Raw genomic sequence first — 71,784 nt, 5'->3', positions numbered from 1 at the left:
TTGAATTATTATTTTTTGCATCTTATTCTATAAAACGAAAATGAAACAAAAAAAATGGTAGTAATATATTAGTAGTAAATGTAGTAAAAAAAAACTAAGTGCAATCATAAAATGCACAATATATAAATTATTTTTATATTATATACTAATTCGGTTCGGGTTTCGATTATATTAAACTTTAAAAGCAGAATCAAAAACCAAAAACTAAACTATTTAAATTTCAAAATCGAATCAAACTAAATAGATAATCTAACTAAACTATAATTTCGATTCGATTATTTTGGATTTGGTTATGGGTGAAGTCCCTAGATGTATGTTATTTTGAGATTCATCCTCTCCTTTGTGGTGTTATTGATTTTGAGATTATTGATTGCTGACTTAATATTGCAAAAAACTGTTATATCTATATCTTAAATGTGATAATTGCAAACAGATGAACACGGAAAAGGCTCTGATTGAAATAAATGAATTGATGATTCCCAACAAATATACAATGTCATGTCATCACTGCCTAACCGAATTTGTGGACACTAAGAGATGCAAACGCTACTCCGGATTTTGTTAGCCGCATAATCATGAATCCATATTTAGGATTAGAGTTGAATTTAGTTTTTGGTTAGAAGTAATTTTTCAAAATCTAGTCCCTTAGAGCATCTCCAAGAGATTTTTAGTGAGCTCTCTAAAAATAATATAAATAATTGACTCTTAGTGTTTTAAGAGTGGCTAAGATATATCATCTCCAACAATGCTCCTTATATTTACTCTTTATTTATTATTTTATTATTAAGATTATTCTTTATTGTTACATTACCAATAGTGTGAGGAGAGAGACACATCAATAATAAATTAATAATAAAAAAATGAAGTTAGGAGGCACTAAGAGGTGGAGAGAGACTCTCTATTAATAGAGAGGATGGAGAGACTCTTAGTGATTTGAGGAGCCACTAAGAGGCTGTTGGAGATGAATTTTCATTCTCTCTCCTCAAATTTTAACTTAAAAGCCAACTTAAGAGGCTGTTGGAGATGCTCTTAGTGATTCAAAAAAAAAAAAAAAAACAAAATCTAGTCCGTTAGGGATAAAAGAAATTTAGCATCTAACACATTGAAACTTCATCATTTTTGTGTGTTGGTTAAAAATCATAACATTTATATATATATATATATATTTTTTTTTAGTTATAAATCTTTTATAATTTTTATAAAATGGAATTTAATTCAAAAATTAAGTTATTTAGGTCTCTAATGCTAGTTTCTTTAGTGATTTTTCTATCATTGATTTCTTGTTTTCTATAGTTTGTAATAAATCTTCTTTTAATACCATTTTGTTTGGTTTCAAAAAATTAAAGTAGTATGAAAATAAAGAATCTATCAAAATTTAGCCCTTATTGTAGGTAATCTGTAAATTTCACTTTAAATTCTCATCGAGGTTTGGAGTTTGCCCTAATATTAGGAGTGGGTAGGCCTACCCTTACCTAAACTTATTCCAATAATAATAATAATAAAAAACTAAAAGTTCAAATAAATAGAAATTTCGTAAAATAAAATGAGAACAATGGGGTTTAAAACCATGATCTCTTACCTTAAAATAAGCATATTAAACCAGTTTAATTACTTTAAACTATTGAAATAATACTACATATAGGTTAGACAGTCCCGTTCAATTGGACCCTAGGGACTAAATTGTATTTGGACCTTCACCATCGGATTAAGCTATAACGTAATCAGAAGGTGTTAAAATTAGCTAATTAAATATTATTTAACTGATTTTTTTTCTTTTTAATAATTAATTTAATCAAGTATTCCTAAAAATAAGGATATGTTTCCTTGGTACAGGAAAGAAAGAACGATGGAGAGAGAGAGGAAGAATGCTTTAGAGAGGGAAACCGCCATTTTTTATAGCTTGGATGGCAGTCCTGTTCGAACCAGCGAATCTCACTTATGTCTCTGGTTTCTCTCGAAAACTTCTCTAGAATTTCAAGACATTTTTCTATCGAAAAATTGCAGGGAAATAATTGTTCAATCTGTTGAACAAAAATACCAGTCCTGCTCGAGAAATTATTTTCAGAAAAAAATAATGTAATTTCAATGGAAAAAACATCTAAATCCTCGATGGAATTTCTGTGAGCTTTTTTTCCAAAAGCAATGTAATTTCTCAATATTAATTTATTTGAGATAAGTGTAATAACGAAAATTGATTTGAGCATCAACAATTCAAGAAATAGCCATGTCTTTCATAAAAAAATATGCCTAAAATAATCATATGAGCAAAGAAAAATGGTGGTTTCTCTCTCAAAAGCATTCTTCTTCTCTCTCCATCGTTCTTTCTTTCCTGTCTCAAAGGGAAACACATGTTTATTTCTAGAAATACGATTAATTATTAAAAAGAAAAAAATCAGTTAAATAATATTTAATTAGCTAATTTTAACACCGTCCGATTACGTTATAGCTTAATCTGATGGTGAAGGTCCAAATACAATTTGGTCTCTAAGGTCCAATTGAACGAGACTGATAGGCTAGGTTAAATCAGGGTGAGTCCCGATAATTTAGGGACCTTATGCAAAATAAGCAATAAAGTCCCCTTAATATAAAATTTACTAATTAAATTGTAAAGATTGGGTAAGCCTTTTAATTTTTTTTTTTTATTAATGGACTTTTAAAAAGAATTAGACCCGCCTATATGATTTTATCATCATGTATATTAAAAAAAAACTAACTTTCATATATACATATAACATTTAAAAAAAAAAAATTGGACCCCTTGCAACCCTAGGCCATGGGTGAAATATAAACCAATGGCAGGGGGGATTACAAGGGACAAAATCACTGATATTCAAGGGCAGAGCCAATGGCCCGGGGCTCTGGGCTAGCTCGTTCTTCCCATCCTGTTGGGGATCAATCGGAGATGGGGAATCCCTATTGGATTGTGATGGGATTGTTTTGTCTTCCATAAGTGGAGACGGTGGAGGACGAGGATAGGTATCTCTGCTCCATGGGAATCCCTATATTTATTCTCGATATTCCCATGTGGGGATTGCTACAAATTCTCCGATTGATTCCCCATTTAACCTTTTGTTTTTTGTTTTTTTTAATATTTTTTTATTCTTTTTAGAGTTATTAAATTAGGTCAATTTTATTCTTTTTTCTAGCGCTCAACTCAAACTCAATCTTATTTTTTTATCGTTATATTATATCAAATTCCAAAAAGATGGAGAAAAAATAGAACAAGTTATATATATAAACAAAATGAAACAGAGAAATCAGATGAGGATAGGGACAACAATTATCCCCGTTTAAATTTCGAGAATGAGAAATCCCTGATAGGTCCAGGAGCAGGGATGAGGAATGTAATCTCCATCCCGCATCATTTACATATCTAAATTATCATAGAGTTTTTTAAAGGGATAAGTACAAAAAAAATGTCTGTGGTATACCGAATTTGCGAACTCGGCCCTGTGGTTTTTTTTTTACAAACGGAGGTCATCATTTATTGTGCACATGGCATATTAATAAAGATGTGGAGGATAGAGTAGGCAAGTTGTGTGGAGTGAAGAGTTTTGGTGAAGTTTTTAAGAATTCCAAATGGAAACGTATAATTGAAGCCCCGAAAGTAGCCGAATATGAGGCGGCAGTGTATGCCATGAAGGATACTACTGCCAACTGGCCTCGTGTGATAGAGTACGTGGAGACCACATGACTAGTGCATAAAGAGAAGTTTTGTCGAGCATGGACGAACAAGGTGATGCACTTAGGAAACACCACAACCTGTCGAGTGGAGAGTTCACATGCACAGTTAAAACAGTGGTTGAATTCATCAACTGGTGCACTCGATACAGTGTGGGCGAAGGTGCACAAGGACATTGAGGCTCAGATCGAGGTGATCAAGTAAGACATTTATTCTGTTATTTGCTTTAATCTTTTAAAGTGTAATACATTAGTTTTGTAATCCTTTACTGTATATAATCAGATACTCACTCGAGGACTCGAGAAGAAGATCTGCGGTGACTCACTGTGGAGCACCTTTCAAGTATCTCGACTTACACGTTTCACATTACTGTTTGCGTGTACTAAATGCTGAGCTCAAGCATATGCACAGATTGAGTATGGATATGGTAAGTGAATGCGGATGCATGTTGCCCATGACTCATGGCATTCCGTGTGCATGTGAGCTTAAAACGTGTATTGACACAGATGAATCGATCCGTGCTGACCGCATCCATCCTTTTTGGAGATCTCTTGCATTTGAAGGGTTGAGTGACATACCAGTTACTGCTCCAGTATATGCTGACAGGTCTGAGGATCACCGGTTTTTTCACTCTCTTGTGGAAAATGTTAAAAAATTAGATCATTCAATGGTGCGTAGCATATCGATGATGATTCATGATCAGATAAACCCGGAACAAAGTGGCTTCAAAGAACCTGAGGTCAAAGACATTGTTAGGAGTAGACCAAAGGGGAATTCATCAACGAAACGAAATCCGAGTGCATGGGAGTACAGTCAGGCACCACGAGGTCGAGCACGGTCCTCAGGTTCGAGGAGTAGTCGTAGACGAGGCCGTTCCTCATCCTCATCTATGCATAACAACGAGATGACGGGTATATTTTATTTTATTAATATATATGTTAAAGTTAAAGTAAATATATTTTTATTGATGAATTTCATATATTAATATTTTCAGTCGGATTTGATGCGGATATCGCCGGTTACCACCATTTACATCGGGTTCAAGGTCTCATCGTACCATTTATTACTGGATTCCATGACGTTGTAGCAGATGGTAACTGTGGATTTCGTGTTTTAGCCGATGCCATCACCTATAACCAGGAGGAGTGGAATCTGATGAGAGTGCTCATAGAGAATGAGATGCGGGCAAACCGTGATTTGTATGCGCCAGTGTTTGGGAACGGATTTGATGCTGCCCTCACACGTATTAAATGGGCAAGAGCGGGGTGTAGTGAGTCCCACTGGATGGTGAGTCCGGATGACTTATATGCTGCTGCATCTGTTTTGAATGCAGTAATATTCCTTTTTACTACATCACAGTTAGGATGTTGCACTATACTGCCGATGCGTTCGGACGATGGAATACCACCAGAGCGAGAGATTGTGATTTGTCATTTGGGGAGTTATCATCACTACATACGTCTTTATTTACATCCTACATTTCTAGTGCCTCCCATTGCCACCCAATGGCGTATATTTCATCATCTGAGTATTCGTCACTTGGACAATCTATACGCTGAAAGGAGAGAGGCTTGGACTAGATTATATTAGTTTTATATGTTGTAATTAATAATATTTATTCATTAACTTATATTATTGCTATTGATTTTAGTTAAAATTGTATGGTATTTTTAGGTTTTAAGTACAATTCTGTAGTTACGGGTTTAACGGCCTATTTAAGGGTTTAAAAAGCTATTTTTTTTTGCCAATCCGACATGCGTGCGTGTGGATATCACACCTCACCGCATGGTCGGGCGTGATAGCCACACGCCTCGCCGCGTGGTCGGACGTGATAGCCACACGCCTCACCGCAAGGGCGGGCGTGTGGCTATCACGCCCGATCACGCGGTGAGGCGTGATATCCACACGCTCGCATGTCGGATTGGCAAAAAAAAAAAAGCTTTTCCCTCCCCCAAAACCCATGAAAGGACATTTTTATCCTTTCACGAGGCTAGGGGTGGGAATTTGGGGCTCGGTTTAACAACACAAAAAAACAAAAAAGTGACAACTCCATACAATGTTGAAATTGCTGATCTCTTTTTTAAGAAGTGAAATTGCCCTAACTACTCGCATTAACCACGTTTGGTTAGGTTTAGACTGTAAATTTCGATTTAGAAATGAAAAAGCAGAAGCTTTTCGTTAGTACACGAAAATAAAAATAAAAAAAGCAATAGAGTAATGATAGATAACCTCCATAAAATGGGGAGAGTTCCCTAACCTTTTTGAAAGAACAAAGGAATTGATCTGTCAACAAACTTTTCTTTATTTTACTTTTTTATTTAGAAATGTGAAGAAAGTTGCCTACTTCATATGTGTTTACTGTTCAGGGTTTACTCTAGAGAGAGGTACACAATATTAAACCATATAATAATGTACAAAAACTTATTATTATCACCACCGGGGTGAATACGATTCGATACCATTTGGAAATTTAAAAATCTCCAGATATATCTACTAAAGTCAACAATATAATTCGGTACGGTCCTAAAGAAAAAATCAACGATTCAATCCGGTTCGGTTCCATAATTTTTAACATATTTACTCAGTAATATTAGAAATTTGAAAATTTTCAGAATCGTATCTAATTAAGTCAATGATACAGTTCATCCCGATTTTAAAGAAAAAATCAAAGGTTCAATTCAGTTATTAACATGACGTGTGAGGAGCCCACATGACATATCAATAATCTACACGACATATGGCTGTGAGTGGAGACTTTCTGATCCTACAAATTATATTCACATGGCGTGTTAGATTCTGACATGTCGTGTGAGCTTCTGAAATTCAGCAGGATCACTTTCCTTAGCTGCCACTTAGTATTTACCATGTTACCATTAAGATATTACTCATCCTTTTAGTCCCTTTAAATTTATATTAATCTAACTTATTCTTATGGACTTTATTGTATTTTTATTCCTAGGGTTTAGTGTGTGTATAAAGGCCAATTTCATATTATAATGCACCTTTTATCAATCTAATATATATATATAAAAAAAAATCCAATGGATGCTAGGGTTTTTACCATTTGAGGTTGATATTCTTTAAGTTTAGTTTGAGAAATTGTATCATTTTTGTTGGTTTAATATTAAAACCTTCAATTTCATTTTTCAACATTTCAATCCATATCATATTTAACAGACGGTACAATTCAAACCTCATTATTGGAAAATAGCCTCATTAACAGAATATGCGCTTTTTCCATTAATAAAAAATGTGTAATTTCACGTGGTATTATGTGATCCGAACACTAACGGTAGTCTGAACATGAAATTACACGTGAAGAAAAAAAACTCATCTTTAATTCATGAGTTTTGAAATTGCACTGTCTTGTAAACGTTAGACTTAAGATTGCATTGTTTTATACGTGAACTCTAAATATGTCATTCCTCAATAATCATAGTATTAAATTTGTAGCTCTATCTACAATAATATAATTGTTAACTGTTTCGTTCTCTACAAATTGCCCCAACAAATTGATTTTTATTTGGATTTTTTTTACCAAATCAAGAACTAATTAAATTTAGATTTGCAGAAAAATGAAAGTGATATAGAGACTCTAAAATATTAGAACCGCCTGTAACACTAAGCATATGATCCACCTATGAAAATGATTTAGTTTTGAATCACTTTAACCATTCAATCAAAATTTAAATGTTGAAGATGAGAATGCAATCATAGATAGGGGTAAGGGAGGGCATGAGGTTAGCATCTCCAATCCTTGAGAGGGCTGTCCACAAAGGGTGATTCCATAAAAGGGGCTGTTGGAGTCCGGAGAAGCAGCAGCAGCCCTCTGTCCATGTAGCATCAATTCCTTTATGCTCTTCTTTATTTATTCATTTCATCTTTTATGTACATCTTCCAAACACAATAAGTAATGTAGTATCAAATAATATCATGGGCTTAAGAGAATAAGTCCAAGCCCATTATTTGATATATCCGGCCAGCCCATCCAATAAGAAGGACCTTTTCGGAATTAATATAGGAATGGAGCTTCGGATTTCAAGAAACACATCCAAATCAATACATTGTGGAAAAATAGATTCTGAACTAATGATGAGCTGACACGTGTACAATGACACAAACAATAATGTGAATAATTATCTATAAATAGTACGGAAATCATGATATCAAGGACACAATTCTATACTAACTTTTACTAAATAGCTTTCAAAGTTATATATTCTCATACTAACTTAAGCATCGGAGAGGGTTTCTCAGTCTCCGCCCCCTGTCTGACGATTTTTTTCCTTCTCAGGTGACTCAAGCCTTGTGATCAACAAATAATCGATATCCCGATATCAATAAGCATCAATACGAATACCTATATATCTTTATATATGCTCTTCTACATTCCAAGAATTATAAGTGACAAATTATTATAATACACTTATCTTTCATCAATCCAGTAATAATTGTCAGGCTTGAAATTTACGCATCAAATACTTAAGGTTTAGATCTAAACTGAATGTAATTGTGGTTAAAATATTGAGTGGAAAAGGTTTATCTTTCGGGAAACCTACCTAATAACCCAGCTTTGGATTAGTTTCCACCTAAAATACCATATGCTTTAGAGAAAAATAAATTTATTATTATTATATTACATAAGAAATAGTGCATATTGAAAAAATGTATAAAAAATTAAAGAAAAACTAAAACCTAATCATTTTATAATGATAAGAATCATAGATATCCTTAAAGAGAATGTTATGAAGTCCTAAAGTGATTTCTTTGCGATCATTATATTACAAATAAACCTATTTATGAGTTCGTTGGTTACCTTAACCCGTTCAAGCCCTTTTTCATGGGTTGGATTTGACATGCATTTTTCACATTTTTTCCGAACTAGTTCAGGTCTGCTCAAACTTCCATATAATATGGATTTGATTTGAGATTTATTTCAAAAACTCGATCAAGCCAGCCTGTTTTTATTTTGTGTATTTATATATTTATATATATTTTTACTTAAATTATATTCTTATTATTATTTATTTTCAAATTAAGAAATGTTTCTTGAATTATTTTGAAGTACTACCTTATACTTGTTTCTGTATGTATTTTGAAAATATATTTTAGATTATAAATTTTATTCAATTAATTAACAATAAAATTTTATTGTGAATTTGAATTAATTTTTTTTAATATAAATGCACAGGTTAGGTTGGGTTTGAAAATTAGGTTCCTTAACCTAGTTTAGCCCGGTCTAAATCCGATATAAATACTACATGGATTGAATTGGATTTGAATAAAAAAGGGTCAATTACATGAATATCATAACTAAGTATAAAATTACAACTAAGTCAAATCATCAAATTTAATTCTTAATTTGTCATTATTCTCTATATATTATGATTTTACACCCTAATTTAAACATTGTAGACTCCAATTCATAAATCATAAATCATAGAAAATATATTCTAGACTTTTAATTTATAAATTCTAATCCTTAAAATATATTAAAAGTACTGATTTTACTAGTTTGACATAAATCAAAATTATGACTTGACATAGTTGTAAATAATTGTTAGAATATGAATTTCTGTGTAATTTTCCCAATAAAATAAGGGTAAATAATTTATTAGTCCCCTAATTTTTACCTAACACACTGTTTAGTCCCTTTATTTTGAAAAACACATTTTAAGGTCCCTATCTTTTACCAATATTAACTATGTGGTCCTTTTATCTATTTTTTTAGATTTTTAACCGAACATATCTTAGCTTTTAGGACAACAACAGTACACTACAAGTTGACCATGTTACTTTGTTATTTTATATATGTCTATTTATGCTAAAATAAAATGGTTACAAGTCTAAAAAAAAAGATAAAAGGACCAAAGAGTTAATATTGCAAAAGTTAGGGACCTTATAATGTGTTTTTCAAAATAGAGGGACTAAACAGTGTATTAGGTAAAAAGTAGGGGACTAATAAATTATTTACCCATAAAATAATTATGTGAGAAATCTAACCCGCCCTTCCATGAAACAGGTGACGGGTCTAATTGCAAAATGAGATTCCAATTCTACTTCTTCGAGTGAATACACTACTTATTCCTCAACTAAGGATTAGGACCATGATGGGAATGCATATCTTTATCTTGATACTAAAACAACCTTAAAATCTCTATAAAAAACCTTAAAATCATGAGCTTATAATACCCTTTACTTTTAAATTATAAACATCATTTCAGGTTTTTCTTTATCAAAATAATTAAAAATATCTCTACCCAATTAAAATCCATAAGAAAAATTACCATTCTGTTTGTTGTGTTTATTCTTTAATTGATTATATCTAATTATTGTTATGTATTTTTTCTATTTTTTTGTTACAACTAATTTCAATCAATTTCACCTAATTTCAATATATATATTTTTTTGTCCAATTATAGTCACTTTTACATTCTATATTATTTATTTGTTGTTAGTTTTTGTTGGTTTTAGGAATTTCTAATATATATACTGGTCTGATGCTTAGTTAATTAATTAATGTGATTTGTTGATTATTAAAGGGTGAAACATAAGAAAATGGAAAATTGAAAAATAGTACAGAAATGAAAGTTGACCTAAAAATAAAATTTCCTGTAAAAAATACTTGTACCAAATATTGAGACTTGTAATTAAAATTAAAGCCCAGGAAACTTCTGGTTGATTATTTAAATTTTAAAATAATAAAATAAAGGGAGATGGTGGGCCATGTCCAAGATATTAGATTAGCGGTTGAGAATGGATTTTTAATTTTGAAAGTTGAAAGTAAACTAGTGGCTCTCATTAATTTACAAAAACAAAATCTGGATTTTATTTGGTGAGTCATCACCTTTCGTTATCACTTTGTTTTCTTTTTTAGGATTTATTTAATACTCTAATCTCTGAACTTTAGTTAATACTCCCTAATAAGGAAACGTTAATGGCTGTTTAGGAGAGCAATATTTGATTTGTGGGTCCATAAATTATCACTAATTCACATCCCTATCCCTATTTGGTTTATCTTCTTTCTTTAATATCCTCATTCCATAATTAAATAATTAATGCCCTTTCCTACTTTCTCTCTTTCTTCAACATATTGCCCTACTCAACAAACTAAATTTTTTTAAGGAATTACCGACAGGTGTTTAGTTACTCATTTTCATGTTTCTGTTTATCTTTTCACTTTAAAATAAAGAGTTTTAGATATTTGATTAGTGATTTCATATTTGTCTTTTACACCTGAAAAGTAACATTTTATAAAAGGAGAAAATCGCTGCTTTTAGGAAAAACAGTTTTTTTCAAACAACAAACATCATTAACCAGAAAAAACAAACGGGCCCTTAATCACCCCGTTCGATTTGCTCTGGTATCCTCATGATTTTATGTGTAATTATATCATTTGAATTGCTCAACGAATATTTTGACACAAAATTAAGATCTTGATCGAAACGCAAAAATACTAGATTGGATATTGTTGTTCTTCAAATATAATTATGTAGTGATATTGATGCAAACATAATATCTTTTTGTATACGAAACGGATAGAAATGCATTAGTCGTAAAATTTTGTGAAAAGTTTTAAATTTGAGCTTTTGTAAACCGTTGTTGTTTACTCCAAAATAATTAACAACTATGTATTACAATCCTAATCAAATACTATACACTTTTAGCTATTTGGAGTAAAAATGTTGGACATAATTACCAAAAACTGAGAAAGTGCTCGTTTGATTTTAGTTTTTGTAGTTACTTTTTTTCACTCTAAATAGTAGAAAAATAGTGTTTAGTTAGTGATGAGGAAGATGGAACCGTAATCCTGTGAAGTTCAACTAGCCCATCTCCGCAACTATCCAAGGAATAAATCCAATAAACAATCGGACCCGTCAAACCAGCCAATAAGTCCATATAGCCAACTAGCCAAGAATCCAAAGTCATAGAAGACATTATAACACATATCCAACCTCTATAAATAACAAGGCTTATTAGTGGTAAAAGGGATCCATAATCCCATGTCTCTCTACAACTCTTTATTTTTTTTTTTTTGAAGGATCTATAACTCTTTATTAATTGTTTATCTTGCTCTATAACTCTTCTGACTTGGTTGCGGAGTATCCACGTAAACTATTCTCAGCGTAAGAGAATAAGCAATGAAAGACATTGTCCATAAATCTCATAACCTTATTATTTGGTGCGGTGAACGTGGAGTAACACACAACTCCTCTTATTATTCTCGAAAGTCATCTTTTTTGCTATAACTTTGCCAAACATGGTGGATCAGCAGGAAACTCCTAAGCCGGTTAAGAATGATGGTAAATGTTGGTCCCTTGTATTATGAGAATAAATTCCTAAGGGGGCTTAAAGCAACTATTTAAAATTTTAAATGTTTTAGACTGACTTGTTTTACTTGTGAGTTATAATTTCTCACATAGATTAATAGCATAAGGATATTGAGTGCAGTCAGAGACAGCTTTAGCTGGATCAGCAACTAAAGTTGTTTCTGATGGTTCAGAGTATAGCACTTAGAAGTCTATTCCTGAACACAACACTAAACCAAGCAACTCAGCAGCTGAAGTTAAACGTTTTTCTTAACAAATATAAACGCAAGAAAATATAGGAGACAAGGGATAGAAATACTACTCAGCAGTTTATCCTGGTTCGGCCTTTTGCCTACATCCAGTCCCCAAAATTCCTTTTCATGTGTAATTTCACTTTCTAACTACCTTCAACTTCTAACATTCCGACCACCAAAAAAAAAATGTTGAAATTGCACATTTTATATTAATGAAAGGAAACTCATATTCTCTTAATGTGGTTAGAAATTGCGCTTTTTGATAAATGTTTGGCTTAAGATTGTAATATTTTATACGTGAAGATTAAATCCTCTCTCCACGAATAACCATAGAGCTAAACTTGTAACTTATCCCAAGTATTATTAAGAGAGAAGTTGCGAAATAAAGTTAGAGGCTTTCTTTGTGCTATTGTTGTTGAGAGGCGGTGATTAGAAAAAAAATACAAAGAGTGCTATTGTTATCGACTTCATTTTATCAGAGTGAATTCTTATATTTTACATATATGATTACAAATAAAGGATAAAAATTATTTATATAAATAATTTTCAACAATTGAAATGTCCATAGCCATTGTATTATAAATTGAAATAAGTCTTATATTTTATTTAAAAAATTGGATTGAAAGGGAATTCTAATATGATATCGGTCTCATAGACCTTACTAATTAAAAAATGAACATTGTACTAATTTTATTTTTTAAAAGCCTAATATACAAATAACCTCTTGAACTAATCTAAATGTTGCAACTGCTTCTCTCCTTTTCCAACTTTCAATTGTAACAATTTACCCTTTAAATTTATCCAATTGTAAAACATAACCCCTCAAATTTGTCCAATTGTAAAACAGAACCCAATTGTAAAACATGAAATGCAAAAGCTGCAATGTTCGTAGAATGTGATAATTAGATATTTGAACCCAAAGAAAAAATCAGTATTTAAGTAACCAAATCTCCAATTCTTCAACTTATTCTTCAACCTAACGGTCTTCTTTTTGTTATTCATATTCGTTTTTTTAGTGATTTCTTGATTCAAAGTTTTGAGATATTATGGGGATGAAAAAGTGTTTATGTGGAGAAATAGCTCCATTGAAGATTTCATAGCGTGATACGAATCCGGAGAAACGTTTTTACGGTTGCTTTAAGTACGGGGTAAAAAAATCCCAATTTGAGGTTATGTTTTACAATTGGACAAATTTGAGGGGTTATGTTTTACAATTGGACAAGTTTGAGGGGTAAGTTGTTACAATTGAAAGTTGGAGGGACAGTTGCAACATTTAAACAAGTTTAAGGGGTTATTTGTATATTAGGCATTTTTTAAATTAATCATTTCATTTGATTCTGTATTCATTGTTTTGATAAAGATTAAGAAATAGTTGGGATAAGTATTTTAGAAGAAAATCACTTAAAATTTATTGGTTATGGGTAACATCAAACAACTTATATCAATAATAATAAAATGTAAATAATCAAATGGATAAATCTTAAAAACATCTTAAATATGGTGATGTGACTCTTTAAATTGTCAGATTTAGCTAGCAATTTAGAGAAGAAACATTTTGGGCTTGATTGGTTGAGAGGTTTGGGAGGGTTAGTGAGGGAATGGTTAGTAAGGGTTTGTGAAAACCCTTGTTTGAAGGAAATAAATTTAGAAAGGCAGGGGATTTGAGGGGTTTGACAAGGGTTTGGAAGGGTTAGATTTCTTTACTTTTATTTCAATTTTCAAACCCACCAAATTTGGGGTTTAGAAGGGTTGAAACTTTTATTTCTAATATTATCCTTATTAAAATTACCTAATACCCAAACCAGCCTTTATTTACAACCTATATTCTTATTATTTGCATATGCTGCTCACTTCCTCCTCCCCTCTTTCCCGATGTCTCTTTCTCACCGGCAGACCTCCGTCACCGGCCGAACTCCGTCAACGTTGATTTAGATCAGTTTTCTTCTATTTTTTTGCTGTTAATGTTGTGCTTTCTCTCTTCATGGTTGCTATGTACATTTTAGTCATTTTATAATGTTTCATTCCCTTACAAACCCTTCATTCCAAACAAGGGAAATGTACAAATCTTTATAAACCCTTTCCATTCAACCAAACAAGAGTAAGTTTAGTGCTTTCCTTCCTCTTCCATTCCTTTATTTACCCTCCACAACCCCCATCCAATCAAGCCATATGACATGGCTCTCTGAAATAGACGTAGTCATTTTCACTTGTTAAATTTAGTTAGTCATTTTTTGCTGGCTATTTCTAATTATTATTCATTCTTTCTCTTTTTTTTCTATTTTTTACTTTTGTCTTTAAATTTAGTTATTTTTAATTGATAAAATAATCTAATAGAGAGTTAAATAGATAGTGTGGTTGAAGTAAAATATAAATTAGGCTAATTAAATTTAGCTAAACTAATTTAAAAGTTAAATAAGTAGTTAGTGTAACATTTGGCGGACCAATAAGGGTTTTAGTTGTAGTGATTGTGATGAGAACCTGTTCATGATTGAATTCCAATCATATAGGGATCGTGAGCGGGTTCTTCATGAGTCTCCTTGGCACTATGACAGGAACCTTGTCGTTATAAAGGCTATTGAGGGAGTTGAAAGTCTATCAGATTTGGATTTTTCTCTATGCAGCTTTTGGATTCGTTTCTATGACATTCCGTTATCATGTCGTGCAGATGATACCATAATTAAAATTGCAGGACGTGTGGGTAAAGTGGTATGTCTGGATGAGAATAAAATGAAGTTTGCTCATTTTGTTCGTGTTAGGGTGGATGTGGATATTACCAAACCTATGTTAAGGGGTGTTAAATTAAATGTAGGAGGTGTGGAAAAATGGGTTCGATGCCGCTACGAGAAACTTCCAAATTTCTGTTACAACTGTGGCGTGATCGGTCACGTTCATGAAGATTGCGAGATTGACTCTAAGGAAAGAGAGGGGGATTGGCAATATGATCCCTCATTACGGGCCTCACCGGTTAGGATTCGCAAGGTGGAATGTGGTTATAAGTCAAAATCAGATGAAGGAAAGTGGAGTCTGGACAAAAGCAAAGGGGAAAAAAGCTCAAGTATTCAGAGAGGGTTATTCCAAAGGAATAATCAGGAAAATGACGCTGAAGGTGCGACTTCGGTTTGTTGTGCTCCTATTACTGTTAAGGATGCAGATCAGGTGCAACCTCATGTAAGCAATGCTGCAATTGATAAGAGTTGTGAGTCTTCTAATCCAAACATTAGCGGGGCAAAGCAGATTGATGATGAAGTGGAGTCTTCAATGGGTGTGGCTACGGTACAAAAGCAGGCCCAACTTCGTAGAGTTAAAATGAAGAGGTTGGCAAGGGCTATTGCCAGCAAATCTGATTTTGCTAATGTTACGACAGAGGATCATCGAGATGTTTTAAAACAGAAACGACAGTACACAGACATGGAAGGGGTGGAGATGAATGTGGATACAAGTAATAATAAACGGTTACTTACTATGGACCAGAGGGTGGAGGCCGCTAAGGGGCCCCACCCTGCGCCATGAAACTATTAAGTTGGAACGTCCAAGGATTGGGCAATGCCTGGACGTTCCGTGCTCTCAAAAAAGTTTTGAGAGAGTATTGTCCGGATATATTCTTTCTTATGGAGACTAGATTAAGGAAGAATGAGTGCAACTATTTTCAGAAGGAGGTACAAGCTTATAATATATTCTTTGTGGATGCGGTTGGTCTGAGTGGGGGCTTGATATTAGGATGGAAAAAAGAGATTGATGTAACTATCAATCGGTACTCACGATATTATATTTATTTTTTGGTAAAACATTTCAATTTGGAATGGCGTGGTGTGGGGATTTACGGGTGGCCTGAAGCCCAATTAAAAAGGAACACGTGGGAGCTTATGGATTATATTTGCAACCTTGATTCGCTTCCTCTTCTCGCTTTTGGTGATTTTAATGAGATTTTATGGAGTTCTGAGAAGAGAGGAGGACGATCACGGGATGATAATTCAATGGCTGCATTTCGTGAGTGTCTGGTTGATAATAATCTTATTCCCTTTGAGAATGTAGCAATGGAATTCACATGGTATAACCGTAGAGCGGGTGAGGAGGCAATATGGGAGGTCCTGGATCGTTTTGTTTCATCACCATCCTGGCATAATCTTTTCCCGGAAGCGGCAATCACTACTTTAACTCGAATATGTTCCGACCACAATCCAATTTTGATTAATACGGTGGCGGTTTGTTCGACACATGGTAGGCGATAAGCTCAGTTTAGATTCGAAAATATGTGGATTGGGGACCCGGGATGTCGAAGAATTATCGTCGATCGTTGGAGGGCTACGGCGAATGAGGGCTTCCTTTTAACTAGCAGGCTGAAAGCTGTGGAGCGTGACTTAGCGGAGTGGAATCGTAATGAATTCGGGTCTATAAATCATCAGATTCGCGAGGTTAAGGGTCAGATTGAGGCTATTCAGAGGAAGGTGGATCCTAATCAGCGGGGCCGTGAGAAGGAATTGGGAGTACAGCTAAACCAGCTGTTGGAAAAGGAGGAAGTTATGTGGAAACAAAGATCTCGAACTGAGTGGCTTAAATCTGGTGACCGCAATACGGCATATTTCCATGCAAAAGCATCGGCTAGGAGGAGAAATAACACCATTCACATGATTAAGAATTCCAATGGTGAGTGGGTATCTGGTCAGGCACAGGTTGCGGAGGTTATTACAAACTATTTTGGTGATTTATTTATCTCTTCCTCTCCGAGTGGTGATGTTGAGTTTGCTCAGGCGGTGGATTCTAGGTTGAGTGAGGACCAGAGGGAGGAGCTAAGTGAACCTTTTACTCGGGAAGAAGTGATTCATGCCTTACACCAAATCCATCCATCAAAAGCTCCAGGTCCTGATGGGATGTCAGGTAACTTTTATTTGTTTTTATTGGGATTTGATTGGTGAAGATGTGATTAAGGTGGTGTTGCAATGCCTCAATACGGGAATTATGCCTGAAACAGTAAATCATACTATTATTGCATTAATTCCTAAAAATAAAAATCCTGAGGTGGTGAAAGATCTGCGTCCCATTGCTCTGTGTAACGTGCTCTATAAAATGATATCTAAGACCTTGGCTAATCGGTTAAAAAAAGTTTTAGCAAGCATTATCCATGATTCACAATCTGCTTTTGTGCCTGGAAGACTTATTACTGATAATGCTATTATCGCTTTTGAGGCTTTCCATAGCATGAAAGGTATGATAAGACGGAAGAATGGTAATTTTGCTTTGAAACTTGATATGAGCAAAGCTTATGATAGGGTTGAATGGAGTTTTTTGAGGATTATGATGGAAAGAATGAATTTCCCTCTAAAATTCATTCAGGTGATTATGATGTGCGTCTCAACTGTCACTATGTCTGTTTGAGTTAATGGTTTGCTTGAGGGGTATCTACAGCCAACACGGGGTCTTCGTCAGGGTGATCCCATCTCCCCTTATTTGTTTTTAATTTGTGCTGAGGGACTCTCGGCTGCTATTAGACAGGCTGAAACTCAAGGAAGACTAAGTGGGGTAAAACTTAGCAGTAACGGTCCGAGGATTACACATTTATTCTTTGCTGATGACTCTCTTGTTTTTGGGAAGGCTAATTTGGAGGAGGCATGGACTATTGCTACTATTCTCAAGGATTATGAACGTTGCTCTGGTCAGTTGGTCAATTTTGATAAGTCTGAAATATTTTTTAGTAGCGGGGTTTCGGGGAATCAGAAAGAAGTTATTTTGACAACATTGGGGGTAAGAGAGACTAGTGGTTTGCCTAGATACCTTGGGCTTCCTACTCTTATTGGGAGATCAAAGAAGGTTATCTTTTCGGCTATTAAGGAAAGAATTGTGCGTCGACTTGCTGGTTGGAAAGAAAGGCTTTTGTCTGTTGGAGGCAAAGAAATATTGATTAAAACGGTAATTCAGGCCATTCCCCAATACATTATGTCGTGTTTTATTCTTCCTGATTCTTTCTGTCTAGATATCCAACGTTTGATAAGTCGATTCTGGTGGGGTGGATCAGAAAACAAGAGGCCGTTGTATTGGTTATCTTGGGAGGCTATGTGCCAATCAAAGGAGGATGGAGGGGTAGGGTTTCGTTAGTTAAAATCTTTCAATAAAGCTTTGGTGGCGAAACAATGTTGGAGGTTACTCAAGTCTCCTAATTCTTTATGTGCTTGGGTGCTGAAGGATAAATATTTCCCTCATTCTCCTTTTCTGCAAGCGTCAAGGGGGAGAAAAATAAGTTATTTGTGGCGTGGTATTTTAGATACTAAAGAGCTATTGCGCAAGGGCCTAATGTGGCGGGTAGGTTCTGGTGCTGATATCAAAATTTGGGAGGATAATTGGGTTCCTGGACTAAATGCCAAGCGACCCTTGACTAACTTGCATTATCATAAACCGATTTGGGTAAAGGATCTGATCCAATAGGAGAATGGCGCATGGAATAGAGAAGAGTTACTTAAGTTTTTTGTTCCGGGTGAGGTTGCTGAAATTAAAAAAATTCCGTTAATTTTTCGTCGGCCTCCGGACGAACAGTACTGGGGTTTAACAAGAATGGGAATTTTTTTCGGTTAAATCAGCTTATTACTTGGCCGAACGAGTTCGTGCTGCTCAGGAAAATCAGGCCTCGACGTCTTATCAAGGGAATAAAGGGTTATGGAAACGTCTTTGGTCCCTCGACGTCCCGTTGAAGCTGCATCATTTTTTGTGGAAATTTTGTAAAAACATTCTTCCAACTCGGGCTGTAATTGCGAAACGTGGAGTTAGCTGCTCAACCGAATGTCCAAGATGCTCCTCGTCAATAGAAGATGGTCTTCACGCGATTAAAACATGTAGGGAGAATAAGCACGTCTGGAAGAACATGGAGTTTTCATTTAGGATTGACAAAATCGTTGCAGCTGATCCTCTCTCATGGATTCAGGCGTGTATGGATTTGCTTCGGCCTGGGGAACTGGTACGTGCTATTTGTGTCATGTGGTGGCTCTGGTTTCGCAGGAACAAACTTGTGCACGAAGAGGAATGGATCGATGATGCGGTGCTCCAAACAAAAATATTGGATTTTATGGTCGATTGGCGAGTTAATGGCGAAGAAAATGTTCTTCGGAATTCCGAATCTATTTCTCTTAATCCTGACAAGATTTGGCATCCACCTCCACGATGGGTCACAAAAATTAATTGTGATGCTTCTTTTGGGGAAAATGGATTGATTGTAAAGGTCGGGGTAATAGCGAGGAATGAGGAGGGACAAGTACTTGCATCTGTTGGATTGCCAATTGAGCCGTGTGCAAACATTGAAACGGCGGAGCTATGGGCTATAATGGAAGGTCTTAAACTAGCCAATGACTGTTTTTTCACCCGGATCTGTATTGAGTCTGACGCCCAGATTGTTATTGATACACTGTTAAAAAGACGGTCTCCTCTGGCATCCTTGAGTTTTCTTTATGATGATGTTATACAGTTTAGTTCGGGTTTTGAACTTTGTACTTTTAATTTTATTCATAGGGAGGGGAATGAATCGGCTCATAAGATGGCTAAATGGGCTCGGGACTTTAATTCTCCATTAGTTTTCATTGAGGATTCTCCGTCTTGTGTGTGGGAATCTATTTGTAAGGATGCTTCAAAAATTTGATTTATGGTAATTAAGTTTTTATAAAAAATAAATAAAATAAAAGAGTGGAGGTGATGTTGAGAGCAAAAAAGAAGCACGTTGGGGAAGGAAATATTCTTTGCTCAACCATTCACAACAAAGGAACAGATTAGATTACCAATATCAACTACTCCTTTCTTTTCTCTTTTCTACTACTACTTCTAATATGAAAACGAAACTCGCATAATATAGATTTTTTTTTTTTTGTTATAGGTTTCTTTTAAAACATAGACTTGCTTATCCACATACATCGGAAAGAATTCTTAAAAGATACTAACTTAATTTAATTTAATTATACTATGGTCATGTTTGGTAAAGAGCGTTTTGAGATAAAAAGAGCGGTTTTGATCAATTTTAGAGGTTTGATTACTGAAACCCCTGATTGGAGTGTTTGGTGGAGAGAGGTTTGGGAGAGAGTTTTGGGATGAAAACGCTAATTTAGAAAAAGCTCTTAAAATGAGCTTTTTCAATTAGCGTTTTGGAATATTAAAATTAATGGACTTCTTTAACCCTAATAGATAGACTCCCTCTTCTCCTGCGCCAAAATTAATGCACTTATTCGTCTTTTTACACAAACCGCTATTATCAATCAGCTAATTTTTACCAAACAGGTCTATACAAACAGCTAGTCAAATCAGCTAGTCAAATCAGCCAATGTAATCAGCTAACAGCTAATGTAATCAGCTAACAGCTAACAGCTAATTCCCAAACAGGGCCTATGACTTAAATACCTTAAATCAGAAAAAAAAACATGCCCTCATAGAAAGATAGATTGATAATCCATTTTTAAGGAGAAAGATAGCATATTTGGTTCAGCTGTTCATATTTGCTGATAGATGATGGATAGTAGTTGTTTTATTTACTAAAATCAGCGGTTTCAGAATTTTATCAATATTTTTTTTTATCTTCTATTTAGAATTAAAAAGTAAAAAACAATTCCGTAAAATGGAAACAAACGAATATTAATAATCACCTAACTTGGATATCATCCTAATTCCAATTATTCACATTCATTATCATATCATCTTTTTTTGGTAGGAATTATCATATCATCTTTAATTTGTGTGATTATACTTCAATTTTGTTATTAGTCTTTTTTTTTTTTATCAAATTAAACATAAAACTTATACTTCCCCATGGTTAACGTTATACCATTACATAGTTAATCCAAATAATGCATGAATTATTGCAATTAAAGTATATGTATTGTATTAGAATGAAAGAGTTATATATATATATACACTCCTACTTACTATGTTTTCTATATTTATTTATTTTGGATAATATCTTTTATTTATTTATTTATTAAATCATGTTTTGTTTTTTTTTCTACAAAAAGAATTTATATTATTTAGTTTTATTTTAAAAAAAAACACAGGTAAAAGGAAAATGAGATAAGGACCACTTTTGATTCTAATATTTTTTAAAAAGTGTAAATTTAACTTATAAAATGATAGAAATTTATCCCTAATAAGATTCAAATCTTAAACTTTTTTAAGGTAAACACTAATGCTTACCACTGCATCACAATTTAACTTATAATTATTATTAACCATTTAAAAATATATAATCATATATCATAAATCAAATAATTTAATATTATTTAATTATCTAATTATTTATTTTTTATTTAAATGAATATCATAAAACATTTATTTTATGTGCTCAATATTAATAAAGTTTAAATTTTAAACATCTTTTAAAAAAAAACTTTAAATATATATACAATTTAAAAATTTATTAAATTATATAATTTAAATTAAATTATAAAATATATGTGGTGAAGCTCTTAGCCTATTGGTTGAAAGCTTACCTATGATCCTAGAGGGGGTAAATTTCATCTATGGCGTACAACCTTTAACCTAAATCACACTTTGATGTACAAACTTCATTTTGTCACACTAATATATACGTACTTAGGGGTGACCTCCCACTGTGGTGTACAGCAGGTAAAAATAACCGGTCAACGCTCAGTCAACGCGCCACCTCAGCTTTGACCGGTCAAAAAGTAAAAAAAATTCATGAATTACTTGTATACCCTTATAAGGAATACTTTTTTTCTTCATTAATTTTCTTTTTCTCCCTTTTCTTTTCTATTTCTTACGCTCTCTCTCACCTCTCTTTCTTTCTCTTCCGGCTCCGAATTCTTCGTCCTCCACAGAAAAATCCAGGCGCCAAAACTATCGAAGGTGAACTCGAAGAAGCCCTCTTTCACGCAGGTGTCGTCCCTGAGCAAGACCGAGGCAACCCCAAGCGGTATGATTGGGCTCACTCTGCTCGTACTGACAAGGCGTGAGCGCCGTGGGACAGGGATTTCCCGGCCGCTTCTACATCAACCCTCCTAGACTTATTGAACGATTGAATTCGATTCTTCCATCGCAGTTTAAGATGTTTGGGTACAAGCGAGTGACGGGGTCGTTTAATTCCAAGGAATTTTGCGATCGTAGGAGGTATGTGTATCTGATTCCTGTTTTTGCTCTTGATCCATCTTCCTATCCTGCTAGGGAGAGTGTTCTGGCTATTTTAGGGTCTGATAGTGAGCTTTCGAAGTGTTTTGAGTGTTCAGAGAGAGGTCGGAAGGTGATTGGCGCCGTGGGAAAGCAGTTCTGAATCGAAGTTTGTGGTTTCTGGAACAGTCATTTCGTCGAACAATGGAGATGCAACTTTACAATCTGGAACCAGTGAGGATATAGACAATGCTGTTGCTGATAATACACATGCTGATTCCATATGTGATAGTAGAGAGGAAACTGCAGCTTGTGTGGACAATGAGGTAGATGGAACTTCAAAATCAGAAGCCATAGTGAAAGGATCTGATTCTGTTGCTGTAGAAGATGAAATTAATGGAGGGGAACAAGTGATGAAAGGGAATAAGTTCTTTTATGGGGAAGAGCAGAAGGAGAGGTTCAATAGAATATTGAATTATTATGTAGGAAGTCACAACTTCCATAATTTCAATAGTGTTGTGTGGAGGACGAAGAATTCGGAGCCGGAAGAGAAAGAAAGAGAGGAGAGAGAGAGCGTAAGAAATAGAAAAGAAAAGGGAGAAAAAGAAAATTAATAAAGAAAAAAAAGTATTCCTTATAAGGGTATACAAGTAATTCATGGATTTTTTTACTTTTTGACCGGTCAAAGCTGAGGTGGCGCGTTGACTAAGCGTTGACCGGTCATTTTTACCTGCTGTACACCACAGTGGGAGGTCACCCCTAAGTAAGTATATATTAGTGTGACAAAGTGAAGTTTGTACACCAAAGTGTGATTTAGGGTAAAGGTTGTACACCATAGATGAAATTTACCCATCCTAGAGGTCATGGGTTCGAATCACATGGGGTGGGGTGGGTTGAAGATTTTTCTTTTTCTTTAATGTAATCTTCTTTTGTTTAATATAAGTGCATTGCGCACAACTTTTAAAAGAATTAAATTATAAAATATATATTTTATTATTTTATTATATTTATGTGGTAAATGATTAATAAAACCAATAACTATTTAATTTAAAAGTTATTTTTTTCTTTGTAATTTTTATATATATTGAATTTTAATAAATTTTTGATTTTATTATATTAATATTTTAAATTATGAAAAAATGCATGGCAATAGACTAGGCGTTCAACAAAAATGATTGTCCTATTGCCATGCAGTTTCCGTGACCGCCTGGTCTATTGCCGTGCATTTTTTCATAATTTTTTCGATAATAAAAACGTATATTTTTCATATTTAGGGTTTTCAAATTGTCGTGCATTAATTATTTTTATAATTTCAGTTTTTTTTGAATCAAACCTGTTAACTTGAATTAATGAAAACGATCCTTACATAGCGCGTCCTCTAACCAATTAGGGACGGAGAAAGAAACATAAGTATTAGCATTGGAAAGGGCGTGTTTAGCTACAGCATGAGCTACTCCATTCGCTAATCTTGAAATAAACGAAACCCGAAAATTAGGCTTTTGAGCGATAAGATGTTTACAATCACTAATAACAATTCCAAACTCAGACACATCAATCTTAGACGAGAATAGACTGTCCGTTACAGCTTTAGCATCCACCTCGAACTCAACGCGATCATAATTAAGGGAGCTTACCCACACAAGTGCGTGTCTTAGCCCGACGGCTTCCGCCAAGCTCGCAGGTACAAGCCCCACATCGTGCGAAGACCGTAACGCCACAAACTGACCCTCGGATCGGCGAATAACAGCCCTTGAACCATATAGTTTCTCCTGTGCAAATAATGAGGCGTCAACATTACATTTTAGAACACCAGCAGCCGGACATCGCCATCGCGTTGGAGCAGAAACAGCAGGTCGAACCGATCGAGAACCCAGCATATTGAACTGCCGCCAATCCTGAATGTATTGAACCGACGCATTAACAGCAGCAGTGGCAATTGCTGCACCTCCATTCCATAAAACAGTATTTCGAACGTATCAACCCGTCCATAATACAGCAGCAACCCGAGTGACAGCCTCCTCCGACCCATGAACACAGAGCCGCAAGAACCAATCACTAACTGTATCATCTTGATATGCATTTTCAGCCACATTCGCCACTCGCCAGCAAGTATCAGCAAATAAACACCAGAAGAACAGATGCTCGTCATCTTCATAAGCCTGCAAACATAAAACACAAGTTAAGGGAACACCAACATTTCTTCCGCTGAGTCGACATCGGGTTGGCAAGCAATGTACACAAAGCCGCCAAAGGAACAACTTAAACTTAGGCGGAATAAACAAATTCCATAGCCTCTTCCATGCCCCCATCCTCCACTATGTCACTCGTGTTTCTTGCAAACACTTATACCCAGACTTAGAGGTGTAAACCCCATCCTTAGTCCAGTTCCAAATCAAACAGTCCCGCTGCGCATGATATGGTAATACAATTTTACACACTTCCTCAACTTCATCCGGATTTAACACACCCTCAATCCTTCCCCTATCCCATACACGCATATCTTCGACCATTAAATCTGATATTCAGAAGTTCTCAAACCCCGCAATGATAAGGGATTGAACCTTAAAATCCATACAATCCTTAAGCCATGGGTCATTCCACACAGATACATCAGCCCCATCTCCAATCTTCCATCGCAAGCCTTTCCGAAGAACCAACTTAGCCTCCCACACACTCCTCCAAACATAACTAAGATTATTGCCTAATTTGGAGGTAAAAAATGAATCATTCATAAAATATTTAGCTTTGAGAACTCGACTCACCATAATATGTGGTTTTGATATTAACTTCCACCCTTATTTACCTAAAGGGAGATATTAAATTCTCTAAGATCCGAAAATCCTACGTACCCACTACTCTTCAGTTTTGATTGGAGAAAAAAAATCAATTAACAGTTTTTGAAAGAAAAATATATCAAAGCCAAAAATACCAATATGGAAACGGTAACAACTAAATTTGGGGGGCGTTAATTTATACTTCTTCTAACAAAATTTGGAAGTTTGTAATCGTATTGGAAACATAATACGAGTCCCACGTGTCAAAGAACAGACAGTAAATAAAAAAATAAAAAATGAAAAATAAAAAATAAAATTAAAAGTTTGGTTGAAACTTTTTTTCCTTTTGTTTTCTTTTCTTTTCTGCTGTCTCTCTCTCTCTCTCTCTCTCTCTCCTCTCCTCTCCAGTTTCTTTTGCTGAAGCAGAAGCCAGGCCAGCCTCCATTTTTTTTTTTCCCTCTGTGCTGTGCTTCTCTTTATTCTCCTCTTTTTGCTTTTCTGTGCGTCCTTTTCTTATCTTATTCTATTTTTATACCCTCTGCTCCTCCCATTCTTAATTAGGATTTCCCGAATTAATAATTCTTACTTTGCCTGTTGCTCTTCGTACAATCATTCTTTACTTATCAATGACTTTGAAGAAGATAAGATAAGAATGGAAATGAAGACCAATTGAACCATAATAATACAATTTGCTCAGTTTAACAAAAAATGCGAACACTTTGTGATGTGTGTGAAAGTGCGGCCGCCATACTTTTCTGCGCTGCTGATGAAGCTGCTCTCTGCCGCTCCTGCGATGAGAAGGTAAGATAATAAAATCTGTTTGATTTCGTGATTGTTGTCGAGTTTTATTGGGTTAACTTATGGATTCTTTTTTTTTTTGTGTGTGTAAATTTTGAACGACTTAATTTGAGCAAATCTTCTTTTTCAAACTCAGAAGCTATATTTTTATTTTTATATGTGGAATCCTGATTCTGCAGTGGTGTAATCCTGCCTAATTCTTGTGATTCGTGCTCTACTATTGTGCATAGATTTTTTTTTCTTTTTTTTCCTGTTTCTGTTTCTCTGATGGCATGAGCGTTTGCTCTTGTAGACTGCGATCTTATTCATTGGAAGCAATGGTGGTCTTTATGTTTATGGCTTCAACACTTGCTTCTTTATTAGGTAATTTGACCTTTTAAGGGTAAACATTAGTTAGTGGTCAATGATTGAAGTTCTCCTTGTCTAGGTTAAAAATGCCAGTTGGTTATCTTTACTTATTTACTGGAGTTCTGAGTTGCCCAACGGAGAGAGGGCTATTGTAAATTGATCATTTTTACGGAAAGACATTATGAATTTATGGTGTGTTCTGGTAGGGTAACCGGTAACATGATCGAGATTGGTAATATGAAAGTTTTCATGATAAGAGGGCTCTCAATATTGGCCAAGGACCTCATTTGGAAACAAGACATAACTAGGCATTCAAAGATCTATTTAAAGCTTATATTTCACCCTGTTTGGGCTTTATTTACTATTTGGTATTTTCTGATGAAAAAGTTTTTGCTTTAGTAATATGATGGCCTGCTTGTCGAAGTCTAACTTTTCCTTTGCATCTTTAGAGAATGTTTATCTTAATGCAGCATCATGTATTGTTTGTGCACTGGATTTGCAGGTTCATTTGTGTAACAAGCTTGCTAGTCGACATGTACGTGTTGGGCTTGCTGATCCTAGTGATGTGCCCCGTTGTGACATATGTGAAAATGCACCTGGTATTGGATTTTAACATTTAATTGTTTTTTTTTTTTTTTTTTTTTTTTTTTGCAAAAATGTGCATTTCTTAAAACTTTTGTGCTAGAGTTTGTGGTTTATTGTTTCCTTGCAACATGTGTGTAGCTTTCTTTTACTGTGAGATAGATGGTAGTTCCCTCTGTCTGCAATGTGATATGATTGTGCATGTCGGCGGTAAAAGAACCCATCGGAGATATCTCTTGTTAAGGCAGAGAATTGAGGTTTGTGCTTCTAGACAGGAAAACTTAGTTTTTATCCTTTCTGTCATAAAGGTTTCCAAATTTTGAAATCAACTTTATTGTGTTATTTAGTTTCCAGGTGATAAATCTGGGTGTTTGGATCAACTAGGGCAGCAGCCTCTTGATCAAAATGAAGGAAAGAGGAACCAAAATCAGCAACGTAAAGTCTCAATGAGAGAAAATATGCAAAATCACAGACTGTCTCCTGTTCCAGTGATGGAGAATAACACAAACTGTGATGGCAAGATCGACAATAAATTAATTGATCTTAACGCCAGGCCCCAGCGGATACATGGGCAAAATTCAGCTAATCAGGTACTTGTGTTTCCTTGACTCTCTCGATGTTAAGTTGTATGCCATAATTTTTGTAGTTATGTGCTTGCTAAGAGCTGTAGACTTTATTAACTCTGTCTTATTCTTACAATTTGACAAATTAAATGCCCATTTTTTCCTTAAGGAACAGGGTATAGATGTTATGAGTGGCACTAATCATGAATCTGCAAATGTGGTTCCTGTTGGATCCTTCAAAAGAGAGACTGAAAAATAACGAGGTATAATCTGTGTACTAAACAACTTGTATTAAACTCTAATTACCTTGGAAACATGATGTTGATTATCAAGTTTAACTTGGAAGTAAATTGAAAAGAGAAAGCTTTTAAGTTAGCATTGAGAATCCGATTCTGATAAGATCTCATGCTGGAAACTTTGGAGCTCTATCACCTGTAAGATGTTTTTGATAAAATGTTATGCCAGAAGCTCCAAGACCTTACCTACAACTGAACTGCTACATATATATTTTTGACTGTATTGAGTCTATAATGTAAGCAAAGCTGGAGTATATGTGAGGTGGAGGTAGTTTATCTGGCCAGGCTTCATCTTACATATGAATTTATGTATTAGTGTGCAAAACCAACTGAATGAAGGGATTAAGGTAGCTGTTTACTCTAGGGGTGACTCATGTTTTACCGCTGGCTCATGCTTTGGTTGTAATCAATGCTGCTTGTACATGCAAAGGAAAATCACTTCTATTGCATTTCCTTTTATTGGTAGACTTCTTCTTTGGAGATGTCTCACTTGTTCACATATCAGAGTTGGAACCAGATCGAATATGCATTATTTGTTTACGTTAACAAGTTCCAATAAAATGAATTCAAGGCCAGTCCTCCATGGTTGATGACAAGTTTCTGAATAGTTTTTCCTGAAAAGTTATTTGATTGATGGACAGAACTAGACAATATAGTCCATACATCTTCTATGGTCATAGACGATTGTTGGCTGATAGGACTGGGACCATTGTTTGGCTGAAGGACAAAATCAGAAACCTTGAGGGTTTTTAAATTGTCGGTATCCACATGCATTCTGTCTTGATTCAGGGTATAGCTGGTCATCTGGAGTTGGCTTTATGTGAATATGCAATGTTTGCAAGTCCATATGCTGGAGGGAGCCTCTAGATTCCACCTTTTGTTAAGTTGTTATTTGCTTAAGAGTTAGCTACTTGTTCCTTGTGGATACTTGAAAATTCTGGTTGTACATAATAATAGTTATCCTATTTGCTTGATGGATGTTTTTTTTTTTTTTTTTTGTAGAAGTGCCTGCATATTCACTATGCTCGATGACATTGCCCATGAGAGTGATTGTTTGTGTCGCTCCTCTATACATGTATTAGATGTGGGGCTGTTGTAGTTTGTTAGATCAATTTTTTTTTTATTATGGGAGCATATGGTGATCTAAATTTGTGCAGTGATTGAGCCTTTGAGTTGGTTTAGGGCTATTTATTTGCATTTGCATAAAGTTGGGGATTAGCAAAACTCTAGAGTGCTTATAGTATTGTTACCTGGCAGAGAAGGCAATACTGAGATAAGAACCATAACTTAAGATGTTTAGAAGCAAATAGCAACTTGGCACCAAATCTCTTGCTCTGATCATATATATTTCTGAGCTTTCCAGTGGTTGAGATTAATGTCTACTTTTCAATTTGTGGGTGCAGATATTTTTGGATGCCTGGTGAGAAATCAAGGAGCACAACTTGCTCTGTACTCTGGTGTTAATTTTCTGTGGTATAGGCTTTGATTCCTTGTGTAAAGATATATGATTAGATGAGTAGAATTTCAGCCTGTATATTAAAGCAATACAAGTTTGTATTCAAGTAATGACATAACTGTTACCATTTGGTTCATTTACTGGCAGAACTGGTCTTTCAATTATCTTCGTTAAAGTGGTTGAGGTTCATTTACAAACATTTTTGTTATATCAAATATTAAATGAAAGCCATCATCACCGTTGAGCAGAATTAATATCTGCATTTAAATTCTTCAATTTCTTCAGAGGTGCTAATCAGCTCACCCAATTCGGCATATATCTCAACAATCTAAACCTCTCAATAGGGATGTTAAAATGGGTTATCTTACCATAATCGTGTTGTGTGATATATATTTCACATGGTTATCTTACCCAACTCAAATTGATATTAATATAGGATGTCGGTCTAAAACACCGGAAGATTTAGACCAAAATCAAACAACTTTCTTTCCTCCATTGCCTCCACAAGGTTTGTGATAATATCTATGGCAACATGACGCTATAATTATTTGTCATTGCCTTATCCAAGGGATAATGTTTGTTGCTCCATGTCCATGTCATCCTGTGATAGGCCAACTGATTGACCAACTATTGCAGCTTTAGCAGGATGGATGATTTGGAAAATCATTGATAAAAGGACTAGCTACCTTAGGTTGTTGAAGTTTTAGATGATTGCATAAATTGAAGAAGCATTTTAGTATATGAGTACACACTAACTAATCTCATCATTAACACGTTTATTAAGTGGCTAAAAGTACCAAGTAACAAAGAACAAAAATAGTCTCCATGGCTATAAAAACAGCAGTAACAGACAGTGAGAAATTAATTAATTGATTGCCTTCAAATTTATCCTTCATTTAATAGAAATTAAGAGCTTAGTAGACGTAGCCCTTAACGAACATTCCTTTCTTTGCCTCATCGGATTCACCCTCACCGGTGTACTTTCCTAGCTGAGCAAGGGAGTTAGCACTGGCACGGAGAAGAAGAGCATCCTGAGCTGCCTTCACGTTCTCTGGTCTTCCACCCCATGTTTTCAAGCAAGTGTTCTGGAGAGCCCTGGCATAGGAGAAGGACACGTGCCATGCATTCGGAGCTTGGTTCATGGCATTCAGGTTCAAGGTTGCCTCTACCTCAGATTGCCCTCCAGACAAAAACTGTTACATAAAAGAGCAAGTTACTATAACATAAAAACAAAATTAAAGGGATATATGCTGTTAAAATGAGGCAATTGAAGTAACTTGCCATGATTCCGGGGACTGATGGTGGGATTCTCCTCTTAAGGAGCTTAAGTGTGTAGTCTGCAACCTGTTCAGGGGTGTTTCTCTCCTTGCATTCGGCTCCGGGAGTGACCATGCTAGGCTTCAGAAGTATACCCTCAAACATCACATTGTTCTCAGCCATGTAGAAGAAAACCTCAGCCCACACTTTCTGAGCTACTTCAAATGTCCTGTCTATTCCATGCTCTCCGTCGAGCAGGATTTCTGGCTCGACTATTGGGACCAATCCGGAGTCCTATTCGATCCGATCAATAAACATTTTAGTCAATAGAAATGATTCTTCATTTTAGCCAGAGTTTGAGTTCAATAACTCAATATTATACCTGAGAAATAGCAGCATAGCGAGCTAGACCCCAGGCTGCTTCCTTTACAGCAAGAGCAGAAGGCCCGTTGGGAATGCTCACAACGGTACGCCTAATTAATCAACAAAAACAAAGTTGTTTGTACTGTCAATACAAAGAGGTGCTACTGTATTTGACTACACTAGAAACTTAGTTAATAAACTAATTTTCATGATAAATAAAGAGTAAGATTTGGTACCATTTGGCGAAACGAGCACCCTGTTGGTAGTATGCAGCTGTCCGGGAGGCAAGACCATCAAGACCTTGGCACCACGATTCATTGTTGGAACCAACTAGAGGCACCAAACCCTGTTGTTCTCATCACATCAAACTTAAACTATTAATAACCAATTAAGTACTTTGATTAAATGTTTTCAATCAAGATATTCTGATAAGGATATTGAATTGACAAGCAAACATTAATTACCTTATCAACTTTGATACCAGGAACAATATTTTGCTCAACGAGAACATCAACCATCTTCTTTCCATCAACGGTTGATTGGTATAGAGTTTCCTCAAAGAGAATAGCACCAGAAATGTATTGACCAAGACCGGGTGCCGAGACAAGAAGGGTACGGTATGCCTGGCGGTTAGCCTCCGTGTTCTCTAGCCCAATTGATGCAAGACGTTTCCCGCAGGTTGCATTTGACTCGTCCATGGCCAATATACCACGGCCGGGTGATGCAATAGTTTTCTACATACCAGCAAGACATTATCATAAATAATATTCTCAGCTACTATCTTTTTGTTGTTTACATTTACTTAAAACTGATTGACATACCGCGGTTTTGACGAGCTCATCAGCATAGGAGCTAGCACGAAGGGTAAGGGCTGATGGGGCGATGCACCGGACAATGGAAGCAGAAGCGTGGCGGAGGGATTGACCCTTAACAAACTCAGACTTGTCAAGGACTGGTGATGACTTGAGTAGTGAAGCTGAGGCCATATTTTCTTTAGTGTTCTTCTCTGTTTGGAGCTCTGGTGGTTTTGGATGAAGAGGCTAACTTCAAGTGAGTATAATAAGGGCCTTACACACAAACTAAAATCTTATCTCCTCTCTAAGTTAGACCCTCTTTACCACACATGTGATAAGCTTTCATTGTATTTATATTTGTTTTTGTGTGTTATCGTAAGATGTCATATTTAAGGCTGTTGTGCATTGGCCAATCACGTTCTGCCATGTGGATGATAGCATGGCAGATTGTACAAGTGGTTCATATGGCTCATATTCACCATATACTGTGAGCTAAATGAAGGGTTTGTTTGAGAGATTTTATGAATAAGAGGCTCTAATTTCACTTATTTGTTTTTTAGTATCATTTTGATTAAATGGCTATAGTTTAAGTTGCCAAATTGATGGTCTTTGTTTCCATGTCAACGGCCTATAGCTTGCCAGATCAGCTCATCCATGTATCAAGAGCCATGTAGACATCATTTAAATGTTCAATATCAGTTTAATATAATGAAAATGTTGGGTTCCATTTCATACCCCATGAAGAAATACTTGAATTTACTATATTAAATAATAAACATGCATCATTAGCTATACTAAGTAGCAGAAATCAGTACGTAAATGTCAAAATAATGCTTGTTTTCTAATTAGAATTGCCTATTCAAAGAAAGATCTGCAAGGTCAGTAATTAAGTCATCAAGTGATTGTTCCTTCAAATCTTTATATGCCATTGAATCATCAGTAATTGATGGCGTCACCAATTGATCTGAACTTTCTGCAAGTGCCTTGTTCAACTGTTTAAAAAGCTCGTCTTCTTCAGCTTGAATGCCCAAATCCCAGACCTTAAAGATTTCCTGAGTCCACGGTTCAATCTCAAATGTTGAAGAACTGATACTACCATTCTCTGAACTCATGGATTCCCTTACTTCCTGGATGTCCTCCTTGTAATTTGGTAGAAAAGCATTTTTCAGTGAAGTTTCTGATAGATCCCGACAATAATATTCAGCCTCCTTGAGTGGAAATTCATCATTGACCGTCTCCAATTCTTCATTGTTAATTTGGACGGAAACAGTCTCATCATTAGTTCTTCCAAAGAACATGGCGATTCCAGGTTTTGCAGATTGAAGAAGTTCAATATCAGTTGCTCCGAAGATTACAGGTTTTGCAGATTGAAGCATTTCAATATCAGTTCCTCCGAAAAAGCCATCAGTCATAGGTGCAGAGGAGTCATGTGAAGCAACAGAATCATGTTGCAAACCAAGGATTTCTATTAAGGCGTCTTTCATAGAACTCCAGTCGCCATCTGAAATATCTGGATCTTTAACCAGGCACGAATCAGCCCACGTTATGTCTTCGGGTGAAAGATCATCTCCATTCTGATTATTAAACTTCAATGAATCAACAAGAAGAGAAGAAATAGAGCCCTCAACCATATCATCACCAGAAGCCATCGCTAAACATATGCAGAAAACAATATATACAAACAAGGGACATCCCCGATGTTAGTTGATATATACAAGCTGAAAGGTGAAAAGAACAACTGAATCAAAAGTGTAACATAAACAAAACTCGAGTATTTTAACGGGAAAACGCAACAAAACAGTTCCGAAGACAAGAAAAATGTAACAAAAGTAGAAATATAAACTTCAACATTCCAAAGAAATGGTTATAGAAGGTAGCAGCATTGATACCAAGTGCCTAACTCTTACCATCTAAATGATAGCTGAAGAAATCACAGCACGGCAACAGTAAAGAAAAAATGCAGTTCCTACACTGTAGGGCGGCAATCTAGGGTTATCGTGTCAAAGTCGTGTTATGTTATGTTATATATATATATATATATATATATATATATGTCAGGGTTGTCTCCCTAATTCGTGTTATCGTGTTAGAAATTGACACCTATCCCATAATTTGTGTTATGGTGTTAGAAATTGATACCTATGCCCATGGAGAAGCTAAAGGGGGTGCTTTTAGTGGACCTAGCTACTTCATTCAACACCGGGTATGCAAAAAAGGAAATAGGGTTACTTGCAATTTACTGAAAATTACATAATTGTATTTCATGGAAGAACTAAAGTGCGACGATTGAAGGATAGCAATTGCAACAGAGATTACGTAAAGTTTTTCTAAAAGAAATATTCATACAAGCATTTTACCACAAGTTTCCGCTGAAAATTGAACATTCTACGAAACTGAAATTGAACAAATTTGATCAAGTTGGCCAAAAAATAAAGTCAGAGAGAGCAGAAAAGAATAAACTTTCGATCGATTCCTCAATCGAATTACTTTAACCATGGAAATTTCAGTATAGAGAAATCATGGAAAACCCTACAGCAAATGGAGAAGCGGAAAGAAGACATACCTGGTTTAGAAGATTAAGAAAAAGTTTTGTTGAATTGGAGAGGGTGAGAGGTATAGATAGAAGAAACGCAACGCCTATTCTTTTTCGTTTAGGATTTGGGAAGTTGCCTTGCCTCTATGAATCCAACGACGTAGTTTCAGGGAAAAAACACTATAGTAGAAAAACATTAAAAAAGTTCCGTTGCCGGGAATCGAACCCGGGTCTCTCGGGTGAGAGCCGAGTATCCTAACCGACTAGACTACAACGGATCTTGTTAATTATCCTAACTTAAGATAATTGATCTGATCACACTTCAAAGAGCACAAATAGTCCATTGTTTTTTAGGCTTTTAAAGACGAGGAAGAATGCATGTGACTATAAAAAAGAGGAAATGTTTGATTTTATCGTGACTGCCTAATAGAGAAGAGATTATAGGGAAGAATTTCTTACGAGATGAAATGACCAAGGATTATAAAACGGAAAATTGAAACATTCCTAATAAATCCATTTTATAAAGAAGCACTCACAAAAAAAAAGGACGCCATTACGAAGCAGTCACTCAAACGATGGCACATCTTTGCAAACCGCTACATTATTCACCTACTAGCCTGAGACTTTAGGCTTACATATGTCAAGTTTCATGTGGAGTCAAACATGCATTGTTAATAATGTTTACTAAAAATGGTTGTACGCTAATTCTTAGTTACAACATCATCCGATGTAATGATCCACTAGGGAAAATCATGGATAACACATCAATAGGTCATATGATTCTGAGTCATTTCTCCAGTAAGAAAATGAAACAAAAAGCCTTACAGATGTTATAGCTAACGAAGCCCTAGTGGAGCTTCTAGAAACTGAGGACAGGCATCTAATAACATGTCGAATAATATCATAATACGTGTCACCATCTTAGGCTAGCATAACCAGAACACGGGAAGTTGTATGATTTAACTAAAAAGGTACCACTTTTTATCCTGTCACGTAAGCCAATAGGAAGGTTTCCGTATCGAACTGAGACTACATTCCTTCATATTTGTCTAGAATCTAATAAGTCCAAAATGAGTAGAAATTCACCTGCCTAATGGTCATCTGGGAGCTCCTATGATGGTAAAATCCTTATAAGAACGCCTGAATATCCCACAATCAAGGTATGCACACACATTTTCAGTAATTGCTCTCTCATTGCTAAAGCACTCCATTTTATACACTACTAACTTAGGTATTGGAGTGGGGGCGTTTGTCAACGAACTCTTTCTACTCATCTTTCTATTTTATCTCAGGCACCAGAAAGATCTTGCTAGTAAACCATGCTTATGTATTTGTGATTAATGTGTTTGTGACTGCTGATGTGAATGATATATTGGTTTCTCGCTTTGTTTATGAAGAGTTTCAAACTGTTGTTTTTCAAATGCAAGCTGATAAATCCCCTGATATAGATGGCTTGAATTCTGGGTTTTTTCGACATTTTGGTGAACTTATTAGTAACGACATCTTTCTTTCTTGTTCTGGTTGGTTGAGTAGAAGTGAATTCTCGGCTAATCTTAATGACAATGTTATAGTTCTTATTCCAAAATGTGATAGTCTAGAATAGATGAAGGATATTAAGCCTATATGTTTAATGTTTTATAAGATAGTCTTAGCTAACATTCTTAAATGCATCTGGGCTGGTATTGTTTTTTAGAGTCAGTGTACTTTTGTTCCGAGAAGGTTTTTGATTGATAATATGTTTGAGCTTTTGAATCTCTTCCTTTTATAAAGCATCACAATGGGGGTAATGATGAAAATGTAGTCTTTAATATTGATATCAGTAAGGCCTATGACACAGTGAATCAAGGTTTTTTAAAGGGGTTTTGATTCATATGGGCTTTCCTGAAAATTGAGTTTCCTGGATTATGCTTTGTGTGATTACAGTCTCGTATTTCGTGGCTGTTAATGGTGATCTTATTGGTCTAATTACTTTGTGGGGAGACATGAGGCAAGGTGATATTTTGTTACCGTATCTATTTATTCTGTGTGCAGATGTTTTTTTTTCCAAACTTCTGTATAGAGCAAAGAGTGAAGGTACGATTCACGTTGTTGTATTCATAACATAGCCCCATCTGTGTTGCACTTGCTTTTTGCGGATGAATCTTTTCTTTTCTTCAATGCATCATTGAAGGAAAATAGGTTTATTTTTTATATTCTTCGAGGCTATGAGGAGGGTTCAGGTCAAGCAATCAACTTACAGAAGTCATGTATCTTTTTTAGTTCATATGTGAAGGCACATTTAAAAGACGCTATTTGTACTATGCTGAATGTTAACCCTTTGGATACTAGTAGTTGTCTAAGCTTGCCTTGTTTGATTAGCACGTTTAAAACAAGGATCTTTAGTTTTTTGAAGGATTAGCTGAGAAAGAGGTTTAGTAGCTCGGGTGAAATTCCTTCCTAATGTTGGGAAGGATATTCTGTTGAAATTTATAGGTCAAGCACTTCCTACATATTATATGAGTGCTTCCTTTTTGTCTCATTCTTTGTGTGATGAGCGACAATGTATGATGAATTCTTTTTGGTGGGTATGAAAGGAGATGGGAAAAAGAGGAGATGGTTTGATTGGAATCATTTGTATAACACCCGTTGTAACGGAGAACTTGGCTATAGAGATATCCATTCTTTCAAGTTATCGGCATTATATGAAGGACGATGTCTATTTTTCCAAATTGGGGCATAGAGCCTATGAAAATCATTTCCATTTTAGAGGTGAAAATTTAGGATGCTATAAGCTTTGGAAGCTTCATATTCCTCCTAAAATCAAGTTTTTCATATGGAAGATGGTGGTGACTAATTCTTTACCAACTCATACGAGGCTGGATGCTCGTTGGATGATTGTTCCTCTGTCTTGTCTTCTCTATGATGGCGATGTTCGACACCTATTTATGCAGTGTTATGTTGTGCATTGTTGGCAAGCAATGCGTTTATCTCCTGCTTGGGATGTTGACTGCGTTTGGAGATTATTTTCTATAGTTATGTCAAACTCGACATTCGGACTGGCCAGTACGATGGCGGTGGTGTTGTGGGTGATTTGGGGTAAACATAATGATGTGCTCTGGAAAGGGAAGAGTTCTCAAGGTCACCATTTCGTGACTGCCTAGGTAGAATAGCAGCTTCAGCAGTGTCCATTGGCTACTACTCATCTTTCCCCAGTTACTTCTTGGCAGAAACCTGCTCCTGGACACTTGACTTGTAATCTGAATGCATCTATTTTTGTTGCTGATAATTGCTAAGGTTGGGGGATTGTTATTAGGGATGAGTTTGGTAAATTTGTAGCTCGAGGAAGGTAGTTTTGCTGTGAAGGTAGGCTTTTGCCTTGCTCAAAAGTTTAAAACGGGTGTTAGAACTGAATATTGGGGCGGTGAATTTCCAAATGGATTCAAAAGTTGCAACTGATTGCTTTAACAGTTCTAATCATGACATATCCGAGTTTGGGTTCTAATCCAAGATTGCGAGGATATGATTCGGACTGATTTTGTTATTTCTTTTTGTCCTAGATTAGCTAATAAAGTAGCTCATACTTTAGCTAGAGTGCTTGTTTCAATGTTAATCCTTTTATTTCATTTTCTATTCCAAGGTGTTTTAAGGTTGGTAGTTTTCAATGATCTCTTTTACAATGTTTATTGAATCTCCAAGTTTCCTTAAAAAATGCAAATAAAGTTAATGAAGTACTTTAATTCAAATTTTATATTTACATCTAACTTTTCTGATAAAGATAGAATAATAATAATATGTGCAATTACAAATGAAGTTAATGTGTTCGCAATAAAAACAAATAAAAAAGGAAAAAGATTAGGAGTGTCATTATGCTTTTTCCTTTTCCTAGTTAATTCAGTATATAACCTTATATATATATAAAAATAAAGGAAGGCTTTAGCCCAGCAAACAAAACAGAGAAAAAAAAACACATGCTAGAAAAACAACATTGAAAACTTTCATTTCCTTCAACGAAGATATAATTGGGATTTTACAGCTCAAACTCAAAATTACAATGAGAATTTGTAATTCAATCCCAAAATTGAACACCCCTATAACAAGCCTCTTCCTTCTTTACTTCCCGCAAAGATGAGAGACAACATGATATACTTCCTTTTTTCATACCTATCCTCCTAAATTTCTCCAATCAATATCAAATCATGTACAAAAAAATCACCAATATGCAATACTACTTCATCCAAAACTAGGATTAGCAGCAAAATAAGCAAGCACACCAACAAATGGTGCATTAATATAAGTAGTAGGTTCAGATTTCTTAAAATCAGCACGATCATCTCCATAAGAATCATCATTACTAGGTCCACCAACAATGGCTCCCTCATGCACATTTGGATTAGGATTACTTGAGTTAAAATAAATAGTCCCTTCTTTGCAAGCTATGAATTCAGGATGATCTTTGATGGAAGGTATAGACGAGCCACGATGATGAATATGTTGAGGATAATTGTTGCTATATCCAACCATGTAAGATAATCCCAGAGGATTATCTCCAAGAATGTAATCAACTTGTTTTTTAGCTTGTTGACGAAGTGAGAATGGAGGGACATTAATGTTGCCACAGTTGAGGGATTGGGAGGTTTTTTCAAGGTAGTTAGCATAAACAAGGAGGAGAAAGGAAATGGTAGTAGAATGCTGTAAGTTGCTGCCTCCTGGCTTGTAAATGAGGCCTCCAGGAGTGTATTCTATGTGGGAAGAAGTTGATTCTGGTATAAGTGTGCACATGAAGCTATCTGCTGATGCTTTGTATGATGCCAATGTGTACATTTTTCCTTCTAGGACTTCCTACATATATAAGCAACAATATAAGTCTTAATTTGTTGTATAAGGGGACCTGATTAGTCATATACTATCATATTCCAATATTGTGGATTGTATATTTATTTTCATGATACCAGACTTTCATATTCAAGGTTGGATCACCTATAAACAATGACAGATCCAGGATTCATTAGCAATGAGTGTTTGTGGTAGTCTATGGATGCTAAATTGATTTTTTTTTTTTTGTGTGTGTGTGTGTTTTTACATAGAAAAAATTAAAAATCCTTACATAATTTCCATAAGCGTTTTCTGGCGACCAGTGGATCTCAAGCCCCCCCTTTGGATCCGCCCCTGCCTATAAATACCGATTCAACATTCCAAATGGTTCTAGCGTGAGGGGAATGTATTAGATTTCCACATTGCTATATGGATCCTAGACCTATTCATGGGCCTTCTCAGTCTGTCTTCAAAGGGTTGGGTTGGACATGCATATTTGATGTTTGGTCTGGCCTAAGTCTGCATATTAAATGGGTTGGCTTGAAATTGTCTCAAAGGCCCACTAAGGCCAATCCACCCTTCATGGATTGGGCTTGAACATTTGATGTTAAACCCGGCTCAAGTCCGCACATTAAATGGATTGAGCTTGGTATTTATCTCAAAAAGCCAAACAAGCTTAGCCCGTCGTTATGTTGTATATAGTTTTTCATTATTTCATTAATTTTTCTTTTATTTAAGATTATGTTTGTTTAGTTTTGTTGAATTAATTAACTAGATTTTAGTAGTTTATAATCTTATAGTTTAGTTTATTTGTTAAGTATAAATATATTAGTTGAGTGTGCTAGGCTAGACTTGGGAATTAGTTTCTTTAGCCTGGTCCAACCCGACCCGAGCCCAATATGAAAATAGTATGGTGTAATTAGGTTTTGAAGAAGGTATTTATGCGTCAAGCCCAATTAGATCAGCCCAGCCTATGTGTGAAACAATCTTCCTCTTTTGAGATATTTTTTAAGCGAGTTAGATGGTTGTTTACAAGTTTAAACCCGGATTTAGTGAGGAAAAAAAAAGAGTAAAGCTTAGACAAACCTTGGAGACAAGGACATTGAGACCAGCGTGCTTGTTGTCCCATCCAAATTCGTTAATATTGTCATCAGCACCAAGTGTCTTGCCATTATTTTGCAAGTAATTAAGGTAAGAATCAGCAGTAGATGCCCTTCTAAGCCAAGCTGCTCCCCATAACAATTCATCCTATAAAATATAGAGATACAACAAAACAAATATTACTAGTTTAATTAAGCATTATCCATAACTATAGGCAGCACATGTGAATGATCTATGCTTAAGCACGTGCTGTGGAGTTTGTCCTTTATTAAAAAAGAAAAAAAGGAAATTGGGCATGTTTGCTTACTTGATAACCATCAAAGTCACAGTAAAATGGGCAAGCACCATCTCTAATATTAGAGTTGTCACTATATGCTCCTCTATAATTGTCAGCAAATTCAAAGGCATTAATAGCATTTCTTAACAAAGTCTCAGCATATCCTGGGTCTGATGACCGGAACGCCATGGATGAAGCTGCCAAAGCTGCTGCAGTCTCACCGGCAACATCTGATGCCGGATTGGGTGCATCTACTGCATACACGGTTCTAGGTGTATCCATATCTTCTGGTCTTTCCCAACAACTATGGTCTGCATTTGGATCTCCTACCTATGCATCAGCATCACATATATTAATGACTTTAAATGACATAATAAACTAGTTTAAAGACTTGAGTTATTTAAGATAGATTTTGAGTTCATTTTCAATTACTAGTGTGTGTAGCAGCACATTTTAATAGCAAAAAAAGGCCTGAAAGAAACCAATAAATTATTAATGAGATTAGATTAGCCTACCAAAGAGTATGGCCCTGTTTGGGAATTAGCTGATTTGACTAGCTGATTTGATTAGCGGTTTATGTAGACCTGTTTGGTAAAAATTAGCTGATTGATAATAGCGGTTTGTGCAAAAAGACGAATAAAGGCATTAATTTTGGCGCAGGAGAAGAGGGAGACTATCTATTAAGGTTAAAGAAGTCCATTAATTTTAATATTGCAAAACGCTAATTGAAAAAGCTCCTTTTAAGAGTTTTTTCTAAATTAGCGTTTTCATCCCAAACCTCTCTCCACCAAACACTTCAATTAGCGGTTTCAGTGGTCAAACCTCTAAAGTTGGTCAAAACCGCTCTTTTTATTCCAAAACGCTCTTTACCAAACAAGGCCTATATGTCAGGAGGAAGTAAAAAAGATTAGAGAAGTGAATATTCCCTAGATAGGCTGCAAGTGAACATGGAGTAGACAAAAGATAAAGCAGGGTAGGGTGATGTATGTTATTCACGGACTTTGAGGCAGGAAAAAGTGGTGTCATCCAACCACAAAAAATGGTTATCTACATTAATTATTACCTATCCTTGTATTGTATAACTAACAAACAATACACCATACGTAGATACATGTGGCTCTCATTCCAACATATAAAATGGTGATGTTGATTTTACTTATCATCCCCTGCAACTATGGGACTTTAATTCCTTACTATTTGCACTGTTATTAACCTATTACAGTAAAACCTCTATATAGGAATACTCTATATAAAAATAACCTCCAATTTGTTATAAAAAATTTCGGTCCCAACTTGGGCCGATTATAAATAAGAATAACCTTCCAAATATTAATTGTTATACATAATTCAAGTCCCACCTTTAGAAACTATACCTCTATATAGGAATAATTATGTAAATAATGTATATATGTATTAAGGATTTAAACAAAATTTATTAAAAAATTTAAAAATTATTGAGATTAAATATGAGTTGGCACACAAATTCCAACTTTAACTATAAATTCTTACCATTTTCCCATAAAACTCTTTTCTTTATGTATTGGAAACTAAACTCAAAACTCTTCCAATTCTTTAGGTATTGGAAATAAAACTCGTAGACTTGATATGCTAAACATTAATTTGTTTTATTAAACTAAACTCAAAACTCTTCCAATTAGAGAGTTCTTATTGTTGTTAAATTTATAAACTTTAAGTGTTGATTTTTTTTTTGGGTACCAAACTCTATATAAGAATAACCTCCCAATTGTTATACAAATTGTCCGGTCCCAAACGTATTCCTATATAGAGGTTTTACTGTATTATTTGGTAATATATATCCCTTTCATTTTTTGAATCAAAAAGAAAAAAACAATGAATTAATGAGCCAAATTACAGTAAAATTGTAACAATGAAATAGAAACAGAATTCGGTAATAAATTAAAAAATGAAGGGCAAGTGGATAAACGAGAAGACTATGCTAACACATGTGTCATTCCATTCGCTTGCCGCCGTATCCATTTGATTGAGTAAGAGTCATTTGATGTTAGAACCAATCGTATTTGAATAATTCTATCCCCAAATTCAGAATCATCAACAGAACTAAAATTTATTGCATCAATCACTTGTTTAGCATCAGATTCGAAAACCACATTCCTTACTCCTGTAATAGAGATTCGGCCTCACATTCTCTTATTGTTGGACAACATAACGGACCCGCACATCTCCCCATTACAAACTGTCCATTTGCATCTCATACTGTCCATTCGAATATATGTCGTTTCATTAAATACTAACATCATTAATTAAATTTATTTATTTTCCTAATGGTGTAAAATGTAAACATATATATTTTTTTTTAATGATACCCAAATTTCACGCTCTTGCAAGGGAATTACCATTTTGAAGGGACATACTAAACAAATCTAACTACCACGCCTATCCAATTCATGGACCTAAACTAACCCCTTTATTAATACCCAAATAAGGTCAACGATCCATACAAAATTTCATAAATTCAATTCATTACACATTTTACAACCAAAATTGCCAAGGCACATTTAATAACTTTTTTATTTATTAAATTCTTAAATGTTACTAGTATTAGTTATAACTCATACCGATTAAAGACATATTATACGTAAGAAAAGAAATAGGCAAATATTAATTTAAGTTCATGAACTTCACAGGTTTTCAATTTTAATTTTATCCTATCAAACTTTTCAAGTTTTCTAACTAAAATCTATTAAAAAAAACAACCGCATAATATAGAGGTGACAGAAAATATAAAATATAAAAGAAGAAGGTTTATATAATTATAATAGAATAAAGAATTTGAACAATTCAATAGCATAACATATTTATTTATTTTTTACCTGGTATGTCTTTCTTTAAGTAATAGGATAAAAAAAAGGATTGGTATTTACTTTAATAGAGTAGTTGTTCCTTGGTTTTTTCTTTGTTTCTTTTGGTGTTTTTGGCTTATTATTATTATTATTATTATTATTATTATGATGGTACTTTCTATGGTTATTTTGTTTTTGACAAAATAAAATTAATCCAATGATGAAAACATACAAAGTAAGACTTACCTAAAAACAAAATAAGCATAACCTTTACCTTGTTATTATTAAAAAAAAAAAAAACTTAAAATCATAAAAACCCAACAACCGAAAAGAAAGTCTTAAAAATAAAATAAAAATAATAAAAAAGTAATCATAGTCAGAAACACCTACTTATTAGTGCAGACTTTAAATCCCAAGGGAGAAGCATTTTATTGATGAGATTTGATGAAAATACAAATAATAATAAAAAAGTATAAGCATTAAAAAAACACATTCTGTGCATAGGCTATTACACATTTTAAAGCGAATTTGCCATTATCAGGAACTATTTTATTTTGATTTCATCCGATTTTCTTAAGTTGGAAAAAAGTAAAACAAAATAAACCGATTGGAAAAGATAATTGAATTCAAATTCTAATCAGTTACTCTACTCCAAAAGTGGTTAAAATCAAACAAAGAGTGTGAAGGCGAATTCGGGAAAAAAAAATACCTGAACAAAAATCCGATTAGGCTGAGAAACAGTTTTGAGGAGATAATCAGTAGCCCAACGAATCGCAACCAGAGCATTCCTGAGTTCATTCGGAGGCATTGAGTCTCCAAATTCAATCACACTCCAAGCCAACATAGTAGTAGTAAATGCCATCGGAAACCCGAATTTGACATTATCACCAGCGTCGTAGTATCCTCCGGTGAGGTCAGTATTGTAAGTCCAACCGTCATTGAGACCGGAATTGGCTCTCCAGTTGACGGTTTGATCAGAGGGCAAATAGCCGGACCTTTGGCCTTGGAAGAAGAGAATGGACTTGGATAATGCGAGAGGGTAGTCATGGTAGCTAGAAAGAAACAGTGGAAAATGAGAAAGGAGGAGAAGGAAGAAGAAGATGAAATGAGAAATAGAAAAGGAAATGGGTTTCATGTTTTAGAGTTGGGAGAGGAGAGGAGAGGAGAGGAGAGGATGGATTATTTTATATGCGCGAAATAGAAAATGTGTCACGAGAGCAAGTATGGGATGCGTATAAACGCCGACACACACACTCGACTCACAGACTCAGTGTCAGTTTTTTTTGCTTCACATGACTACTATACCCACTATGTGCTTATTTTATTTATTTTTATTTTAGTAAAGTCCCGAGATAATAAAAAAAAAAAACAACCCACATAAATAAAAACGGATAAATTATACATGCGGTTACCGATTTTACTCTTTTTAATATTTTAATATTATGATTACTGAATTTCAAAACTAATTTAGAAACTACTCAAGTTTACACTTTTTAACATCCATAGCCACTTAACGCTTCAAAATTTCGGTTAGCAGTTTCAAAATAAAAAATTCGAAGAATTAATAATATTTTAAGCAACTTTAATTTTTAATTTTTTTTTGTTTTAAGGTCATTTAGGTGTTGTTTAGTTAGGAGAGATAACGGATTTTTAGAGAGAGAAAGCTCCAAAAAATGTTATTTTGAAAAATAAAAAAATATGGTTTTATGGTAAATGTCGTTCTGAATAACTTTAACTCTTGAATATTTTTATTTTGAGAAGTTGGTTAAAATTGAGGGCCACCAGTATTAAAAAGTGTAAAATTTAGTGACTTTTATATTAAGTTTTAACGTTCAGTGACCATAATATTAAAAAGGACAAAGTTTAATGGCCATAGGTGTAATTTACCTGAATAATAACATAATTGTTATAAATTATATTTATTATTATTTTTTTGGCAAAAAAAAAAGGAAAGAAAAAACAAAAAACCAGAAAAAAATTAACCCGAATTAACCTGGGAAAGTTAACCCCAACTTGATCAGCAGAAAGCAAAGAGAAGAGGAAGTCCGGAGGCGATGAGAAGGTAGAGACACCAAGCATCCTCTCCTGGCCCGCAGCAGCAAGGCGGTCAGCAACCCTACTCTGCTCTTTAAAGACATGCCCAAAATTGATGGTATCGAAAGAGGAGTATAACCTTTTGATCCCTTTAAAAAGATGTGTTTAGTAAAAAAAATGTGTTTTTATTAAATTATTTTATTAAAATAAAAAATAAAAAATAAAAATCAATTATTTTATTGAAAAAAATAAATTCAATGGCCATTTATTCCTTCTCAAAATGTTACTCTCTGTAAAAACAAACAAATGCGGTCTCTTAAATGCATTCACTATTCTAAGCACCCCACAACTAGACTAGTCTTTGATTACTAGTTGATGTGCACCTCAAATGAGTGAGATAACTAGTCCAAAAATGTAAGATTGCTCCATACCCAAAGGGAGGTTCAAACCCTCACTATTGGTTAAGAGTGAAAGAGCTCTTATCGCTCGACCACGAGTTTTATATATATATATATATATATATATATATATATATATATATATATATATATATAAACTGAAACATTGAGTGTTCCTAAACATGACACCTCAATTATTAAAATTCCGATTTCATAATTATAGTTATAATATTTGCTCAGAAAAATATCTTTCAAACCATTCTTACGTTTAGCATTTCAATTCAATTTGAATTTGAAAACTTTCTTGATTTGTAACGGATTATAATTCCATTTAGTTGAATTTTCAGTTTGAAAATTTTATTATAATATTTGCTTGGAAAAATATTTTGTCAAACCATTCCTACATTCAGCAATTCAATTCAATTAAATTTTCAGTTTGAAAATAATATTACTTTGTAATTAGGATATGTGGAACAGTGATCCGAGCTCTCTTCGGGTAGTTCCAAGTTCCTTGGGGGTCGTTTCTGTGCGGGGAGCAGTCCCTGGGAACACTCCGACGATCAAGATAGTTAGTCGCTCGAGAGTATTGTTAATCTATTGAAAATGAGATAGAGAGTATGTTACCCGATCCCTTTGCCTTTCTTAGCTCGTTTTATTTATAGTGAGTTGCCTTGGGCCTGTGAGGCTTCTGGCTCCTTAGCCCTTGGGCCGGCTGGGCTTATTGGGCCCGAGTGATATTCCGAATCAAGTAGTCCCTCCTCCGGCTAGGTATATCGAGTATTGCATGTGAGGTGTAGTTGGGAATCTGGGAGCTTTTGTTCGCCTAGTGAGCGGTGGGCAGCTGTAGAAACGCTGCTCGCTTTGAGAAAGAAAGACCCTTCAAATCTCAGCATGCGCTTCTAGTTTTTAACGTAGAATTAATTGCTTTTACATTAATGCTTCTGCACGCGCCGTAAAGTATCGTTGGATACCGTGTTTTACCGGCGCCTCCGTTTTTTATATAAAATGTAGGAAAGAGGTTTCATTTTCGTCTTCCTTTTGCAATTTCTCTCTTGGTGTGTCTTCTTAATCCACTTCTTTCTTTGGAGCTCTTGCTTCCTTGCTGGCATTATGGTCGGCGTTCCGTCGCTTGTCAGAATTTGCTGAGTACCGGGTTTATCTGTTTGCGACGGTCGTTTGAGGGCAGTTTCTTATTGTTGTCGTGACGTCGTTGAGGTCAGTTGTACCTCTTTTTAGCTTTTTTCTTTCGTTGTTATTTCGTTTGTTTATCTTGGGGGGAAGAGTATGTCAGAGGGTTCTTCTCGGGGAGCCTTAAAACGACTGCCGCCAGTGACACCGGGTGACTTTACGCTTCATGAAGCCTCACGAACGCGGTCTGCGAAAAGAAAAAGACGAGTAGAGACGGAAGGGGAGAGTGGTGCCGCTGTTGGAAAAAAGAAGAAAACCGCCGTAGTGCGTGCGCTACCTAGTGTTGAGCGGCCGTTAGGAGGAGTTGCCGCCGACGTTCTTGAAGTGACTGTGGTTATACCGGAGGGTGTGATTACCGAAGACCGACCCTTAGCCTTGATTTACAAAGAAATGCATGAGAGAGTGTGGACGCGGTCGTCGGGTGTTACTAGTGTCGATGGTAAGCGCTTTGAGGGGGCGCGACGCCCAAAGAGACCAGAGTCTTTTTCGGTGGATGATGCGTATAGTATCATAGTGTCCGCGGACTTAGCCGCCATCTCTGCAGTGTACCGATTAGGGCAGCCATACGAGTTGGTCGCGCTTGAAGAAGACGATCGTGCTCATCATACGGGTGGTGCTAATGAGCTATTGGTGTACGAGGAGCAGTTGGAATCAGGGATGCGGCTACCTCTGCTTCCCTTTTTTATGGAGGTATTGAATGTTGGTCCCGTATGATTAGTTCCAAGGGGGGGTAGGAACTAATGTAACTTTTTCTTTAATTTATCTTGCTGACTTAATTATTTTGATGAGTTGATTATCTCAGCTTTGGTCAGCTTGGGCGAGCTTAGCGTAAGACAGTTTTAGTCAGATGCTGACTAAGACTATTTTACTTGAGAGTTGGGAATTGACACTAGTGTGGTCAGTTTCCAACTCAACACTCCAATTTACTCAGTACCAGCTTCTTACAGTTTATATGCTGAGTAAATATAACAATCAATACAAGTACATATATATATATATTTGAGAGAGTTAAAAGTTACTCAGTATCACTTATCCTAGTTCGGCCTCTCTGCCTACGTCCAGTCCCCAGAGTCCTCTGGGCTTTTAGAATCCAATACTGATCTCTTTAAGGGTAGAGCACAAACCGATTACATGCAGTTGAATATGCAAGAGTACCGTCCTCTATTCTTCTACTCAACTCCTACTAAGCACCACAACCCGATACTTAGATTCTTCTACCACTGAGTGTTTACAACCAAGCACTCAGCACAACACTCTCAATATCACAATTGATACAATTTGTTCTTTTTCAAATGAAGAACACTTTAGATGATTACAAATAATCAATCTAGCATTTACACAGGAATAGAAAATGGGTGTAAGATCTCTTTCTTGTTTTTGAGTGCTTTGAACTTGTATTTTTCTCTCTTGTATTTTTCTTGTTGTAATTCGGCAATGATCCAAGGATTTTGATTGTCCTTATATAGACGAAAATCTGGAGGTGGATCATTTGAAATGATTTAGCCGTTAAGTCCAAAACGGCTCTTTTAGGAGACAGCTTCTGGTCAGCTTCAGGTTTTGCAGGCCAATCCTGTCCTCTGATTTCTTCAGACGTCAGACTTGTCTTCTTCCTGCAGACGTTGTCTTTTTGTGGCAGTTGTCTTTTAGTAATAATCTATTGACCCATGCATCTCGGAATTTGTCTTTTGCGTAATTCCGAGGATTCAATTATTGGTGCAGAAGGTTTGCAAAACTTGTCTTTTAGTGAACGGATCTCTCATGTTGTCCTGAAGATTACTCAGCTTTCTTTGTTGTCTTCGTTTGTTGTTGACTTCTATGTTGAGTTCCCTTTTAGTCAGCTTTGTTTTGCAAGACAGTTCTTCAGAAGGTTTCTGATGCTGAGTTCCATTTCACTTAGCTTCGTTGAACTTCAGGCTTCAATTCTTTAATACTAAGTTCGATTCTACTCAACTTGTTCTTTGATCTTATGCTAACTTCGTCCTGCCTTACTTTTTATATCTTTTTGTATTTAAGTTTTATACTCAACATTGAACAAACAGATTAGTACAATTAAATCAAATCACTTAAATTTAATTGTCTCTTAATCATGGATGATTTTGTCAAATCAAAATCTTGTGGAAAGGTGTTTCAACAAACTCCCCCATTTTGATGTTGGCAAAATACATGATTATGGAACTCAGTTTTGAAATTCCCCATGATTGAATTTCTTTTTATATTTCTGAAATTACTCCCCCGTAAGAGTTGCATTTATTGTCTTAACTTAATTCTAAACCTTCCTAGATTTAATCGAATAAACTTAAGACATTTATACTGACTTAGTTCAATTCTAGACCTTCCAAGATCTAATTTAGATGAGTCTGGGTCAGTTTTCAGAAATGGTTAAATACTCAGTTTGATTCATGGATTGTTTTAGTGTTTTAATGTATACTGAGTATGTTTACTTTTACTTGTTTGTTCAATTTTAATGGATCGGCTTTTTAGCACGTAATATTAAGCACATTATTCAGACAGTTTGGATAGAATGGTACTTATCATAGATGAACTCATTAAGCACACAAAATATCAAGCACAAAGTACATGCTAAGTCCTAAAGTATGACTAAGCTACTTTTTCTTCTTTAAGTTAACTTGAGCTTGATGCTCATCTTGACACTTGCCTTTTCCTTTTTCTTTACTGCCTGATGCACCACCTGCGTGCTGAGTTCCATCTTGTCTTCTCTCCCCCGTTTTGCCATCATCGGGAGGAGGAGGAATGAAAGTATCATTTCTGGCAGCAGCAGACAAAGCGTTGGAATAACGCTTCAACCTCCTTGTACTCTCACTCAGGCCATCAATAACTGGAACACAATCATCTTGAATAGATCTAGGAACCCGTAGGGAGCCACTCAGTATGCTGATGAGACACTCATGAGATTTGCTGATCCAGGAGATGGACTCAGTTAGCTGGGCATAGGATTGGTGGTACATTTTGAGCACAGCTGAGTCATAGAATTGGCGTTGAGCATTGGTGATACGTACTGATCGAAGGATGGCTTGTGAAAAGCTCATAAGTGTTTCATTATTGATGGGGTCAACATCCATCTTTTCCTTGTTTACATTGAGTAGACGCACAACTTCACTCAGTTGATCAATGGTACACTGAGAAGTGGAGGAAATCAATTCACGTGTGCAGTTCAGATCAGAGGTCAACTTTGAGAAGTATTGATTCAACTCAACAGAAGTGGCATATTTAGGATGAACCGTAGATCCAATATTGGCCAGGTCTGTGGTCAGCTTTGCAAAATAGGCATTAAGCTCAGTAGAAGTAGCATACCCCGGATTTACCTCAGAGAGACTCTGGATTTTGCCTTCAAGTGAATTCACGTGGTTGACCATCATGAGCAGTAGTTCAGTCAGTTTGGCAATTGAGTCTTGCTTGGGTTGCTGTGTTTGAACTGTTGTCATAACACTTATAAGATCTTTGAGGCCCCGAATCTCGTTGAGAAGTTGAGTAATGGATGAAATTGGAGGGGACTCAATATTGGCAGACCCAGCAACATCAGCATTAGACGTGTTGAGATCCTGGAGAAGAGACTGAGCAGATGCAATAATTCTATGCCCGGACTCAGTAGCAATTAGATAGGCAAATTTACCAGCAGGATTGGGCTCAGAGACGGGAATTGAAGTTGAACTTGATGGTGGTGGAGTTGGCTGCTTGTCAGTTTGGTTTGGTTGGTCAATTGTTGGACCTTGAGGTAGCTCAGTATGAGGAACTGAGTGCTCAACATTCTGTGTATTCTGAGTTTGAAGTGAGGGACTTACAGAGATGTTGACCTGCTCAATATGATGTGGAAGTTGAGCAGGCTGTTCCATCGTTTGCTCCCCATCTTGAGCAACTTGGACTTCGAGCTCTTGCTCGGCAGAATTTGGATTTTCCAGAGTCTTGGCTTGTTCCTCAGTATGAGTAACAGAGGCTTGATTTTTCGCAGGTTCCTTAGGAGGAGACTCAGTATTATTAGAGAAGTATCTGAACTGGATGTCAGATAGATCAGTAATGGGGTCCCGAAGTGGAGAATCACCTAACAGATCAATAACAGGTGCTTTGTAGGCTTTCTTCTTTAGCCTTTTGAATGTCTTAGCTTTAGGAGGTGAAGGGTCAGCTTGAATATCTTCACTTGAGTCAGAAGAGGAGTTTTCTCTAAGCTCAGCATTAATCTAATCTTCTGCAATGTCATGTTTGGTGAGCTCAACCTCCATTGTTTGATGTTCCATATTTGGATTCTCCTCTTGCTCAGCATTATCTTCAGTCTGTGTTTGCTCAACATGCTCTGTTTCCTCAATATCAGGCTGAGTGTCATCATTTCTCTGTTCTTCCTCTTCTTGCTCAATAGGGGTTTGTTCAAGGTCAATCCCGAGACTTTTGACGAAGTGTGATTTAGGAGTGACAACCCAGTCGAGGGGGTCAGCTTCAACAATTTTCAATGCAGAGCTTCTTCTTTTCTTCTGCAGAGGTTGTTCTGGAGTTTCTTCACTCTCCTCTTCGGGCTCAACTTGCCCTTTTCGTTTCTTTGCTGACTTCGGTGTTTGGTCAGCATCAACTTTCTTCCCCTTAGATACAGCTCGTACCTTCCTTAGGACAACATCAATATCCTTTAAGCACGTTTCAAGTGCTTTTCTCTTCTTTTTTGTCTTTGCTGGCTTAGCAGACTCAGCAACAACTTTCTTTCCTTTCTTTGGTTCCCCTTCATGTTCAGCATCATTTTCTTCTTCATCTTCCTTAACATCTTCAGTCCCCTTCAAAGGATGGTTGAATACTAACCCAAACAGCAGAGCCGCTGTAATCTCAGTTCCCAAACTCTGAGTTTCATTGATTGTTTTTATTTTTTGATCTTCGAGGATTTTAGTGATTAGGGACCCCAGTCTGAGTTTCTTACCACCTCGTTGAAGTGCACCGACTAAAAACACCGGCATATTGAGTGGGTTGTAGGTCAGCATGTGCCATATGAAGCACTGCTCGAAGTTGGAGGTTGATGATGCTGAGTTGAGCTTTGGGAAGATGAAGTTGGTCAATATGTAATGAGCCATCTTCTGATTTTGTCCCATACAGGTGCTAGGTATCTCTCCTTTGTGATTCTTCGGTTTGTAGAAACCTTTGACATGGTCAAACGTTTCTTTGGTTGTCCTAAACTCTTTCCCTTCCTCTGGCGGGTTGAGTAAGGTTGCTAAGTAAGATGGGGTGATTGTTATCTTGTAGCCCTTGACGGAAGTTTCCAAGTAGTCAGCATCTTCTTCGTCGACATAAAGATTGGAGTAAAATTCCCTAACTAACCTAGGATAGGTTTTCCCAGAGAGAGAGAAGAGTCCTACCCATTCATTCTTCTCAATCCACTCACAGAAGGGTTTTTCAGCGGTGATGAAGCTGGGAGAGAACCATCTACATTTTAGAACTTCCAGATTGTTGACGTTCTTGTGGACCTTGACCATGTTCCTTTCCTTGGTCTTCTTTGAAGAGCTTGCTGGGTCAGCTTGAGGGTTTTTGTTCGGAGGAGGAGATTTTGGATTTTCATCGGTGTGATGTTTGCCGGAATCACCACCGGAGACATTCTGAGGGTTCGACATTTTCTTCTCAGAGATTTTCGAGGGATTTTGAAATTCAGAGAGAGACAGAGATTGGAATGCCAAAGGATTCAAGTGTAAAGATGATTAAGTGGGAAATCTTCCACTATTTATAGAGATTTAAATCGATCCTATTCGTTGGACTAGTCGTTTTTCCTTGGAATGTTCAATCGACAGAGATTCTGTCATTTATGACACGTTCGGCGCATGGGTTTTGCCTTTATTTCTTACGTTATCCTAGGTGCTATTTATTACACGTGTTAGAATTTAATGGTGCAAGTGGGTTTTACTCAGTTTTACTAGAATTCGAAGCATTTGTGATACTGAGTACCTAGTTCTACGTAGATGGATTTCTTATCTCTTAGTAACTTAGCATAGGATAATCACTCAGCATGTATATCTACTTAGCATAGAATGATCACTCAGCATGTGTATCTACTTAGGATAATTTTCTACATTTTAAGCTCAGTATGTAGTAGTTACTAATTTTGAATTCACTCAACATGGCAATCACTCAACATTCAATTTTTCATATAGAATTATTGAAGAGGATTAGACATACCGATAGCTTCCCTTAGTATGTTGAATTGTTCACGAGCCAAGGGCTTGGTGAAGATATCTGTAAGCTGTTCATCTGTTGGTACATAGGTCAGCTTGATCTCTCCCTTTAGTACGTGATCTCTGATGAAGTGATGCCTTATGCTGACATGCTTCATCCTGCTATGTTGGATTGGATTCTTGGATAGATCAATGGCACTCTTGTTGTCACATTTGATCTCTATTGTTTCTGTTTTTACTCCATAATCCTCAAGTTGTTGCTTGATCCATAGAACTTGGGCAACACAGCTTCCAGCAGCTACATACTCAGCTTCAGTTATAGACAAGGCAACTGATGACTGCTTCTTACTGAACCAAGATACTAGACAGCTTCCAAGGAAATGACATCCTCCTGAAGTACTTTTACGTTCTAGCTTATCTCGTCCATAGTCAGCATCAGTATATCCAATGAGTGTGAAGTCATTTGAGGTTGGATACCATAAACCTGCATCAACTGAGCTCTGCAAATATCTAAAAATTATTTTTACAGCAATTAAGTGAGATTCCCCGGGGTCAGCTTGATATCTTGCACAATAACATACTGAGTACTGTATATCAGGTCTACTAGCCATGAGATAAAGTAAGGAGCCTATCATACCTCGATAAAGTTTGCTATCTATTGACTTACTTTTCTCATCTTTGCATAGGACAGTATCAGTACCTATAGGGGTTGATATGGGTTTGCAATCTTCCATATCGAATTTCTTTAACATCTCTTTGGTGTACTTGGACTGACTTATGAAGATGTCATTCTTACCTTGCTTAATTTGAAGTCCAAGGAAGAAGTTGAGTTCACCCATCATGGACATCTCGAACTCAGTTTGCATCTGTTTGCTAAACTCTTTACACAAAGATTCGTCAGTAGCACCAAATATTATATCATCTACATAGATTTGTGCAAGTAGGGTATGTTTACCCTTTTTCTTAATGAACAAGGTTGTGTCAGCTTTTCCTCTGACATAGTTCCTGGTCAGTAGGAAGTTTGTCAACCTCTCATACCAAGCTCTTGGAGCTTGCTTCAGGCCATACAGGGCCTTCTTGAGTTTATAAACATGGTTTGGGAATTTTGGATCTTCAAACCCAGGAGGTTGGTTAACATATACCTCTTCGTTTATAAAGCCATTAAGAAATGCACTTTTAACATCCATTTGATATAATTTAAAGTTCATAAAACTGGCATAGGCACACAATATACGTATAGATTCTAGCCTAGCAATTGGTGCAAAAGTTTCACCATAGTCAATACCCTCTTGCTGACTATAGCCTTGAGCTACAAGTCGAGCCTTGTTTCTGACTACATTTCCATGCTCATCTAGTTTGTTTCTGAAGACCCACTTAGTTCCTATGGACTTTTGATTTCTAGGCTTAGGTACTAAATCCCATACCTCATTTCTTATGAATTGGTCGAGCTCTTCTTGCATAGCATTGATCCAATATTCATCGTGCTCAGCATCAGCAAAGTTCTTTGGCTCATGTATTGAGACAAAAGCCACATTGCTTAGATACTTCCGAAGCTGATCTCTTGTCATTATCTTGTTTTCAGCAGCATCAAGAATGGATTTTTCTGAATGTCCTCTTGGAATTCTTATTTCTTTAGGCAATGCTGAGTTATTTGGAACATGTGTTTCTACAATTTCTGCAGGAGTAGATTGGTCAGCAAAGGTAATCTCAACTTCTTGTTTACCTTTGGTCAGCCCTTGTATTGATGACTCAGAGGCTTCATTTTGATCAGCGGAAGCTGAGCTTGGTTCATCTTCAGTGGACTGAGTTGTCTTTCCTGCAGGGTCAGCTTCATCGAACTCAACATGGACAGACTCTTCTACAATCTGAGTTCGTTTATTATATACCCTATATGCTTTGCTGTTAGTTGAGTACCCTAAAAAGATCATTTCGTCAGCTTTGGCATCAAATTTTGCAAGATTATCTTTTATGTTGAGTATAAAACACTTACATCCAAAGGCACGAAAGTAGCCAATGTTGGGCTTTCGTCCTATCCAAAGTTCATATGGGGTTTTCTTAAGAATAGGTCTAACTAAAGCCCTATTCAGAATGTAGCATGCTGTGTGGACAGCTTCACCCCAGAAATACTTTGGAAGCCTATTTTCACTCAGCATAGTCCTAGCTATTTCGACAATTGTCCTGTTCTTCCTTTCAACAACCCCATTTTGTTGAGGTGTTCTAGGAGCAGAGAAATTGTGGTCAATACCACTGGTTTCACAGAATTCATCAAACTATTGGTTTTTGAATTCTCCACCATTGTCACTTCTAATATGAGCGACTCTTAGGTCTTTGTCATTTTCTAGCTTTTTAATCAATGTGGTAAACATCTCAAATGTTTCATCCTTGCTACTCAGCAAGATGATCCAAGTGTACCGAGAGAAATCATCTACAATGACTAAGGAAAATTTCTTACCACCTAAGCTGAGTGGCTAGATAGGTCCGAAAAGATCCAAGTGTAGTAATTCCAATGGTCTCTTGGTTGAGACATTATTTTTACTTTGAAATGACTTTTTAGTTTGTTTGCCTTGCTGACAAGCTTTACATAATTGATCTTTTTCAAATTTTAGTTTGGGTAATCCCTCAACTAGTTGCTTTCTAGCTAATTTGGCAAGAAGATCCATGCTTACATGACCAAGTCTTCTATGCCATAGCCAGGAGTTATCCTCTTTAGACACTAAGCATATATTTTTAGAAAACTGTTTTTCTAAACTCAGCATGTATACATTGTCTACACGAGGGAAAATTAATTCGTTTGTTTTTCCCTCGAGTATTTGACACTTAATATCATCAAATACAACCTTTCTGCCGCTTTTGCAAAGCTGAGCTACACTCAACAGATTGTATTTGAGACCTTTAACTAAGGAGACTGACTCAATAGATGGGTTACCTCCGATAGTACCTGAGCCGACTATCTTACCCTTCTTATTGTCTCCAAAGCTTACACTTCCACCTCGTTTAAGCTCTAGTGTGATGAACTGAGTTTCATCACCAGTAAGGTGCCTCGAGCATGCGCTGTCTATATACCACAGTTTTGATTTCTCCACGCATCTCAGGCTCACCTGCATTTTAGACTATTCATTTTTAGGTACCCAATTCCTTTTGGGTCCTCGTTTGTTAGCATAAACAGGTGCAAAGTCATATTTTAATTTCTGACGGCATACTTTGATAGTGTGGCCACTTTTGCCACAAAAGTCACAATGAATTACCCTTTGGGGGTGGTCAGCATTGTTGTGCTGAGCATGCCAACATACCTTTGTGGTATGTCCTCTCTTTCCGAAGAAGTCACATTGGACAGTCCGCTTATTGTACCAGCACACTTCTCTTGTGTGACCCTTTTCCCGCAATAGTCACACTGAGTGAACTGTTTATGCTGACTAGTACTTGGGTACTCAGCATGGGTTTTATTTTTATTTGAGCCTTTTATTTGACTCTGTAAGGTAGTAACGTACTTTCTTAGTTTCTTTGACTCAGATTAGACCTCCGTGACAAACTTATGCATTATTTCCATATTACTATGTAAATCTGAGTTGTCTTGGAGGAGATATCGGAGGTCACTCAGCTTGACCTCTTCAATCTCGTCACACCACCTGCTGAGTGATTTTATTTTCTTGTTACATTTCTTAGTTAGTTTATATAAATCACTCAGGGCTTTGACCATCTCATTTCTGAACAAGAGTAAGGGTGTTACCTCATTGTTGTGTACCTCCTGGTCATTTTCATCAGAGAGGTCAGCTTGCTCAGATTGAGAGTGATCAGCATCATCGGCCATGAAGCATATGTTTGCTGTTTCATTTGCATCAGCTTCGGATGATGTTGACTCATCACTGTCACTCCATGTTGCTACCATTACTTTCTTGTTTCCCTTCTTATCTCTTTTGAGGTTTGGGCAGCTTGACTTGATGTGCCCAGTTTGGTGGCACTCAAAACATGTGACGGACTTGGAGCTGTCCTTCTTGTATTTGTCACTGGACTCAGCTTTGTATCTGTCATTTTTTCTGAATGGCCTTCTGCTGTTCTTTTCATTCTTCCTAAACACCTTCTTCATTTTTCGTGTAAACATAGCCATCTACTCATCGTCTGATGAGTCAGCTTCAGTCGAGTCAGCTTTCATGACAAGTGACTTTTGTTTCTTGTCTTCTGACTTTTCTTTCTCTTTAGCTTCAAAGTTTTGCATGGAGATCTTATGATTCAGCAGAGATCCGATTAGCTCGTCATACTTGTATGTAGTCAGGTCCTGAGCTTCTTCTACTGCAGTTTTCTTAGCTTGCCAGCTCTTGGGTAAGCTTCTCAAGATTTTCTTCACTTGTTCTTCTTCGGTGAAGTTCTTGCCGAGTCTTTTTAGCTCATTTATGATATTAGTGAATCTAGCATTCATGCTGAAGATGTCCTCGTTGTCGATCATTTCGAACAGCTCATACAATCTCATGTGTTGATTCACCTTTGACTCTTTGACTTTGCTTGTGCCTTTATAGGTCACCTCGAGCTTTTTCCATATCTCCTGTGCTGACTCGCAACCTGATATTTTATTGTATTCTGCATCATCTAGAGCACAGTGAAGCATATTGATAGCCGAAGCATTGTTTTGAAGTTTTCTGAGGTCATCTTCTGACCACTCAGTTTCACTCTTAACAACTTTCTCATTGTCAACAGTTTTATATGGAACATATGGGCCTTGAAAAATTGCAAGCCATGCACTCATGTTTGTGGCTTGGATAAAGTTCTTCATCCTATTCTTCCAGAATGTATAGTTGGATCCAAAGAATAGGGGAGGCCGACTAATAGATAATCCCCCAGGGAGTATCTGTGTTGTTTGGTTCCCTGGAAGGAAACGAGTTCTGTTCTCAGCCATTTATGGGGATCCGCTCAAGATAGTTATATCTTTGAGTAGTGAGCTTAGGCTCTGATACCATTTGTTGGTCCCGTATGATTAGTTCCAAGGGGGGGGGGGGGGGTTAGGAACTAATGTAACTTTTTCTTTAATTTATCTTGCTGACTTAATTATTTTGATGAGTTGATTATCTCAGCTTTGCTCAGCTTGGGCGAGCTTAGCGTAAGACAGCTTTAGTCAGATGCTGACTAAGACTATTTTGCTTGAGAGTTGGGAATTGACACTAGTGTGGTCAGTTTCCAACTCAACACTCCAATTTACTCAGTACCAGCTTCTTACAGTTTATATGCTGAGTAAATATAACAATCAATACAAGTACATATATATATATATATATTTTTGAGAGAGTTAGAAGTTACTCAGTGTCACTTATCCTGGTTCGGCCTCTCTGCCTACGTCCAGTCCCCAGAGTCCTCCGGGCTTTTAGAATCCAATACTGATCTCTTTAAGGGTAGAGCACAAACCGATTACAGGCAGTTGAATATGCAAAAGTACCGTCCTCTATTCTTCTACTCAACTCCTACTAAGCACCACAACCCGGTACTTAGATTCTTCTACCACTGAGTGTTTACAACCAAGCACTCAGCACAACACTCTCAATATCACAATTGATACAATTTGTTCTTTTTCAAATAAAGAACACTTTAGATGATTACAAATAATCAATCTAACATTTACACAGGAATAGAAAATGGGTGTAAGATCTCTTTCTTGTTTTTGAGTGCTTTGAACTTGTATTTTTCTCTCTTGTATTTTTCTTGTTGTAATTCGGCAATGATCCAAGGATTTTGATTGTCCTTATATAGACGAAAATCTGGAGGTGGATCATTTGAAATGATTTAGCCGTTAAGTCCAAAACGGCTCTTTTAGGAGACAGCTTCAGGTTTTGCAGGCCAATCCTGTCCTCTGATTTCTTCAGACGTCAGACTTGTCTTCTTCCTATAGACGTTGTCTTTTTGTGGCAGTTGTCTTTTAACAATAATCTATTGACCCATGCATCTCAGAATGTATCTTTTGCGTAATTCCGAGGATTCAATTATTGGTGCAGAAGGTTTGCAAAACTTGTCTTTTAGTGAACGGGTCTCTCATGCTGTCCTGAAGATTACTCAGCTTTCTTTGTTGTCTTCGTTTGTTGTTGACTTCTATGCTGAGTTCCCTTTTAGTCAGCTTTGTTTTGCAAGACAGTTCTTCAGATGGTTTCTGATGCTGAGTTCCATTTCACTTAGCTTCGTTGAACTTCAGGCTTCAATTCTTTGATACTGAGTTCGATTCTACTCAACTTGTTCTTTGATCTTATGCTGACTTCGTCCTGTCTTAATTTTTATATCTTTTTGTATTTAAGTTTTATACTCAACATTGAACAAACAGATTAGTACAATTAAATCAAAGCACTTAAATTTAATTGTCTCTTAATCATGAATGACTTGTCAAATCAAAATCTTGTGGAAAGGTGTTTCAACATTGAAGGAGTACGATTTGTGTCCTGGTCAGATCCAGCCGAATGGATGGAGGATGATGGTGGCGTTCTACTCGCTATACCGGTCGGCTGGATTTCGAGCCACTGGATTGGTGTTTCGTGAGTTCTTTCGCCCGACCAAATGACCCCGATCACAACATGTGACTTTCTCGCACCAAAAGTTTAAGGTGCTTGGCGGGTTGAAAGATAAGGTTCCCGAATATAGGCATCGCTATTTCCTGGTTCGGAAGCTGGACGGGGATTTCCCCTTTTGGGTGGTATGGAATGAGGATCCCATGGATTCTAGTTGGTGGCTAAAATCACGCCAAATGTTGCCATCTGAGGAGCAGCTCGTGAAGTAATTAAAGGGGCTGCCGTCGGACAAAGAACGTAAGAAGGATGTGGATGAGCTCGTTGGTCATTTTCTCACCGCAGGGTATTATATCTAGAACCAGTGGCGAATGGCTCAGCTATCTGGCTGGTCGCCAGCAGATTTCGAGAAGTGGAAACGTGGGTACAACTTTTCAGCTGGAGAGCTGGCGGAGCTGGAGGCGATAACCGTGAATGTCGCTGTCGTAGGTGAGGGGTCCGGGTTGTGGGTTTTATTTTGCATGTGTCTTGTATGTTTGTTTGAAATATATTGATCGTTATTCTCCTTATGTAGGTCCAGGTGATCCTCGCGTGAGTATGGACTTTGACCCGAATGAGTTTGGTGTTGGCCTGGAGACTGCTGAGGAAGCATTTGCCAGTGCATCGGGTTCCTTGGCCTCTTTCTCTTCTCTTGAGGATGCGAACCAAGTGGTTCAGAGCATGGACGGGGTGCTTGCTATGCACGAGGATACTGATGTGACTGCTGACATACCGCAAGGTATGCCCATGTTGGAAAGTGAGGCGAAGGAGACTGCGGAGGGTGTGGAGGTGATTGCTGCCGAACAGGAAAAGGGCGAGAACCAGATTCAGGGGGTGCTTACTCGGAAGCGTAAGAAAGAGAAAGGCAAGTCAGGTGCTGGAGATGAGGGTGAAGAGATGTGCACAGGTGAAGATGCTGTTGGGGCAAGTGATGGCTCTAAGTGAGCGTGTACTGATGGCGGGGCTGGGCTTTCAGCGGATATGATGGATCGGGTAGGTGATCACCCATAGATGGTAAAAACAATGGACATAAAAATCGCCAAGTTTCGGGAATATGTTATAGGTTTGTCGGTGCACTTTGATATGTCATCGTCGGAGCTGGCGCGTGCGATGGCTCGTGTTGCTAGGGTGCCCGGGGAAGCTCACCGAATGGAAGGCGTGTCCAAAATGAACCTGGGTGTGGAAACTTTGTCGGCGCTTGGTGTGGTAAGTTCTCCTGATATGCTCATTTAGGTTTGTTTTTAATGACCGTATCCCGACTTGTGCAATTCTATTCAGGCCATTCAAAATGCCAACACGGTTTTTGACATGTGTGTGAACGATGAGCAACTGTTTCGGGACATGGAGCAAGGTTTGCAGAATGCTGTGAACGAGCTGGAAGTGGCGAATGGGAAGTTAGTTACCACCGGAGAGTTGTTGGAACGCCATGAGGGCGAGATCGCAGTGCTAACCGAGCAGCTTAAAGTGGAGAAAGGAGGCCGAGTGGAGCTGTCGAAAAGGTTGGCACGCGATGCTGAGGAGCTCCGTTCCCACAAGGTTCTACTTAAGGTGGCCATCTTATGGACTCATTGAGTGAAGGAGAAGGTCGAGGAGAGAGCTAGGCAAGCTGTTTTGTTGTCCGAGAAGAACGAGAGGCTCAAGCGGGAACTTGAGGTGGCTCTGAAGGAAGCTACTAATCTGCGTGCCTTCGCGGGACAGCGCGAGGAAAAACTGATAAAAATGGACCGAATGATGCTCATTTCCGCTGCTCACTCTGCCGGATATGAGGTTCCTCCGGAGGTCATATTCTCGCCGAATGTGTATGATAAAGCTGCCCAGGCGAAAGCCGTTGAGTTTTGATGCCGATTTAAGAAAAAATAGTGGTAGATGGAGATAGCCTGCTCCTTTTTTGTTTTTGGTTCAAAGATGTAATAATTTTTCATACGGTTTGAATCTTTTGTGATCTTTTGGCAGCTAAGTTTAAACATCATCTATCTTGTATGTTGATTTGATCTGAGGTTTTGTGATGTGTTTGTCATGTCTTGTCCATTCTTGCTATAAATAGGAGTCGGTTTTTGTTTGTGTTCTTCATCATGGGGTGTGCTTCTTGCTTTGTTCGTTTGTATTTTTAGGTGTTTGTTTACCCCAAATTTCGTGCGATGTCGCTTCAGGATATTGTGGATTCCGCTAAGGTGCTTGAGGTGCAGAAAGCGATCTTGGCGATGCCTCACCCTTATGTGTATTGTCCGCCGAGGGATGATCATGATTTGGATAGAAAAGTGCGATATGCCTCCCCGGTGTGGATGAGGCGGAGTACAAGCTCTCAAAAAAGGACTATGGAAAGTGAAAGTTCCATGCCTTATACTAGGTCAGTGACGGATTCCTGCGAGGTAGCTGTAAGTGCGTTTTCTTCAACTGAGAAGAAAATCTGGTCGCAAGAAGGGATTGGCTATCTTAATTCTGATGAGACAGTTGCTCCTGTTTTAAATCCTCATCCTTCCTGGATTAAGAGGCTTCTTGCCGATGAGCTGGAGAGGGTAACTAATCTTCCTCATGAAACGGAGTATCGATGAGTGGTGCGTCATGCTTCACCGACTCGTCCGTATGGTCCGACGTTTGTCGATCCTTTGAAGCCTCGAAGCATGGTGTTTCTCGAGTTTGCTAGGGAAGGCTGTCTTGGACCAGTTCCGGCTAACCCTAACCACCGCGTGACCCATGTTGGCAAGGCATGTTTGTATCATAGGCAGAATGGGCATAATACTGATGAGTGTGTTGGCTGGCGAGCAATGTATCAAGACTTGATGGATGACGAAGCTATCCCCAATCCGGACCGTGTAAACGTGCAGCTCGCATGAATGTTTGCTTAAATTTCTGTATTTGTGCTTTCCTTTGATATGTTGTACCGACTTATGATTTCATGAATTTTACGATGCCTCTTGCTTGTTTGTCCAAATGTATATTCGTTTATCAATTCCTATTCGGAAAGAAAAATCGGGTTGATCCCGCGTTTTCATGGGGCGGTCGAGCTGCTTGAGAAAATTTGAAATAACGTTTTGGGTTATTCGTGTCGATGACCTCATCGGGTAGCTCGCGTTCCAGTTAGTCGGTAACAACATGGGGTTGTTTACGCGATTGGCTAAGAGGCGTTCGAGATGATCGAGAAGCCTAGGAATAACGTTTTGAGTTATTCGTTGCGAGGACCTCATTAGGTAGCTCACGTTCCGGTTAATCGGTAACAACATGGGGTTGTTTACGCGATTTGCTAAGAGGCGTTCGAGATGATCGAGAAGCCTAGGAATAACGTTTTGAGTTATTCGTTGCGAGGACCTCATTGTGTAGCTCGCGTTCCGGTTAATCGGTAACAACATGGGGTTGTTTACGCGATTTGCGAAGAGGCGTTTTGAGATGATCGAGAAGCCTAGGAATAACGTTTTGAGTTATTCGTTGCGAGGACCTCATTGGGTAGCTCGCGTTCCGGTTAATCGGTAACAACATGGGGTTGTTTACGCGATTTGCGAAGAGGCGTTTCGAGATGATCGAGAAGCCTAGGAATAACGTTTTGAGTTATTATGGAGCGAGGACCCTTGTCGGATAGCTCGCGGTCATGCATGATTGGTAATAACACAGGGTTATTGACGCAATTGGAGAGACGTTCGAGATTTTTGAGAAATCTGGGAATAATGCGGTGTTCTGTAAACATGTATTTTTATTCATGATTCAAGTTACAGGAGCTTATTGATAATATTTCTTCAGTGTCTGGATGTTCCAGCTATTGTCAAAGACCGTCCCGTCCAAGGAGGCGATTTTGTAGGCCCCGTTGTGTAGGACTGTGTCGACTACATAGGCCCCTTCCCATGTCTGCCCTAGCTTTCCTTTGGCGAGTAGAGATTGAGCGGCGGCTGCATCTCGGAGCACTAGATCCCCTACTTGGAAAGTGCGGGGTCGCACCCGCTTGTTGTGATATCGTGCCAAGTTTTGCTTATGGGCCGTGATATGGAGCAGTGCGTTAAGGCGCTCTTCCTCCAATCGCTCTCCGGCCTCAGCAAGCTCTGCGTCATTGTCAGCTTGTTCGAAAGTTAACTGTCGAGGAGATCGAAGGATGACCTCGGATGGTGCCATTGCCTCTGCTCCATAGGTTAAGAAAAAAGGGTTCGCCCTGTGCCGGAGTGCGGGGTTGTGCGATATGACCATAATACCGCTGGGATGTGGTCGGGCCATGCTTGTCCTTTGTCAAAAAGGCGTGCTTTTATACCACGTAGGATCGTGCGGTTGCTTACTTCAGTGAGCCCGTTGCTCTGAGGATGCGCAACTGAGGTGTAACGACCTCTTATGCCCCACTCGTTGCAGAAATCGCGAAATTGAGTGCAGTCAAATTGTCGCCCGTTGTCTGTGATGAATGAATGAGGGACTCCGAATCGGTATATTATCGTTCGTTTTAGGAAGCTTATAACATTGTCGGCGGTTATCTTGGCGATAGCCTCCGCCTCAATCCATTTTGTGAAATGATCGACTGCGACTACTATGAAGCATTTTTGTGCCAAGGCAATTGGAAAAGGGCCAAGTAGATCAACTCCCCATACTACGAAAGGCCAGGGTGTGACGATGCCCTTGAGGGGAGCCGCCGGCGCGTGATGAGTATTCGCGTGGACTTGACATGCTTGGCATCTGCGCACTAGACTGACTGCATCGGAGTCCATGGTCTGCCAGTAAAGTCCCTGTAATCGGGCCTTCTTTGCAATGGACCGAGCACCCTGATGTGAATTGCACACTGTTAAGCCCAAAATATACCTAAAATATCATCAATAATTACATCAATATTGCTACGAATTTATGCTATTCATACCTATTTAGAATACTTTTACTCTCGAATATGTTTCTTTCATGCAAGGTACATAAATATTTGGTAAAATCCAAATAGGAGTAAAAAGAGCTTAAAAATAGAAGAAAAGCCCTACAAAAAGGAGTCAAAGACGACGAAAATTAATAACGCCAAGTCGAGGACACGAACGAGAGCGAAAAAGTGAAAAACGCTCCGTGCCGCGACCGCGGCCCCCCCTTTTCACGGTCGCGACATGCGTCCTTCAGCCTTTTTTCCCTTCGTCCGATGACCAAATTGTTGCTCCCCCATTCTCGGTAGTGAATTTGATATTCTCGGTACGAGCAGGAGATTTTGGAAGCCTAGTTACACACTTTCGTTTTCGATGAAACACGATCGTTCGGGTGGATAAAGACGTCCTTTCGCAGCGGACACGATCCTTCACAACGGAGACGATCCTTCACAACGGACACGACACTTCAATCAAGACTCTTCAACATCTATAAATAAAGAGTTGATGGAGAGTTGAAAAAAAGAATGATATAATGAAATAATGATATAGTGATATGTGTAGAAGAAAGAAATTAGTGTAGAATTTATGCAGAAATTCCGAATCAAGTGATTCAGAAGTTAGATTTAGATTCTGTAAAAAGCAATATGATGTACACACATTGTTTACTAAATAATAAAAAATTCAGTAGCGTTTAGACATTGTTCCAGTTTAGTTTTCATTTTGGTAGTAGACCGACCCAGTCTCTATTACGAAGATTCAGCGAGAAGATTGAGTAGAGGAGTCGCCCCTGAGCCTGACAAACTCTAACGAAACCCAAGGAAAGGATTGACAACCCGTTCACTTGCACGCCGTCGAAGAATTCAATGCTCCATGTTCTCTGTAAACTTGTATCAATTTATATTTCATCTAATAAAGTCCGTTCTATTCGATAGATTCTTATGCAGCACTTTGGTAAATGAGCCGAAGTGGATTGATGCTGGTGTTTTCATTAAAACGTATTTAATTCAAATCTTTACAAGGAAACTTTGTTGAACACTTAGGCAAATTATCATCTCGAAAGAGTTTTAATTTGATTAAGGGAAACTATCCCGAAAGGGTTTTGTCGCGTTCAAAGCCAATTAATTAGAGGTTCCGTCATTTATTTCATCTTTATAATTCGTACAAAGTTTAAAGTTGTTTCTTTGCTTAATGCAAACAAATATACCTGTTTACTTTTCTAAAGTACTAAAACGTTCCTGTTTTGCAAATTCAATCTTAAATCAGATATTTTCTAACATCTTCATATTCTAATCTAATTCTTATTCTAGCAATTTCAAAACCAAAACCGATTAAACGATTTTCCCATATTATAAATCTTAAAGTAAATTAACCGATTGTAAATAAGTTTTGTTAAAAAACATTCCCTGTGGGATCGATATCTTTTATTACTACAAGCGTATACCGTGCACTTGCGAAAATCGCTCAACACACACGCCCTGATGTATCTCTTTTAGACAGTGATCTCCTTCCTCCTCGGATATGCAACGCAACCAAGGGTGTTTGGAGGACTTCCGAAAGAGTAGGCCATCGTGCATTGCATATCGCCAGGAACGCCAAACCACGAGGGATGCCTGCGTCCGATCCTCCGGAAGTGTTCCATCTTCTAGATACCTGATTATCGGACTCCTCCAGCCGTTTGCTGCTGCATCTGTTGTGTCGATCTACAACAAGCATTGTGTGCTAATGGCTGGGGCCGCAACAGTTTCTATAAGGGTATGCGGGTCACGGGACTGCTCGCCTGCTGCGAGAGCGGCAATGGCATCTGCCTCTTCATTCTCTTCTCGCGGTACGAGCGTAAGGATAAAGGTTACGCCTTTGTTCTTGAGATCCTCGAGCAGGGATTTGGCGAGCGCCAAGTATTGACACATCGTCGGGCCTTTTGCTCTGTAAGTACCGCTGACATAGCTGACGACGAGTTTGGAGTCTGAGTACATTGTTAGGTGTCCGGTTACCATTGTTTTGGCTAACCGAAAAGTTGCGATCAGGGCCTCATATTCTGCTTGATTGTTCGTGGTTGGAAAGTCGAGTCGGACGGCGTACCATAGTCGGAGGTTATTAGGTCCCTGAATGGCAATGCCTGCGCCTGCTCATCTTGGGCCGCAGGATCCGTCCACACTCATGGTCCATAGGTCGCTGTTGTGAGCTTTTGCCAGTGTGAGGTCGCTAGTCGATGACCCGGTGAATTCGACAATGAAATCGGACATCACTTGAGCTTTGATTGCCGTGCGGGGTTCAAAACGTATGTCAACTATGACAGTCGAACCGACCAGTTGGCGATCCGACCGGAGACTTTTGGTTTCTGGACTGCCTTCTTGAGAGGATAATTGGTCTTGACCACAATAGTATGCGCTTGGAAATATGGCCGAAGACGCTCGGATGCTTGCGTTATGGCGAACAGAGCCTTCTCAACCTCGGAGTATCGGACTTCTGCTCCCTTCAGGACCTTGCTCAAAAAGTAAATCGGATAGAGCTTCGTACCCTCTTCTCGAGTTAATACCACGACCACAGTTTCATCGGCAATAGTGAAGTACAGTTGGATGTCCCGTCCTTGCTTTGGTACCGATAGTAGTGGCGGCGTGGCGAGGAAAGTTTTAATGGCGTTGAATGCCGCCTGGCAGTCCGTAGACCATTTGAAGGGATGCTCCTTCTTGATTGCTTTGTAAAAGGGCAAACAACGCTGTGCCGAGCAGGAAATGAATCGTCCCAAGGCGATAACCCTCCTGTTGAGCCTCTAAACTCCCTGTAAATTGTGTGGTGCTTCCATTTCTAAGATCGCCTCGATCTTTGCGGGATTAAGCTCGATACCCTTTTCCGAAACCACACAACCAAGGAACTTGCCGCTACGAATACCGAAGAAACATTTCTCCGGGTTTAGCTTGAGGTTGTAATCCCTGAAAATTTTAAACACCTTCGCTAAGTCACGCGGGTGATCGCTCTCATCAGTGCTCAGGACGACCATGTCGTCGATGTATACTTGTACCGTTTTGCCGATGAGGTGAGTGAACATCTTGTCTATTAGTCACTGATATGTGGCTCTTGCATTCTTCAAACCGAAAGGCATCACGTTGTCGCAATACGTGCTTTCATGCGTTATGAAGGAGGTCTTTTCGGCATCGGCCGGGACCAGAGGGATTTGCTGAAAACCAGCGATGGCATCAAACTGGGACAAGATTTTGCGACAGGCTGTCTGGTCTAGAAGCTGATCTATGTTAGGCAGCGGGTAGGAATCCTTGGGGCATGCTTTATTAACATCCGTAAAATCTACACATATGCGGTACTTTCTGCTGGCTTTCTTTACAAGTACAACATTAGAAAGCCAATCCGGATAGTGGACCTCACGAATAAATTTTACAGCTAATAGCTTCTCAATCTCTGCCTTGATAGCAGCTTGCTTGTCCTTCGCCAGTACCCTTTTCTTCTGCTTTAGAGGTTCGACGGAAGGGTCGATGTTCAATCTATGAGTTGCTTGTTCGGGTGAGACTCATGTGATGTCTTCGGTGCACCAGGCGAATACGTCCGAGTGCTCCATTAGGACGGCCTTTATCTCGCTGGCCAGAGGAGGTGGGAGCTTGGTCCCAATCTTTAGTGTCTTGTTCTCCCCGACGGGGCAGTCGCTGACCGTTCAATCGACGTGGGATTGTACCCCCTCATATCCATCAGACCGTGCTCAAGGTAGAGTGTCGTCCGAGGTTGAGTCGCCTCCCATTGCAGTTTCTTGGTCAGGATGTGATCTTCTTGGATGGTGATTTTGCCGCTTCGACGCGGTAAAGTCAAGCATAGGTCGGAGATATCAATTGTAGCTTTGAGGCTAGCCATCAGAGGTCTTCCGATAATGGTGTTATAGGCCAAGGGGATGTCCACTACCACCCATTCAGCGATGTCCTCTACTTGTTGGTCGCTTTCAGCAAACATTGTTGACAGAGAGATGACTCCCTTCATGGGGACTTCTATTTCTGACAAACCAACCAGGGGAAAAGTTCTGGCACGGAGGGCCGTGTGAGTATTCTTCATAGCACGGAGCGCTCTCCAGGTAAGCAGGTTCACCGAGCTTCCTGTGTCCACCAGCACCCGATGCGTTTTAAAACCGGCGATGTTGATGGTGACTATGAGGGCCTCCGAATGGCTGGTCCAGAGTGGTGGTTGTAACGTCAGGGTCTGATCAGCTGCTTTTCTCTTTCGGGCGTTCTCCGGATGCGGACAGAGTGCCGACGCTCCCTCTCTTATGACATGGATTTCTCCATGGAATCTTGGTCGCTTCGCCTCATCTGTTCGACCGGTGTCACGTTGCTTCGGGCGCTGTTCCCTCTGCCTAATGGTTTTCGGTGACACACCTTGCTTTGTGATTCGCTCGATTTCTTTCTATAGTTGATAGCAGTTCTCCATGGAGTGTCCGGAGGATTTGTGGTATTTGCAGTATTCCTTCTCGACACGGGTCTTCCCTTTGTCCGCCGGCGGAGTCAGGTGTGCGTATCGGCGGGGCTGGTTCTGAGCAGCATAATGTACTTCCTTTCCACAGGATCGGTCCCCCCTGCGCTCAAGGTTTGCCCGCTCGACCCGCGCTGGGAAAGGTATGGGGGCGTCCCTGCATGCCCGGCCTTCGTCTCGTGCTTCTGCGGTCAGTTTGCTCTTTTCCTCTTTACGCGTATCTCCTCTGGCCTTGTCCCTTTCCGATTCCTCATACCCTGCCGGTCGATCGCAGTCATCATATCGGACGAAGGTCTGTGCCATGGTCATGAGCTCCTCGAAGGATCGCGGCATCTTTCTGAAGCACTTTTGCTTTAGGGGCTCGCACGAGGTTCCTTTTGCTAGGGCATCATGAGCTACCTCTAAGTTGAGGCCCTTGACCTGAGAGGCCATGTGGTGGAACCTGGAAAGAAAGTTGCGCAGTGGCTCGGTTGCTCGCTGCTTGAGCCCGTTGAGGTCCGAGCTGATCTTTCTTACCTTCGCTGCCGCGGCGAAACGGGAGAGGAAAATGTCCTTTAGTAGATCGAATGAGTCAATTGATTCGGGAGTCAGTCCTCGATACCACTCTTGGGCACTAGATGAGAGTGTGGTGGGAAAAACTTTGCACATGATTTCCTCGTCTTTTGAATACAGGTTGATAGTGCTCATGAAGGAGGCCACGTGGTCGTTTGGGTCTTCGGTTCCCGAATATTGCGATAGGCGAGGAGCCTTCCAGCCTCGTGGGAACCTTGTCTCGATAATTCTTTGTACTAGCGGCGTCTTGCTGGAGGTGATACTTCCTCCCATGATGCCTCCGAGGGCTCTCTTGTTTAAAAAACGATGGATCTTCAGTTCCAATGTGTCTTCGCTGTTCGTGGCCGTTGTCTCTTCCCGTGGTATGCCGCTTCCTCTGGCTGTGGCGGCACCAGCCCCTCTCCCCGTGGGTATCTCGGGTCCTAAGGACTGCCCCGGGCACACGCCTTCTCTTTGTGTCTCCGCTGCTCCTTTGAGGTATTGCCAGATTTTGGCGTTTTCCTCCTGCAAGCTTCTCTGTTGTTCTATGATCTTCATCTGAGCCGCCGTATGAACAGCTTGAGTGGTTTGAAAACCTTGTATCGCACTGAGGAGCTGTGTGGTATTGTAAGTTTCCTCTTCTTCCGGGCTTACCTCCTCCATCAGTGGTGCTAGGTTTCTAGGGGAAATAGGGATGACCGGTGCGGACCGTTCCACGTTCGTCATAGAACTAGTTGCTCCAACTTCCGGCGCTTCCGTTGGAGCGGACTCAGTTGGCGTTTGCATCTCACTAGAGGCTCCGAGGTCACTTGTAGTCCACGTTCACCGCACCAAATAATTAGGATATGTGGAACAGTGATCCGAGCTCTCTTCGGGTAGTTCTGAGTTCCTTGGGGGTCGTCTCTGTGCGGGGAGCGGTCATTGGGAACACTCCGACGATCAAGATAGTTAGTCGCTCGAGAGTATTGTTAATCTATTGAAAATGAGATAGAGAGTATGTTACCCAATCCCTTTGCCTTTCTTGGCTCGTTTTATTTATAGTGAGTTGCCTTGGGCCTGTGAGGCTTCTGGCTCCTTAGCCCTTGGACCGACTGGGCTTATTGGGCCCGAGTGATATTCCGAATCACTTTGTAACCGATTTTAATTCAATTTAATTGAATTAAATTGTCATATTAGCTTTCAAAAAAAATTATCATATTAAAACCAATTAATTATTTTATAACGGTAAAAAAAGACTTTTCATAATAATTATTAGGATTAATTTCAAATATAACCCCTGTGGTTTTAAGTTTTGGCAAATAAATACATGTGGTTTGATTTCGAGCAAATAAATACCTGTTGTATGCTCCGTTTTTCAAAAACGCTATATGCTGGCATGGCCAAAGGTAATTTAGTCAATAAAAATTAATTTCAAATAAATTATTGTGGTTTGCGTGTTTTTTGCAAATAGGTACCTGTGGTTTGCATATTTTTGCAAATAGATACCTGTGGTTTGAATATTTTTGCAAATAGGTATCCATGGTATAACAAACCATAAACAAATGCTTAATTTAGGCAAATATTGTGGTTTGTTATACCACGGGTACCTATTTGCCTAAATTAAGTGTTTGTTTATGGTTTGTTATACCACGGGTATTTGTCTAAATTAAGCTTTTGTTTATGGTTTGTTATACCACGGGTACCTATTTGCAAAAACATCCAAACCACGGGTACCTATTTGCAAAAATATCCAAACCATGGGTACCTATTTGCAAAAATATCCAAACCACAGGTACCTATTTGCAAAAAACACACAAACCACAACAATTTATTTAAAATTAACTCTTATTGACTAAATTACCCTCGGCCACGTCAGCATATAGACGACGTCATCATCCGTTTCCGCGTTTTTGAAAAACGGAGCATACCACAGGTATTTATTTGCTTGAAATCAAACCACAAGTATTTATTTACTAAAACTTGAAACCACATGGGTTATATTTAAAATTAACCCTAATTATTATAACATTTGCTAAAACAATCTGCCAAACCAATTGAGTTTGAAAATATAAAACTAAAACATTCAACCTTCCTAAATATGACATTGATAACAACCCAAATTATTCTTGAATAAGGAATAAGGGAAAATTAATAAAAATAATGGCAAACCATTATTCCTTCTAAAAGAGATATTTAATGATAATTATTGTAGGATTAATGCAGGGGTGAATATGCAAATAATGGAGAAAAGGAAGGAGTTTCTAGCATTATGCCATACCACGTGGACCATGGCGAGATACGCCATAACGAGATACGCCCGATGAGAACGAGTAGCGGAGACCCGCCATAGCTCTCAAGGAGAGCGTACATACGCCTTGACGGATCTATGAATACCAAAAGGCGCCTTTATTACCATCCATGAATGGGAATAAATACAATTAAATGGCAATTAATAGCCATTAAAGGGGAATAAAGACTTGACTGTTCGAATACCTCAACTCTGAGGGTTTTAATGATAAATGAAGGGATTAATGGAGAATTGATAGCAATCAAAGATGAGTAATGACACAACTCTTCACCTGCTTCCCCATTAATGGTGAAGGTTACAGAAACCTATATAAATACCCCAGCTTCC

At 37.8% G+C, this 71,784-nt stretch overlaps 4 protein-coding genes and 1 non-coding gene across 7 annotated transcripts; 1 reads left to right on the top strand and 4 right to left on the bottom strand.

Moving 5' to 3' along the window:
• The first annotated feature begins 25,473 nt into the window (after nt 1-25,473).
• On the top strand, nt 25,474-29,281 carry LOC136224577 (B-box zinc finger protein 19-like). Of its 3 annotated transcripts, none has more exons than XM_066012942.1 (6): nt 25,474-25,903; nt 26,751-26,847; nt 26,972-27,087; nt 27,178-27,420; nt 27,569-27,656; nt 29,093-29,281. In XM_066012942.1, exons 1-5 carry the CDS (start codon nt 25,811-25,813, stop codon nt 27,650-27,652), a joined length of 633 nt encoding a protein of 210 aa, XP_065869014.1. In that variant the 5' UTR covers nt 25,474-25,810; the 3' UTR covers nt 27,653-27,656; nt 29,093-29,281. The 3 variants fall into 3 exon arrangements, with proteins under 3 accessions (XP_065869014.1, XP_065869013.1, XP_065869015.1); XM_066012941.1 differs by having other exon boundaries at nt 27,563-27,656; XM_066012943.1 differs by lacking the exon at nt 27,569-27,656.
• Nucleotides 29,282-29,901: 620 nt separating this feature from the next.
• On the bottom strand, nt 29,902-31,897 carry LOC136222052 (fructose-bisphosphate aldolase 2, chloroplastic). The gene is made up of 6 exons (XM_066009524.1): nt 31,587-31,897; nt 31,230-31,499; nt 31,002-31,111; nt 30,785-30,875; nt 30,427-30,696; nt 29,902-30,338 (listed from the first exon to the last, which is right to left on the bottom strand). The coding sequence occupies exons 1-6, from the start codon at nt 31,749-31,751 to the stop codon at nt 30,060-30,062; spliced, it is 1,185 nt and encodes a 394-aa protein (XP_065865596.1). The 5' UTR covers nt 31,752-31,897; the 3' UTR covers nt 29,902-30,059.
• Nucleotides 31,898-32,245: 348 nt separating this feature from the next.
• On the bottom strand, nt 32,246-34,233 carry LOC136222053 (uncharacterized). Its single transcript, XM_066009525.1, has 2 exons — nt 34,123-34,233; nt 32,246-33,210 (listed from the first exon to the last, which is right to left on the bottom strand). The coding sequence occupies exon 2, from the start codon at nt 33,206-33,208 to the stop codon at nt 32,405-32,407; it is 804 nt and encodes a 267-aa protein (XP_065865597.1). The 5' UTR covers nt 33,209-33,210; nt 34,123-34,233; the 3' UTR covers nt 32,246-32,404.
• A 64-nt stretch (nt 34,234-34,297) lies between these two features.
• Nucleotides 34,298-34,370, bottom strand: TRNAE-CUC (transfer RNA glutamic acid (anticodon CUC)). Its single transcript has one exon. It is a non-coding gene; the product is annotated as a tRNA-Glu (tRNA).
• A 3,709-nt stretch (nt 34,371-38,079) lies between these two features.
• LOC136221889 (endoglucanase 24-like) lies at nt 38,080-44,298 on the bottom strand. Its single transcript, XM_066009362.1, has 4 exons — nt 43,793-44,298; nt 40,292-40,591; nt 39,970-40,131; nt 38,080-38,910 (listed from the first exon to the last, which is right to left on the bottom strand). The coding sequence occupies exons 1-4, from the start codon at nt 44,216-44,218 to the stop codon at nt 38,302-38,304; spliced, it is 1,497 nt and encodes a 498-aa protein (XP_065865434.1). The 5' UTR covers nt 44,219-44,298; the 3' UTR covers nt 38,080-38,301.
• Between the last annotated feature and the right edge of the window lie 27,486 nt (nt 44,299-71,784).

This window comes from Euphorbia lathyris, chromosome 3 (genome assembly GCF_963576675.1).
Source record: "Euphorbia lathyris chromosome 3, ddEupLath1.1, whole genome shotgun sequence".
NCBI classification, from domain to species: domain Eukaryota; kingdom Viridiplantae; phylum Streptophyta; class Magnoliopsida; order Malpighiales; family Euphorbiaceae; genus Euphorbia; species Euphorbia lathyris.
This window is presented reverse-complemented; position numbering and strand designations above follow the sequence as displayed.

Excerpts from the sequence above, each read along its gene's own strand:
- LOC136222053 (XM_066009525.1), bottom strand. The coding sequence starts at position 33,208 with ATGGCTTCTGGTGATGATATGGTTGAGGGCTCTATTTCTTCTCTTCTT.
- LOC136221889 (XM_066009362.1), bottom strand. The coding sequence starts at position 44,218 with ATGAAACCCATTTCCTTTTCTATTTCTCATTTCATCTTCTTCTTCCTT. Across the intron at positions 40,592-43,792 it reads CTAATCGGATTTTTGTTCAG|GTAGGAGATCCAAATGCAGA; the intron begins GTATTTTTTTTT and ends GCTGATGCATAG. Across the intron at positions 38,911-39,969 it reads TCAATGTCCTTGTCTCCAAG|GAAGTCCTAGAAGGAAAAAT; the intron begins GTTTGTCTAAGC and ends TTATATATGTAG.
- LOC136224577 (XM_066012941.1), top strand. The coding sequence starts at position 25,811 with ATGCGAACACTTTGTGATGTGTGTGAAAGTGCGGCCGCCATACTTTTC. Across the intron at positions 26,848-26,971 it reads CATATGTGAAAATGCACCTG|CTTTCTTTTACTGTGAGATA; the intron begins GTATTGGATTTT and ends ACATGTGTGTAG. Across the intron at positions 27,421-27,562 it reads GGCAAAATTCAGCTAATCAG|GAACAGGGTATAGATGTTAT; the intron begins GTACTTGTGTTT and ends TTTTTCCTTAAG.
- LOC136222052 (XM_066009524.1), bottom strand. The coding sequence starts at position 31,751 with ATGGCCTCAGCTTCACTACTCAAGTCATCACCAGTCCTTGACAAGTCT. Across the intron at positions 31,112-31,229 it reads CTGGTATCAAAGTTGATAAG|GGTTTGGTGCCTCTAGTTGG; the intron begins GTAATTAATGTT and ends TGAGAACAACAG. Across the intron at positions 30,697-30,784 it reads GCTATGCTGCTATTTCTCAG|GACTCCGGATTGGTCCCAAT; the intron begins GTATAATATTGA and ends CGGATCGAATAG.